Genomic DNA, 70,541 nt, shown 5'->3' on the forward strand with positions numbered 1-70,541 from the left:
CGGGTCCCCACTGAGTGTGAAGCCTGCTTAAGACTCTCTCTCTCCCCCTACCCCTCTCCCCCGCTCATGCTCTCTCTCTCTCTCTCTCTCTCTCTCTCTCTCTCTCTCAAATAAAAAGAAAATTAAAAATGGGGGGCTCCTGGGTGGCTCAGTCAGTTGAACATCCAACTTTGGTTCAGGTCATGATCTCACGGTTCATGGGTTTGAGCCCCACATGGGGCTCTGTGCTCTCAGTGCAGAGCCCGCTTCGAATCCTCTGTCCCCCTCTCTCTCTGCACCTCCCCTGCTCACGCCCTCTCTCTCTCTCTCCCAAAAATAAACATTAAACAAAAATTAAATGGCATAATGTAATTGGTGATACGTCTTTTCTAGAACAGCGCCTGCCATTCATTCAATAATATTGACTGGGCTTTGATTTAGCATCGGAGAGGAGCTCAGCTCACAACTGTGAATACCATAGGTGACCCCTCTCCTCCTGGGGCTTGTACATTCTAGTAGAAAGGAGACAGTCAAAAAGAACAGTTTGAATGGAGACCAAAGCCACTCATAAGGCTGATACCTTAGGGTGAAAAATCGAGTGAAGTGGGCCTCTTCTTTACTGAATAGCCTTTTGTACCTTTGGAATTGTATACTTTTATTAATAATTTTAAACAACATGGATTCATTATTTTTAGAAGTAATGCCATAGAGATACACTGCATCCATTAAGTGGGTAAAGTAAAAAGTCTGGCAACACCAAATGACCTGGAGGATGTGGAACAACCGAACCTCTCATGCACTGACGGTGAGGACGTAAAATGCTACAACCACTTTAGAGGACTAGTTGGCAGTTCTTACAAGAGTAAATCTACAACTACCCTATGATCCAGCAATTTCACTTTTTTTTAAAATTATTTTAATGTTTGTTTTTTTGAGAGACAGAGCGCAAGCAGGGGAGGGGCAGAGAGAGAAGGAGACACAGAAGCCGAAGCAGGCTCCAGGCTCTGACCTGTCAGCACAGAGCTCGATGTGGGACTCGAACTCACGAACTGTGAGATCATGACCTGAGCTGAAGTCAGATGCTTAACTGACTGAGCCACCCAGGCGCCCCTATTTTATTTTATTTTTTAATGTTTATTTATTTTTGAGAGAGAGAGACAGAGTGCAAGAGGGGAAGGGGCAGAGAGAGAGGGAGACACAGAATGTGAAGCAGGCTCCAGGCTCTGAGCTGTCAGCACAGAGCCGGACGCAGGGCTCGAACCCACTGACCACAAGATGGTGACCTGAGCCAAAGTAGGACGCTCAACCTACAGAGCCCCCCAGGGGTCCCCAGCAATTCCTTCCACTCTTTTATCCAAGATAAATAAAACCTCAGGTCCACAAAAAGATTTGTGTAAGAATATTGATAGGGGCACCTGGGTGGCTCAGTCAGTTGAGCCCCTGACTCTTGGTTTCAGCTCAGGTCATGATCTCACAGTTTCGTGAGTTCGAGCCTCGGGTCGGGTTCTGTCCTGGCAGCGCAGAGCCTGCTTGGGATTCTCTCTCTCTTCCTCTCCCCTGCTCACACTGTCTCTGTCTCTCTCAAAATAAATAAGTAAACTTAAAAAAATAATAATATTGGGGTGCCTGGATGGCTCAGTTGGTTGAGCGTCTGACTTTGGCTCAGGTCATGATCTTGCCATCTTTGGGTTCCAGCCCTGCGTCAGGCTCTGTGCTGACAGTTCAGAGCCTACATCCTGCTTTGGATTCTGTGTCTCTCTCTCTGCCCCTCCCCCACTCTCTCTCTCTCTCTCTCTCTCTCTCTCTCAAAATAATAAATACACATTTAAAAAATTAAAAAAAAATAATATTGATAGTTGATATAACCCTAAGCTGAAGACAATACAAATGTCCATCAACAGAAAAAATGGTTAAACGAGTTATATTATAGTTATATAATGAACTACTACTCATCAGTTTCAATTTTTAAAAATTACTAATACAACAATATGGATGACTCTCAAAAAAAGAAGAAAAAGTGATATGGGTGAATCTCGAGAAGATTATGCTGAGTGAAAGAAGCTAGACTCAAAAAAACATATTGTATGCTTTAATTTATATTGTTCTGGGTAGAACAGGCAAAACTTACCTGTTGTCAGAGAAGAGAGTCCAGTGGTTGCCTGGGGTGGGGTGTGTGGGATTCATTGGGTCGGAACTCTTAGAACTTTCTCTGGAGCTGGAGATGTTCTGTCTTGATAGAGATGTGGGTTACAGGGGTGTTTTCATTTCTGGGAACTCGTGGAACTGCACGTGTAAGTTCTGTCTGTGCATTTCATCGAATGTAAACGATAACTCCTTAAAAAAAAAGTATTTGAATAGGGAAGTTACCGTATACTAGGGAAATGTACGACAGGGTAACTCCTGGAGGGCATGGGGGTGTGGGCGAACTGGGGGTAGCGTAGAGATCAGGGAAGGTCTGCACCAGAAAGTGAGATTTCAAAGCCCCTAGGGGGACGTCAAACTGTCCCGATGAAGCAGGATAAGGGAGGGGCGACCTCAACACATAAATGTTAGCGTTTGATCTGTGGAGACTTTCCAAAAACAAGTATCCAACGTTCATTTTGTACCTGCCACTTTATATTGGTGTTTTCGCACTTAATCTCATAGTGACCCTTCCACTGCAGCATTTTGGCTCCCACTTTACAAGTGAGGAAACTGAGATTCAGGGAGGGGGTCGTCGAAGGGTTTCCTGAAGACCAACAACCAGGACGTGGTGTCAGGGCTGCTTCCTCGGTGTCAGTTTCCCTGAAACATAACCTGAAACAGTAACCGCAGACGCTCCAAATCGGGAGGACTGGAGCAAAGGAATGTCCTAGGGAACAAAAGAAGGGCTGGGCTGGCGCGCTCGCACCTCCCACCTCCCCAGGCGCCGGCTCCCAGGTCTCCAGAGAAAGCGGGGTGGGGGCGGGAGCGCGGAAGGCTGGCTCCACTCCGCTGAGTCAGCGGCTCCCGAGACCCAGGCGGGCGGCTCTGGAACAAAGGGAGTCCGCGTGGGGCTGGTGGGGGGTTGGGGGGCCAGGGCGGGGGAGAAGGAGCCGGGCCGGAGCCGGGGGAGAGGGGCGGGGAGCAGCGGGGCCCACGCAGAGTGGGGCGGGGCGTGCCCCTGAGAGTAGGGGCGGAGAGGCGGGGCCCATGCAGAGTAGGGCGGGGCCTGCGCCTAAGAGGAGGGGCGGAGAGGCGGGGCCCATGCAGAGTGGGGCGGAGCCTTATTCTGAGAGTGGGGCGGAGGGGCGGGGCCCATGCAGAGTAGGGCGGGGCCTGACTCTGAGAGTGGGGCGGAGGGGCGGGGCCCATGCAGAAAGAGGCGGGCCTGCGCCTGAGAGTGGGGGCGGAGGGGCGGGGCCCGGGAGGAGTGGGGCGGGGCCCGAGCTCGCAGGGGCGGGGAGCCGCGGGGTCCCGCAGGGGCCCCTACCCCAGGAACGCGGCCGCTGGAGAGAGCCGAGCTGTGGGGAACGCGCCAAGGGGCGCCGGATGGGCTCCCCGAACCTGCGCGCCGCCCGCGCCGCAGCCCCGCCCGTCCCCAGTGTGCTCAGGCCCGAGGCTCCACCGCTAGGGGCTGGGTCCTGGACGGAGTCCTTCTCCTGCATGGTCCCGTTTCCTCTTCTGTGAATTGAGGATGACAGGTCTTGTTTTGCCGGGTGTTGGGAGAGTGGGTTGTGAGAACGGAAGTGAGGAGGAGGGCTTGCTGTCATCTCCTTAACAGACGTCTATTTTGTACTTGCTAGGAAGAACTGTCTTAATAACTGTACTAACACTTCACTCACACATTTCCATTTATTGCACGAAACAATCCATAAACTAGGTAATATTATCACCCCCATTTTACAGCTGAGAAAAATGAAGCTCACACGCGCTTATGTGGCATGCCCACATGAAGACAAGTAAGTGGCAAGCAGCAGGACTTAAACCTTGGGTCTCACTTCACGTTTTTGGAGTCTTTCTCACCCTAAGGTTCATGCTCTTAACTAGCATTCATTCGTTCATTCATTCATTCATTCAAAGATATTTATTGATCACCTCTGTGCTAGATCATGTGTTGGGTGTAAGAATACAGGGAACAAGTGACAGTCCCTACAGAAATGAAGATTACAGTATAGTTGGAAGACAGTGAGCAAGTAATGACAACAATAATTACTCGGTTAAAATTGCAGTATGTAATTGCATTTTGGTGGGAAAGTAAGGGAACTACAAGAACAGTGTTTCCTCAACAATGAGTGCCTATCATGTGCCAGGTTCTATCCTAAACCCTTTATGATTTGACTTGGGTTTCCCGCCCACTTAAGATCTTGACCAGACTCCTTTCAACATTGTATTAACCAGATTTCTAGCAGTTGCAAATGACAGAAACCTACCACAAGCTAAAGCAAAGAAGGAGGTGAGGGGGAGGAGAATTCCTGGCACACTCTAGAAGTACAGGAGTTTTGGGTATGGCTGGATCCTAAGGGCTCAAGAGAAGTTTCCAGGGCCCCCTCTCTCTCAGCATCCCTCAATTCTTCTTTCCATGTAGCCAGGCAAGATGGCTACCAACAGCTCTAGGCTTTCATTGACTATAGCTCTCAGTCCTCAACGAGAAAGCATACTTTCCACTGGGGCTTCAGCATAGAAAAGCAGTCTTGGGACTGTTTCCCCCAAACTCCCTGAGGTCGTCCTCAACCCGCGCACAAGCTGAATCCCAAAGCCAAGTCTGTCCGAAGTCCTCCCTATCTGCTAAGATTATAGCATATTTGCTGAGCTTTTCATGTGCTAGGTATAGGCATATTTGCTCAGCATATTTGCTGAGCTTTTCATGTGCTAGGTAAAACCATCTGGTGAGCAGAGCAGACCCCAGTCTTGCCCTCACGGGAACTTACTGTCTGGGTGGAAAAGAGCATGGTATGTTCAAGGACTTGAAGGAAGGTCAGCAGGGTGCGTGCAGACAAGAACTAGCATGAGATGAGGCTGAAGAGGTAGTCACAGTCTGGTGGATTTTCCCCCAAGTTCAGTCTGAGAAAAGGGGGTGTGCACAGAGGCTAATCAGGACCGTGCTACGATGTTTTGGGGGTCAATTAAATGAGGTGATGTGTGAAAGGGATTCTGTGTCTCCCTCTCTCTCGGCCCCTCCCTGTTCACACTCTGTCTCTCAAAAATAAATAAATATAAATTTTTTTTAAAAAAAGAAGAAAAGGAGGAATAGAAAGAGCCCTTCTGGCTAAGTGATGGTCCAGGCCAAGGGCAGGAGGCGGGAACAGACTTAACTGATTTGGGGGAGGGGGAAGAGACTTCAAGGCTGATGGAAAGTGGAGGGGGTTTGCACCATAATGGTCACTGGTTGGATGCCTCCCTAGCATCCATCTCCAACCTGTTTATTTAGAGCCACTGTTCCCCTCCAACTTAGAGAGTCTGGCGACCTTGGGTCAATACCCTCAGCATCAGGGATGAAGCAAGCACCTGACTTGGCTTGGCCCATCCTTGTATCACATTCTCTTGGCTGTGATGATCGGTACGTGTGTGGTCACATGACATACACCAGTCCAATCAGAATGGGTTTCAGAAGTTAGGCCAGCCTCCCAGCGTCTGGCTGGCTCAGTCCATGTTGCTTGCTTGTGACTCTTGAACTTAGGCTTGTGACGTGGAGCCCCATGTTGGGTGGAGAGATTACTTAAAAAAATAAAAAGTTTAGGGGCGCCTGGGTGGCGCAGTCGGTTAAGCGTCCGACTTCAGCCAGGTCACGATCTCGCGGTCTGTGAGTTCGAGCCCCGCGTCAGGCTCTGGGCTGATGGCTCGGAGCCTGGAGCCTGTTTCCGATTCTGTGTCTCCCTCTCTCTCTGCCCCTCCCCCGTTCATGCTCTGTCTCTCTCTGTCCCAAAAATAAATAAAAAACGTTGAAAAAAAAATAGAAAGTTTCAAAAAAAAAGGAAAGAAGTTAGAGTTAGGACAGCCCCGCGAGGATGAGGGCTGTAGCATCCATTCACAAGAGGGTCTGAGAGCTGAGCCAATCCAGAGGCCTTGTCACTGCAGGCTGAAGATAGAAACCAGTCCCGGTGACGTCCCGCCAGAGCCTACAGCCAGGCCTATTCCTGGGTTGTTCAGCTCCGGGGCTAACTTTGTGATTTCGCTGCTGAGCATTAGGCTTTCTGCCACTTGGTTCCCGAGGTTGGGAAGCTGGTGAAACCACTCTAGGAAGGGCCTGGATGTGGGCCCGTCCTGGCTTTTCGATGAGGCAATGCCTTAGCTCCTTGCTGTGGAACCAGGAGACAGGCACAGGCATGTGGAGTGGGGAGACGAGTTCACCCGGTGTAGAGTGACCTGGCAGGAAAGGAGCCGGCAGCCAAGGTGTGAGGGCCTTGCAACCGTAGAGAGCTTTTGTGATGACAGTTTTACCGGGACTGGCCCAGGTCCCTGAATAACTACAGGGAGCAGAACCACCCACCCACAGGGACTATTCGTATGGGGGCTGCTTTGTGAGAAAGACCCTTCCCTGTTCTTGAAGCCCCTGCATTGTTGGGTCTCTCTCTGTAAAAGCAGCCTGGCCTTATACCAATTAATTCACTCTCCCTGAGGACTGGAGAATTCCTTCTCCACCTCTGACACTCAGCTCAAAGGTCCCCTCCACCGTGAAGTCCTCTCTGAACTCACCCAGAACTATCAGCTGTCCTTGCAATGTGTGTCGAAAAGAGAACCATGGGCCCAAAACGATGCCACTTGGGCCTGTTCAAGTCACCATACCAGGACTTCATACCTAATCTAATTGTATTTGCAGTTGCAACCTCATTCAGAAATACGAGTCTTAACCGCTCAATCCAGAGTTTTTCTGCTAAGCACCAGCGAGGTAATCTGTCACCCGGCCCCTCTCCATTCCCCAAAGGCAGATGAGGTGGTCTGCCTGAATAGACCCCTTGTCCTTCCGCCCAAGGGAAACTGACCGTGCCTGGAACAATCCTTTCTTTTCTTTTGATCATAACTTTCTTGGCCCTCCCTCCTTCCTATAAAAATCTTCCATTTTGTACACCTCGGAGCTGCTCTCTCCTTGCGAGATGAGATGCTGCCCGATTCACAAATCATTTAATAAAGCCGATTAGATCTTCACATTTGCTTGACTCTTTAAAGTTTACTTACTTACTTAAGTAATCTCTACACCCAATGTGGGGCTCGAACTCATGGCCCCAAGATCTAGAGTCACGTGCTCTTTCAACTGAACCAGCCAGGCACCCCTGAATTTTGTTTCTTGTTTGCGTGCGTGCGTGCGTGTGTGTGTTTTAGCTTATTTATTTTGAGAAAGAGAGGGTGGGGGGAGGGTCAGAAAGAGAGGGGGAGAGAGGATCCCAAGCAGGCTCCACACTGTCTGTACAGAGCCCAATGTGGAGCTCCGATCTCTCGAGAACTGTGAGATCATGACCTGAGCCGAAATCAAGAGTCAGACGCTCAACCGACTGAGCCACCCAGGCGCCCCTGAATTTTGCTTTTGAACACGCCTTTCAAGGTTGTACTCCCAAGTCCCTCCTCTAGGCCTCAGCTACAGGCCACGTTGGACTCCAGTGCGCTCTTGTGAGGTACAGGGCACCTCCCCCATTGGAGCGTGACCCCTCAAGGGAGGTGAAGTCAGGTTGTAATGGATCATTTGACTCCTCCATTCATACTCTGTGGAGGCCCATGGTGCTTGCACGTTGTCTGCAAAGCCCTGGAACATACCGTGGGGGGTGGAATTTGGATTCTTGCCGTCAGCCGGCAGTTTGAGGTCCTGTTCATCCTGAGTTAGTTCGGGTCACGGAAACATTTCCATCCTATTCTCCTGGCTCCGGAAGACGTCTTGTTAAACCAGATTGAGAATTCATCCTCTTTCTCTGATAGCCACCAATCCCCGTCACGCGGGTAGCAGACTTTCCTGAAGATTTGGTGTAGGTTGGGGGCGGGGGGTGGTTTAATATATAAAGCTGATCCCTATTTTATTCTCTTTCTCAGCAACTCGTGAGTTTGCTTCATGGGACTTATCACGATTTGCAATTACTTTACATGTCTTTTAGCTTTTTCTTGGTTTGTTTCCTCCGGTAGTGAGTAAGTAGGAACTGATCTTACCATCATGCTGGCAGAGCTCGCTGGGTGCTAGGGAGGCAGCTGTTGAATGAATGAATGAATCAATATGGAATCAGACATCCGTCTTGAATGTTCATCCTCCACTGGGAAACCCCCTCAAAGTTTCTCTCAGGCCTTCTGCTTGTCCCCTTTCTCAACTTTTTTTTTCTCAAATTTTTAATGTTTAATTTTGAGACAGGAAGAGACAGAGAGAGAGAGACGGGGAGGGGCAGAGAGAGAGAGGGAGACACAGAATCCGAAGCAGGCTCGAGGATCCGAGCCGTCAGCACAGAGCCCGACATGGGGTTCGAACTCGCGAACCATGAGATCATGACCTGAGCCGAAGTCGGATGCTTAACCGACTGAGCGCCCCCCCCCTTTTTTTTTTTAACACCAGTTTGTCCTGGAAGGCCTCCAAAATTCTCAGCCAGTCACGCAGAACATTTGCCATTCTCTCCAGCCCCTGGTTCCGTCTCTGCATCTAACGCCCTCAAGGAATTCAGAAGAAACCAGAGGCCTGTAAAAGGAGGGACTCTCCACTGCCTAGGACACAGCTGTGGGTTTAGATGTCCCCTTTCTTGTGCCTTTACAATGTTATCACTATTGCCCCATGCAGGGCTCGGCACATTAGGAGTTGAGGCTGTATGTGTTATATTAAATTTCAAGGGAATGGAGAACAGTACCTCGAGAGGGGAGACTTCAGGTGGTGGGGCCAGTGACAGTGGTCACAAACTGTGTGCCAGGCTTCCTGTCTAAAGGTAGGGCCAGTGAGTGGTTCCTCCTCTTGACTCTGAGCTGGCCTGTGGCTGCTTTGACCAGTGGATTGTGGTAGAAGTGATACTGTGCCAGCCGCACAGCTTTTTTTTTTTTTTCTTTTTTCAGTTTATTTAGAGAGACAGACACAACTCAAGTGGGGGAGGGGCAGAGAGAGGGAGACAGAGAATCCTAAGCAGGCTCCATGCTGTCAGTGCAGAGCCCAATGTGGGGCTCGAACTCACAAACCATGAGATCATGGCCTGAGTGGAAATCGGGAGTTGGAATCTCAACTGACTGAGCCACCCAGGTGCCCCTTTTCTTTTTCTTCTTTTTTTTTTTTTAAGTAGTCTCTAAGCCCAACATGGGGCTCGAACTCATGACCCGGAGATCCAGGGTCACATACTCCACCAACTGATCCAGCCAGGTGCCCCCCAAACCTAGGCGGTACCCTCCTTGGTCTCATGGGGCTCTCAGTCACCATGGAAAACTCCAGCGATCCTGCTGGAGACACTGTGTGGGAACACTCAAACTCACAGGGAGGGTCCGGCTGGGTTCACTGTCACTGCTGATGTCCCCAAGGCACCAGGCATGCGAGTGAAGCTTCATGGGTGTCTTGGAACCTTAGATCAAACTAGCCACCCACTAAACTTTGCCAGATGACCCCAGTTGATGCTATGTAGAGCAGAATAACCCAGCTGAGCCCTGCCTGCATTCCTGACCCACAAAACTGTGAGATCTGTTGAAATGTTTGAAGCCACAAAGTTCGGAGCTGATTTGTGATGCAGCAATAGATAATTGGAACCGAGGGAACAAGACCGTTGGGCAGCCAGACCAAGGATGCTGGCTGGGCAGCCACCGGGACTCAGGAGGGCAGGTGAGTGATCGTCTGGTGGGAAGAGGAAAGCAATGAGAGCTTCATTTGCACCCGGGCAAGGCTGCAGCTGGACGGGCAGGCAGTCACTGGCCACCCTATTTCTCCCTGACTGGCCCAAGCTGAGAGAGTTCTTAGTGGTCCATGGCATTGACCTCATATTGGAGGTGTTGACTTACCTCATGCTGATGCCATGGAACAGAAAGGGCTCATATATATTGGGCTCCTCCTGTGTGCCAGGCACAGCAATGCGTGGTGTTTTACCAGCTCAGCACAATCCAGAAAGAGAGCGAGAGACAGAGAGGGAGAGAAAGAAAGAGAGGGAGACGCACACACACGCAATGGATCTACATTTCAAACATGGAAAACTGAGGCTTGTTGGGGGAGACAGAGCTGGGACTGGAGCCTGGGCTCCAGCCCTAGAACTGTGGCCTGGCCATGTCAGAGGGGTTAGAAGGCCTTGAAGATGTCACGGCAGTGGGGGACAGCTCCCAGGGGGACAGAGTGGTGGCCCCCAGCACATGTGCACTAACCCGGGAGGAGGGGCTGTGGCGCCCCCTGCCAGGATAGAGGAGGATGGGCAATGTGGGGAGCCCAGGTCCCTTAAAACCCAAGGCATTGGGCCAAGTGTTCCCACCACACCCATGGAGAACACAAAATGCTGCACGAGGCAGGCAGCGGAGACCGGCCTGTCAAGGGAGAGGGCACTTTGCCTCACCATGCCTCAGTTTCCTCATTTGTAAAAGGGGAATAACCATAGCACCTACCCTGCTATTCCTTCCTTCCCTCCTTCCCTCCTCTCTTCCCTCCCTCCCTCCTCTCTCTCCCTCCCTTTCTTCTTTCTTTCTTTCTTTCTTTCTTTCTTTCTTTCTTTCTTTCCTTTTTTCTGTTTCTTTCTTTCTTTCCTTCTTTCTTTTTTTTCCTATCCTTCCTTCAACTCTTTCTTTTTCTTCCTCCCTTCCTCCCTCCCTCCTATCCTTCCTTCCTTCCTTCCTTCCTTCCTTCCTTCCTTCCTTCCTTCTTTCCTTCCTTCTTTCCTTCCCTTACTTACTCAAGGAACACCTACTGACTTCTGACAGGCCCAGGCCCAGGCCCACACTAAGGTGTGACCCCGGCAGTAGTGTGCCAGTCCTTATAGGCAACGGGATGGAGGTGATCATCCCTGGGGCCTGGAACCGTTTTTTCCCTTCTAGGGGCTCTGTTTTCACCTCTAGGTAATGGGAGTGCTTATCACAGTGGAGGCTTGGAGAGACTTCACAGGGCTTCTGGGCAAGGCTGCAGGGAGGTGAGCAGATCATGGGCTGGAAAGAAGTTGACTGGTTCTCAGGGCCAAGTTCTGGGACAGTGAGACGGGCCCTTTGCCCATCGCCCTCCCAGGGGGCAGCTGGGGTTGCAGAGGCAGGTGGAGGAAGGCTGGGGCTGGCAGGAAAGGCTGAGCAGCGCTGAGAGCTGCCCCCAGGCCAGGGAGGCCTCTGTAAGCCCCACAGGTGGCGGAGCTGAGACTCTGGTCCCTCCAGACTGCTGTGGGTGCCATCCCGCAAGGAGGCCTCGGGCCACCCCAAATATAATGAGCTCTTCCCCTGTGGACACAGCTCTTACAGTTTCCAGAGCCCTTACTCTTACTCTCTATGGCCTGAAGACACACATTATTAGGGCCATTTTACAGATAGAAATACTGAGGCTCCGAGCAGCAGGCTAACCTGCCTAATGCGACCCATTAAACAGACAGGAACTTGGGGCACCTGGGTGGCTCAGTCAGTTAAGCATCCAACTCTTGGTTTCGGCTCAGGTCTTGATCTCATGGTTCGTGGGATCGAGCCCCGCGTTGGGCTCTGCACCGACCGCTTGGAGCCTGCTTGGGATTCTCTCTTTCCCTCTCTCTCCCTGCCCCTCCTCCACTCGAGCGCCTGTGTGTGTGCGCTCTCTCTCAAAATAAATAAATAAACAATAAAAAGAAGAAGAAGAATCACCGTCCGGTCACGCCCACTCCTTCCAGCTCCCCACCGACTTACTCCCAACCCCAGCTCCCCATCTACCCTCTTCTTGGGGCCCCCAAACCTCCCCACCCCCATCCATGGGGATCCCAGGGGCTGCCATCTTTCAGGAAGGGTGAGGTGTCAGGGAAGGGCAAGATTCGGAGGTTCACGGAGTGGGATGCCCCTCTGTCACACCCAGGCTCTAGGCAGGCAGAGAGGACACATTCCAGGGCCCCAGACTCCGCCTGCCTCCCCCAGCCCCCTGGGTAGCCCCTCAAACACGAATGCCTGCAGGCTAACGTTAGGGAACTCACCCCTCCTATCTTACATTCACCACCACCTGGGATCCTCACAGAACCCTGCCCAGGGAGGCATTTTTCAAGTGAGAGATGATAAGACTTGGCTGAGTGTGCCCAGGTAGCAAATGGCAGAGCTAGACCGCAAACTTCAGAATCCACGATCCTTCCTGGGCCAAGAAAGGAGAGGGAGAGGGAGGGCGCTGACCGGGCAGCAGGATGTCCAGGTATTCGGGGGGGGGAACTTAGGACTCAGGGGTGCCTGGGTGAGGAGGGCCGGCTGACGGGCAGGGAGGGGTGCATTGCCAGCCAGCAGGTGTTGCTGGGACAGACGTGCTCCCAGACACCCCGCCCCCCCGCCCCGTGTTCTGATGGGAGGGGTAGAGTGGGCTATTCAAGGGCAAGGCTAAGAGATGCACGGTATCACTTACGACAAGTGCCCACGAGGCACTTTCCACTTTACCACCTGGGAAATCTTACTGCACTTCTCTATGCCTCAGTTCCCTCATCTATCAAATGGGAATACAGCAGCTGCTTCACAGGGTTGCTATGGGGATTAAGAGAATTATGGAAGTTGGACACATTCTAGGGACGCAGTGAGTGTTTAACGTTGATCCCGTCCCTCCTCGTCAGTAGCAGCCCTCCCTGCTGGGTCCCGGGGGCTTTATTTCCCACTTTGCTCACGAAGCCTCGAGTCACTCCAAGGGTAGGATGCCGAGGGGGGCGACAGAAGTGCATACAGGGTGTTCACCTAGAGGGTGGGAGAGTTTGGAAGTCCGTGCCCCTGGCAGGTGCTCGGAATTTCTGACCCATCGAAACTGTGTGAGACGATGTCTATGGATTTAAGCTGCTGCATTTGGGATAGCTCGCTAGGCAGCAATAGAAATCTAACGGGGTCCCCCCAGGTCCTAGAGCAGTGGTTCCCAAACCTAGCTGGGCACCGAAATTCTCCGCAAGGCAATGTGTGTCCATGGCTAGAGAAAGAGCCTGGGGTCAGAGTGGCTGGATTGAAACACCTATCTCACCACTTAGTAGGTGTATAACTTTGGGTATGTGTCTTAACCTCTCCCAGCTTGAGTAGCTCCATCCATAAATGATAGTAATAGAACTTACCTTCTCGGGATTGTTACGACGACTGAACAAGAAAATGCATGTCAATTCTGTCTAGAGGGTAAGAGAGCTAGAGCCTTGCCTGTCTTCTTCTGTTTTGTTTTGAAGTTTAGCTTTTTATTATTTATTTTGATGGGGAGGTGCAGAGAGACAGAGAGAGAGAGAGAGAGAGAGAGAGAGAGAGAAAGAGAATCCCAAGCAGGCTCCGGGCTGTCAGCCCTGAGCCTGATGCGGGCTGCAAACCATGAGATCATGGCCTAAGCCGAAATCAAGAGTCGGATGCTTAACTGAGCCTCACTGAACCACCCAGGTGCTTGCTTGTCTTGTTCATTGCTGTAGCCTCAGTGTCTAGAATGGTGGCTGGAACATAGTAGGTGCTCAATAAACATTTGACAGAGAATGAAATCAGTCAACTGAGACGACTCACTGATGCTTGTTTGCTGGTTTCCTGACTTCAGCCTTCCCTGGTGGTTCCATCAAATGTTCTCCAACTCCAAACGGGGAAATGCCCCAGGACTCAGGCTGCAACCCTCCTCCCTGTCTGCACTCATTCCTTGGTGGCTTTATCCATTTGCATGACTTGAAACGTCATCTTAACGCTAACGATGCCAAGCTTTCTGTATCAGCCCAGGGCTCTCCTCCTGTACCCAACGACCCCCTTGATATCTCCATGTGCACGTCTCATAGGCATCTCAGACTTTCCTGTGCAAAACCAGAATGCTGAAGTCCACCCCACACCTTCGCTGTGTGGTCATCCCATCTCAAGGGTAATCCCATCCCCTATGCGCTCAGGCCACAATCCCTGAGGTCCTGTTTGACCTTCTCTTTCACGCACATTCCCCATGCAGTCTACAAATAAATGCCCGCTGGCCCTGCCCTCGAGATGTATTGAAATGCGGTCATTTCACTGCTGCCACCCTAACTAAACCACCAGCGTCTGTCACCTGGATTACCTTGATGGCGTGTACCTGGTCTCCCTGGTCCAGCCCCTGACTTCCTACCGTCTATTCATCACACAGTACCCACAGTATCCATTCATTGCACATCTCCCAGCTCTGTGCTCTATGACCCCAGTGGCTCCCCATCTCACTCAGATTAAATGCTGAGACCCTTACGATGTCCTTCGAGGTCAAGAGCGTCTGACGTGCCACCTCCCACCCCTCCTCTCTCTGTGACTTCATCTCCTACCACTCTCCCTTTCCCTTGCTTTGAACCGCACTGGCTTCCTTGCTTCCCTCCAACATTCAGGCACGCACCCACCTCAGGACCTTTGCACGTGTTGCTCCCTTTGCTTCCTACTTAACCTTCTTCATGTCTTTTACTTCTCTTCCCTGCCACTTTGCTCTGTGACACTTCTCTGATATCCCATATATTTTACTGGTTTATTTATGTATGCCTCTTCCCAATAGATACCCTCCCCAGAGCAGGGATTGCTTTTCACTTTGTTCACTGTTGTACCCCCAATTCCCGGCACACTGTAGGTACTTAATAAATATTTGAAGAATGAATTCAGATGCTTGGGTCCCCTTGAATTAGTATGCAAGGTCCCCTTGAACCTGGTGTGCAAGTGGCGTCCAGGAATCGTGTATTTTATTTTTTTTTTTATTTTTTTTTTATTTAAAAAAAAATTTTTTTTTCAACGTTTATTTATTTTTGGGACAGAGAGAGACAGAGCATGAACGGGGGAGGGGCAGAGAGAGAGGGAGCCACAGAATCGGAAACAGGCTCCAGCCTCTGAGCCATCAGCCCAGAGCCCGACGCGGGGCTCGAACTCACGGACCGCGAGATCGTGACCTGGCTGAAGTCGGACGCTTAACCGACTGCGCCACCCAGGCGCCCCAGGAATCGTGTATTTTAAAAAAGCATCCCGAGTAGGGTTAGGTTGGATAAGCCCTGTTCCAGAATGTCAGCAGTTTGAAGAAGCCCAGGAATGTCGTGCAAAGTCCAGCCCTTTGATTTCCCCCACGAAGTCACCGAGGCCAAAGGCGGAGGAGCTGCCCTGTGGCCCAGGTGGATGCGGGGAAGGGGAAGGAACTAGAACTTAGGTACGGGACGCCCGGCACCGGGCTCTCTCTGCAGCTCCAGCCTGCCTGAGCCTGCCCGGTCTGATTCCAGGGAAGGCTCGAGGGGAACCGCTGAGTCACTGGAACAGAGGCTCGGGGCAGGGTGTGGCCCCCAGCTCAGGTGGCAGTGGGGCAACTTGAAACTGCCCTCACCTCCTCCAGGTGACCGTGACGGAGGCTGAGGGAGGGATAAGGCAGGGCATGGACCTACCTTTGCTCCCACTAACCTAGTGGCGAAGTTATGTCAACGTTTACGCTCAGGAGTAGAGCGCAGCCTTTAAAATGACTAAGCCATTAACACACACGCACACGCATATGCACGCTGATTGTCGGTAACAAGTGAAATTGAGCTCAGGGGAGTCTTAAAGTCCAGCTCTGACATGAGGAAGCTGGAAGGCATAATTTGATGGGACGTCCAGGACATCGGCGTGAGGGGGAGTTTCAAAAATGTCTGGATGTCTCTTCACCCAGGTCTAGGATTTCCCAAACCTTGAGCACAGGGGGCACTTGAAAAAAAATGCAGATTCCTGTCACTGCCTAGGAGCTGTTGGGTCTGTGTATTTTGGATCAGGATCAGGAATTTGGAGGTTAAGGGGTTCTTATGCTCTGGAAACTTGAGAAACCCTGTCCTGGGCCCGCAGCCTGTGGACTAGGGAGTCCTGTAAGGCAGTGAGGCCTTGGTGTCCGGCCCTGGAAATCAAGCTTCCAACTCTTGATTTCAACTTAGGTCGTGATCTCACAGTTTGTGAGTTTGAGCCCCACATCGGGCTCTGTGCTGACAGTGTGGAACCTGCTTGGGATTCTGTCTCTTCCTCTCTCTCTGCCCCTCCCATGTTCATGCTCTCTCTCTCTCAAAATAAATACATAAACTTAAAAAACAAAAACAAAAACACTCCAAGATCCAATTCCAATGCATTAAAGAAAACACTAGTGTGTCTATAAATCCCAGTAGACTATTGCACTTGTCAAATGTACCTTGGGGAATTCGTGTCCTCTTAAAGAATGCCTTGGGTACCTTTGGGATTCAGCAGTTACTGGAAGATGGCCCCTCCTACCTGGATTATTCTAATGTGCGGAGGTTGCTGGGCGGGGAATGGCAGAAGCTGGGATCTTCACCGGGTTTGGTAGAAAGACCGGCTTGACTGGTTCCAGAGTGACGAACTTGAACCCAGGCACAGCCTGACTCCTGCAGTTCATGGTGATCATTGCCCCACTGTACTAGCCCTCCCAAGTTTACACATAGAGCTCATGGCCACATACGAATCCCCGAGAACACACATCCACACAGGGCCGTGAGAAACCCGAGGTCGGTTCCTGACCAAAAAACCCTGCTTCCCACTTCCCTGCTCCACTCCAGCCTTCCAGCCCTGCCAGTTCTCGCTAAAGGGCAGCTCTAATGTTTCTTAAATTCCCCGTGAGTGAAATCATATGGTGCTTGTCTTTCTTTGACTCGTGTCGCTAGGCAGAATACACTCTAGCTCCACCCACGTCATTGCAAACGGCAAGATTTCATTCTTTTTTTTTTTTTTTATGGCTGAGGAGTATTCCATTTATATATAAACACACCCCATCTTCTTTATCCATTCATCAGCCAACGGACATTTGGGCTCTTTCCGTAATTTGACTATCGTTGTTACCGCTACTGAAAACTTTGAATTAGTACTTTTGTGTCCTTTGGATAAATACCTAGTAGTGCCATTGCTGGATCGTAAGGTGGTCCTGTTTTTGAGGGACTTCTGTCCTGTTTTGCACCGTGGCTGCACCAGTTTGCATTCCCACCAATACTGAAAGAGGGTTCCCCTTTCTCCGCATCCTCACCGCCACCCTGCTTTCCTGTGTTGGTAATTTTAGCCATTCTGACCGGTGGGAGGCGGTATCTCACGGTGGTTTCGATTTGTAGTTCCCTGATGAGTGACGTCGAGCATCTTTTTATGTGTCTGTGGGCCATCTGGATGTCTTCTTTTGGAAAAATGTCTATTCACGTCTCCTGCCCATTTTTAAACTGGATTATTTGTTTTTTTGGGTGTTGAGGTTTAAAAGTTCTTTATATATTTTGGTATATATATATATATATATACACACACACACACACCCTTTATCAGATATGTCATTTGCAAATATCTTCTCCTAGAAGGACAGCTCTAAAAAAGTGGCTTCTGCTCAAAATCCTTCAGGACTTCCCATCAGCTAACATGCCCTGATTTGACATCAGTGTGGCTATAACCTGGATTCAACTCCTACCCCGGAAGGCAGAATGATGGCCCCCAAGGGTGCCTACATTCTCCTCCCTGGAACCTGTGAATGTGTTACTGGCAAAAGGGACTTTGAGGTGGGGGAGATAATCTGGTTGGGCCCAGCCTAATGACATGAGCCCTTCAAAGTGGAAAGCCTTTCCTGGCTGAGGGAGACGTGAGGATGGAAGGAGGGTGAGAGAGACAGGACCTTGCTGGCTGTGAAGGTGGAGGAAGGGGCCACAAGCCAAGAAATGCAGGCAGCCTCTAGTAGCTAGAAATGGTAAGGACTTGGATTCTCCCCCAGCGCCTCCAGAAAGAAATGCAACCCTCCAGCCATCTTGAGTTGACCCGGGAGACTCATGTCCAACCTCTACAGAACCGTAAGATAACAAATTGTATTGTTTTACGACACGAACATCGCCATCATCTCGGAGAGCACAACTGAAGCTTCCTCCAAGCACGTGGTCCTTCGCTCTTCTTCCCCATGACACCATGTGCTTTGCCCCCTCCACATCTGGCTCTCATGCTGCTGACCCTGTTCGGGACACTCAGGTCGCCTCTCGCCTGAGCCTGTTAGTAACAACTGCCTTTCACCCCACCCGGTCCTCAGCCCTGACCCCCTGCCAGCGGCATTCGCCCTTCTGCCCCGCCCATCCTCGTCCTGCCCCACTAAACCATAAAGTCCTTGAAGGTGGTGTCCGTGATTTGTTTTCCCCTGAGCTCCACGACCAAGAGTGGCCCACAGAGGTCTGTATAGTGAACCTGGGGCATCTCGGGTAGTACGTCTGGTTCTCAGCTTCTAGCCGCATCAAGATGACCTGGGAATCTTAAATCCTAATCCTACCAGACTGCCACGGAAGAATGGGAGGCAGCCCCACGTGTATCATTGGGCAGAAGGTCTCCAAGATTCAAAGTTAAGCAGAAGCAGCAGGAGGAAGCTGAAGATTGAGGAGAGCATGTTGCCATTTGTGTGAAAAGGGGAAAATATATTTACATAAGCCAACAACGAATGGTCTACCTTTGGAAAGATATGAAAAATAAGCAAAAGGACATCAGTGCCTGGAACTTTCTGAATTCTGTAGCATCTATGCATATGATCTATTCACAAAAGTAAATAAAATTGTAAAAGTTCAAAAATATGGATTCTGGCTGTATTGCCAGGAAGGATCCAGGAAACTGTGTCTAAAGCACTGTCAGCTCATTCTAAGTCAGAAACTGAATTGTCAGGAAGAGGGCAGGGTCGAGATGCAAAGGATATTTGGAAGCATAAACTTAAAATGTACTTCATGAAAAAAAAAAAAAAACTAGAAAGCTCTCCCAGGGGTCGCGAAGCCAGGGTTGGGAACCCACCGACTGAGTCCCACCTCTGCATTTTATGGAGGAGGAAAGAGAGGGAGAGTGACTTCTCAAAACTACGCAGCCAATCGGAAGCACAGGCCGGTGCCCCAGGAGTGATAATGACAATGACATTGACTCCCGGCCCCTGCTCACCTTCAAGCAGGGACCCTGCTCACTCACAGGGCAGGAGGACAGAAAGATAGAGAAGAAATCACCATCTTTAATCAACCCACCTGCACAGAAACCAGGGGAGCACTCCCTGCCTTGCAAGGTCCCAGTGAGAAAAGAACTTGGGTCCCCTTGCAAAATCCATCTCATAAAAACAAAAGGCTTCAAAGCACCAGTGGCTAAACCCGTGGAGTAGAAAGGAGGCGGGGCGTGTGGGGGTGGGAGGAGAGGGCTGGAGGCAGGGAAGCAGTCAGGTCTGAAGGGAGCTGCTCCCTTCTTGAGCAGTACGCACAGTTACCTAGGCAGACCACCCGGGACTCAGTGCCTGGGGGAACCAGAGGAACTCCTGGGGCCGGCTCCTTGACACAGCACTACAGATGGGATGGTGGGGTGGGGTCCTAGCCCAGGATATTCTGGCCGCAGACGGTAGGGAATGCTAGATCAGAGGGTGGAGAGCAAGGATGGGAGTGTTCACCACGGACGGGCTCAGGTGTACGAGCCATCTGTGTTTCCCTCCAAGTCCCCCACGCCTCCTGCCCTCCTTCCTAACCCAGGGCCACTCCTGTATCACAGACTGGGAGCTGAGGCCTGATCCTCCTGCCCTTGGACTCCCAGCCCGTACACAGGAACCAAGGTCCTCAGGGGTGTCTGTGGAAGGAGGTGGGGAGAATGAGCTCTCATCTCTGTTTGCTCTCAAGGGTGCTGGCCCTCCCGGCCCCACACCACGACCCACTCCCCCAGTCTGCCTCTTCAGAACTCCTTCTGGGCTTCTTAGAGGTTTCTCCTGGACACTGGAGTGGTCACAAACGCTGGTGATCTTTGAAAAGTGGTGACTGGGCCGCGCCGACCAGCCCTCTTCTATTCCGGAACCACAGGTCTTCCATCTGGAAGGTGGATGGAACCATCAGGGGTCGGTGGGGTTGCTGACGAGGTAGGGATCATGGCTGCAGCAGACCCGGCCTCAGGGACCTGGAAGGGGGTGGCCTGACTGAGGTGTGGCCTCCCCTCTTACTGGAATGAGCTTGAAATGTTTGCCAAGGGTGGGCAGGGGCCGAGCCTAGGAGGGGCTTCCCTGTGGGTCAGGCTGAATTCAGGGCTCTGGGCTCTGTTCATCTGGTTCCCAACAGGAGAACAGGTATATTGCTACAAGAGAGGTGGTGTAGATCATGTGGATTCTAGAGTGTCCCAGATGGATGGGGGCTCAGAAATGGAATTCAGAGACCAGACCCCAGGGGTTCTGGAGCCTGAAACTGCAGAAAGTACACTGTGTTCAAGGCCTGCCTCCACCCAAAGCCTAGCTGTGTGGCCTCAAGCAAACGCTTCATATCTGGGCCTCAGTTTCCATATCTGAAAAATGGGAATTATAATCCCAGCCTCGCCCTGGGGACTTAAGAGTCAAATGAAAAGGCTAGAAAGAGCTCCATCTGCTAAGAGATTATTTTAATTATTTGAGGGAAACTGAGGCCCAGAGAGGGCAAGGGCCTTGCCAGATGTCACACAGAGAGTCAGTGACGGAGCTGCAACTGGAACCCAGGACTCCTGCTTCTAGGTCACAGTAACTCTCCCCAAGGCTGGTGAACCAGTGTGGTAAAATGAGGTGAATGCCATTTCTCTCTGGACACGGGACCGGAAGTTGGGTTTCAAAAAGAAGAGGCTGGAGCAGGGAGGGAGGCCCAGCGCACACCAAGGCTGAGATAAAAAAAAAAAATAACAAACAAAAAAAACAACCCCCGCGATCCCCTCCCCCGCCCGGCCCGCCCCACCCTTGGAGTCGGGCTGCGAAGGGCCAGGTCCATGTCCGGCGGACCCAGCCAGTGCAGGCTGCAGTCGGTCCGCTAGCCGCCAGGGGGCGCGCCTGCCATTTGGGCCCGACCTGGTGGCCTCAGCTTCAGTCTAGCCAGCAAGCACGCGGCGCCCGGGTGGGAGCGCAGCTACCCCGACCTGCAGAAAACAAAGGCGGGTTAGGGAAGTGGACCCCGAAAATATGGGGGCAGGCAGATCCGGCTGCCCTCCCCGCTCCTCCCTGCCCTTCGTCCCCCAGCAGCAACGCCCCGGTCCCTCCACCCCACCCCACTGGGCGCCAGGACCCACGTGTACAGAGGCTGCAGTTGTAAATGCGACGTCTTCTGGGGCGCCTGGTATCCGTAGGAGTCAAAGCCACCGATGAAGTCGACTGTGGAAGGGGAGGTGGCTCATAGTTAGGGATGGGCCCCTAGGGTGCGAGTTATGGGAGGGTGGGTCCTGAAAAGGAGGAATCTGAGAGCCAGATCCCATACAGGGTTTTAGGGCCAGGCTTTGCTGCCAGATCCCAATAGGTGGACCTATGGGGAACAGGACATGGAGAAGCTCAGCCAGAGTGGCCAAAGCCCTAAGTGGACAGGGAGCCTGGAGGGGCGAGGCCGTCCTTTAAGGGAGCAGGGCTTGAGCCACGTAAGGGGGCAAGACCACGGAGGTGGGTGCGTGGTGGTGGTGGTGGTGGGTTAATGGGGGCAGAGACTGGGCATGGGCAGTGTTTGGTAGGGGTGAGCCTCATGGAGCTCCTCCGGGGGGCAGAACCTAAGAGAGGTGGATAGAGAGAGGCGCTGGAACCATGGGCTGGGCACCTGGATGTCTAGGTCACAGCTCAAAATGTGCTACGTAGACCCCCACTACCCCTGCCGCCTTTTCTCCCCCACCAAGAGGGTCCAGTTGGCCAACCCAGGGCTCCCTCCCTGGAGGGAGCTTGGCGGCGCTGTCCAGGGTGCTGAAGGAACAGGATGGTGCGCGGCCAGGCTTCCCCATTCCCTAGGGGCTCCCCACTCACAGCTGTCCTCCTCCTCCAGGAACACTTTGCTCACGTAGCAGGCGAACACAAAGCCGAACAGCTGGGGATGGAAGGAAAGAAGACAGAAGCTCTTCCTCCACCCTCTGCCTGGCTGGGCCTTGTCCGACTGGAGGGGCACGGTATGCGAAGATGAAGGCCAACCCATAACAACTTCCAGTTAAATGACTGGGCCTTACTGTCAAACATAGTTGGTTCCATTCTCCATTCTGCGAGTGGACTTTGGACAAGTAATTATTTTACCTCTTTGAGCCTCAGTTTCCCCAGCTGGACCTGGGCAATACTTTACTGACTTGTTAAGAAGAAAGAGGAGTATGTGACTTTGGGCATGTGGAGTGTGGAGGGCAAGACTAGGAACCAGAACTGTCTTGGATCCACTCTCACAACTCTTACGCACTTGATGTGGTCATTCCATTCTGTGAATAAGCAAACAAGCTTAGAGAGGGCAAGTGACTTGTCCAAGGTCACACAGCAGATACACTGGAGATCGGGTTGACTTACAGTCTGATGACTCATCCTAGTCATTAAACCTGCTCACGCCAGGCTGGGGCAGGGGTGAAGGGAGAAGATACAAGATAAGGAGACAGAGCCAGACAGAAGCACAAGAAGGCTGGGAGATCTAGGTTCTTCCCTTCTGAACTAGAGCTAAACAAAGGGGTTAGGGTAGACTCCACCTCCGGGAGTGTGTGGCTCAGGGGGACGGGAGGACTCACAGCCAGGAAGATCTGCAGAGCACTGCTGAGTGCTTCGATGTAGGGATAGTCAAGCAGGCAGCCGGTGACAGAGATGACATGGTGGTCTTCCAGGGCCAGGCGGGAGTTCAGGACAGGTGTCACTAGGCAGCCTGGCCCATTCTCCATCCACCAGGAGCGGTGCAGGGACGTGTTGAAGGTCATGATGAAGTCCCGGTCCTGGGGGCAGAGGGGCCTAGGATACTGAGCTGGGGCCACGAGGTGGCGGGAATCTTCCCCAGGCAGCAGGGAACTTTATATAAAGCCTACTTCACACCTGGACTGTTGAAGCAGCCTCCTCTCCTGTTGACTTCAAGGGTCTGGAAGGGGGTCTGTTTCCACAAGTCTCTATTTGGCCAGTAGGTGGCGCTTGATGACTACGCAGGTCTCACACTTCCCTCAGAGACCGAAAGGGCTGGTGCTGACCCACAGAAAGCCCCAAAAATTTCAGGGATGGAAGGGACATTAACAGTGACAGAGTCCAGTTTTCCAGCCCTGAGCGGAATTATCAACACAGACCCCTTCATGGCCCATGCAGCCTCTCCACTGCTCTCTCTGTGTGACCCTGGGCAAACGTTTCCTCTCTTTAGTTCTTGGTCTGCCCATCTGAAATGGAGAAGGGCCTGGCTCAGATCCGAGGTTCTCACCCACGGCGTCTATGTGTTTACCCATCCAGTCACTCGTGCAGCCTGTTAACAGATCTTCACCGAGTGCTGACCAGGTGCCAAGCACTGAGATGTGTCGTCTCATTCCATCCCTTCCGCAACCACATGAAGTAATTATCTGCACTCATGAGACAGGGAAACTGAAGCTCAGAAGGTAAACCACTTGCCCAGGGTCACATCACTTGGAAATGTTGGAGCTGGGATTTAAATCCAGCAGAACTACAAAGCCAATGTTCCCATTCATGTATTTTGCCTTCTTTTTGTCTAAAGTTAGAAGTTGTGCCCTCTGGGCTTGCTCTTCTACAAGCCAAGAAGTTCCACTTTCTTCAGTGGTTCCGCACGGGCCCTGGGCCACTCGATTGTCCCCGAAGTCTACCCTCTTTCTCTTCCGAAAATATTGATCAGAACGGGACTCAAATCGGGGCGCCTAGCTGGCTCCGTCGGTGGAACATCTGACTTGATCTTGGGGTCGGGGGTTCAAGCCCCAGGTTGGGTGTGGAGATTACTTAAAAATGAAATCTTGGGGGAAAAAAAAAAAAGAACTGGGCCCAAATCTTTGTGGCCTTAGCCGTACAAAGTGCATGGCGTTTTCATCTCCCTTGCACCGAACACCTGTGGGGCCTGAGAGCAGTTTTCGGGGCCACGACGTGAGGCTGGTTTCTACCGAGCTTGGAATCACCTGGGACCCCAGGCCATCTTCATGCAGATGGCCCTTCAGCGTTGTCTGCTCCATCATTCGCTTCTGGCAGGTGCAGGGGCGGCCAAACAAAAACGTGGGGGTAGGGTTTGCGGAGCAGATTATTCGGATGTGTAGAGGGAAGTCTCTTCAAGAGACGATGTCCCAGACCCACACCTAACTTGGAGCCTTTGGGTAGGGGACAGGCAAGGTCCGGCTCTGCCCTCTAGCACTGCCAGGCCCGAGGCTTACCTGGGACAGCTGTCCGACCTCCAGGTAGAAGCAGATGATAAATGCATTCCAGCCAACCCAGAGCACCAGCCAGGCTGCATACTGGGGAGAGGAGAGGTGGGATCAGGGTGGGGCCTGGGGAAGTGGGGACAGGGCATGTCAACGCAGACAGAGCTCAGGGACTGAGGGGACCTTTGCAGGGGGAAATGATGCCATCCCACTTAGACGGCACTTTATAGTTCACAAGTCATTTTTATATCCGTCCGGTTCTTACAACAACAGCCCTGCATGGAAGGCGCGATCCTTTCTTTAAAGATAACTCATGTAAGCCCTAGAGAGGAGGTTTAAGGTTTCCAAGATCACACAGCGAGGAAGAGATAGGGCTGCCACTCAAACTCCAGTCCTCGGGCAGCTAATCCGATGCATTCTGCAGAGAACAGCAGCCACGGCCTGGCTCTGGAACGCTGGAGAGGATCTAGATATTTCCACCCAAGTCCCATGCCTGCAATTTCCGTGCCGCCACATGGCAGACAGTGATGCTTAGAGTGGTACCTGGGGCTTTCCTGAGAGCCAGAGAGAAGGAGCCTCCCATCCCAGGTGACACAGAGCTTTGGGAGGGCCCTCTTCACCTGGCTTCCGGGAGCTCAGCCCGTGGGAGGCGGGAGAAGCCCAAGAATGAGCCGGAGGGGGCTCTGGCGGGAGCATGGCGTTGCATGACACTGTTATCACAAGTGGCTAGCATTTTATGTAACAAACCTACTGAAAAGCCTTTTCCCTCAAAAGAGGCGTGTGAATGGGCCACTGAGGAAGAGCAGGGGAGAAGGGTGAGCCTAGCTGAAAGCAGGGGTTTAACAGAGACCATCAAGGACCAGGGCTTGGAAAGAGGAAGCAGGAGGAGGGAGCCAGGGACACAACACAATCCACGCCTGGGATCGGAGCACAGGGGACACTGACCTCAAGCCACACTAGCCGCTCGAGACCATATTCCTCATGAACAGCAAAGGGCAGGTCTTCCTAAAGCAACCTGAGGAACTAAACCAGATGAAGTCTGTCCCTCCACTGGCTTCCGGAGGCAGCGTGAAGATGTGTCAAGAGCATTCACTCCGGACCTGACTGCTCTCTAATCCTGCCTCTGATTAGCTGTGTGGCCTTAGGAAGCCTCATAACCTTTCTGAGCCTCATTTCCTCATCTGGAAAACGGCGATGGTAAGCCACACCTTGCAGGGCTGTTGTAAAGATAAGCAAAACGTGCGAAACTCTCAGCACTGTGCTTGGCGGATGGTAGGCACTCACTAAAATGATATATCTTGTTAATATCTGGATTTTTCCCTAGGAAATTCTTTAGGGAGAATACCGCTCTTGTCTCTCTGCTGAGCAAAGAAGCATTGGTATTTGGGCATCCGCACCAGCAGCCGGGCTGGAGCTAAGACAGAGCAGGGGTCTGGGTGTCCAGGGTAGGGGGCAGTTCTGGCTGGAGGAGCCAGCGGGGGGGGGGGGGGGGGAGGGGGAGGAGGAGGGGAGGCGCAAGTGAGCCATACCAGAATGAGGTACCGGGAGCGGTACTGCACGGTGCCGAAGATGCCCAGGATGACGGCCATGATGTGCAGGAAGTTGGCTAAGATAGGAGCCCACTGATAGCCCAGGAAGTCAAAGATCTGCCTCTCCAGTGCAGCCACCTGTGGGAAAGAGCAGGCTGAGGCCACAGGGACAAGGGAAGTGCCGGGGACTAAAGGGAAGGGAAGGGATTCCTCCTTGACCTTGTGGAGCGGGTGACGCCACCTACCGTGGTGATGGGGCACCACGGCCTGACTGTACACGAGTCTCAGCATCATCCTAACTCTGCAAGACCACATGGATACGGGGGAGCGAGGGCAAGGCTGTGGGGGCCGCTGAGACTGAGCCCTGATCATCACTTCGGGGAGGGCTAACGGGAGGAAGGGAACCACAGTACAGAACACCTTCAGAGCCAAGAGGCTCTGCCCACTAGTACCTGCCCCTGCCCATGTGGGGCTCTGAGCAGGTGGAGTTAGGATCCAGACTGCTCCCCGCCCTCCCAGCTCTGGCCAAGGGCTCAGCCATAGCCCTGAAGGGCTAGAAGTCCTGAAGTCCCTTCTTCCAAGGACTCCTGTCTGGAGGTTGCCCTGGCCCGTGGGATCCATGGGTGCAGAGAAAGGGATTTTTTTTTTTTTTTTTTTTTTTTTTTTTTTTACTCTCCTTCCCCCAGGGAGCTGTAATGGGTTGCAAAATTGACCTCAAGTTTTCCTCTCCATGTTTCCATGCTCTTCGACAATGCCGTCCCACACTAACTCTGCATGGTTATGTGACTCGCTTTGCCCAATGGGACTTTAGCAAGCCCAATGCAAGTGAAGACCCCCAAAATGCTTGTGCATTGGAGCTTGCCCACCTGCTACACGTGTAACACAGAGAACACCACATGAAAGAGCCCGGGTGCCCACCCGGAGCCTGAGAGGAGAACCAAGGCGCTCTAGCTGACAGCCAATCAACCTTCAGACGTGTGAGGCCATTTAGATCATTCCGCTAACCAACCCAGCAACTGACCTAAGACACGTACCTAGACCAGAAAAATCTCCCAGGTGATCCGCAGAATCACAAGCTCCATAAAATGGTTGTTTTAAACTGCTGTCATGGAATGATTTGTTACCCAGCAGAAGCTAACTGATATATAGGACCCCATCAGCACTCCCTTCCCAGTAGCCCTGGTTCAACCTTGCAGCTGCTATACTTAAGAACAAAGGTGCCGGCGTGCCTGGGTGGCTCAAGAGGTTAAGTGTCGGACTCTTGATTTCAGCTCAGGTCATGATCTCACAGTTCATGAGTTCAAGCCCAGCATCAGGCTCTGCACTGATTGGGATTATCTCTCTCCCTCTCTCTCTGTTCCTCCCCCAGTTGTGCTTGATTACTCTCTCTCAAATAAATAAACCAAACAAACAAACAAAAAAGAGAAGAACAAAGGTGCCAGGGAAATCCATTGTTATTGATTGCCCAATACCTCTTTTTCTGGTCTTTGTTTTGGGAACCACCTTCCAGACCCTTAGTTCATGTGGTTTGGGTGGGGCTGAGCCCACCTCTAATTTCAGCGGAAGGCTCAGGACCCAGTCCTGACCAAATAATCGGCACATGGGGATCTGTGCAGGGATGGACACTCGTCCCCGTGCCTGCCCCTGGCGGTCACTGTGGATGGTTGCTGGAGTAACGGGGACAGAGATACCCTCTATCTGCCAGGGTATCTGAACGGGCATAGTCTCACCCAGAGCTGTTGGTGGCTGTCTCACAGGGACAGCCGCTTGAGGAAGCAGCCCAAAGCTAAGGGGCAGAGAGGGAAGCAGAGTGGACAAGCGAGGTGAGTGTCCTGGTAACGTCATTTCCGGTCCTCAGGATCTAGCCATCGCTGAAAACTATTCTCCCTCCTTGCACTTGCGATTTCTGTCCCTTGCAACCGAAAGTCCTGACCTAAAAGAGAAGGGGAGTGGAGGGGATCTGGCTGGGAAGGGACAGGGAGGGTTCTGATTGAGAAGATCCTAGAAGCCTTTCTCCTGGCAGGGAGGCAGGAGGAGGTGGGGGCTGACGCTACCGCACAGATGGCAGGGCTTGGGCAGAAACCCAGGAAGCCGCGGGCCCAACCCTGGCACCCACCCACCTGGCGCCAGCCTGCCTCTTGTTGTGACTCCTCTCCCGGGGCCCTGCCAGATTGGAAGAGCTTTCCAAGTGCACCTCTCATGGATACTCCTTGGCAGAAAGGCACGGCTGAGACCATTATCTCATTCTGAAGAAAGAGACCACGAGGCTCAGAGAAGGGAAGCGACTTGCTCAAGGTCACACAGCAGGTAGGTGGCAAAGCCAGGCAGTCATTCTGCTTTTCTCTGCCACCTGTCCCATCAAAGCCCCTCACTTTGCCCTGTTGCCACTGGCCTGGGAGGTTAAGAGGTTGACAGTATGACAGACTCCTGGGTGACTTTGGGCGGGCCACCTTCCCCACTGGGTCTCAAGCTCCTTCCTCCATACTAAGAGGCCACTGGGCTACATGACCTCTAGGGCCCTTCGGGTTGACCCAACGGTCTGCTGACCTTGGGAGAGAAACTCCCCAGGTTGCCCCCCTGATCCCAAAAGATCCTCCCTCATTTCCGTTCTTCTCCTTTCCACCCTGACTCTGCCGGGTCTGGGAGAGCCCTGGTGGTTTGGGGTTCCCCTGAGGCCTCAACTCTGCTGGCATCTGGTCTGGCAAGGAAGATGCCATCAGAGGAACAGAGGAGGTGGCTGAGATAGACTTGCCCAGGCTCATCGTGTAGCTGGGGAGACATCTTGCCTGGTTATGCCTACCCAAAACAGGACATCACCCTGCCCTGACCCTGGCACTGGCTCAAAGCCCTCTTGGTTCTTGGGGACCTCAATGACAAAGTAAGCAGTGGGACAGTTACCGCAAAAAGCTTTGGAGTCTCTAAAACTTGGGTTGAAACTGCAGCTCTGTGCGACATGGGGCAAGTTACTTTCCCTCTCGGAGGCTATTTCTTCAACTATAAATGGGGAAGACAATCAATCCTTCCCTTGAGAAGTTGTGAGGATATGGAGACATCACATAAACTAACAGACAACTCGACTTAATCAATGGTGGCTAATTAGGAGAAGACTCAACAGTGGAAGCTTCTTAGTTGGGCACCGAAGGTTTCCTGGGAGCTGGCACAAGCCTTTATCCCCAGCCAGCTCCTGCCCCCAAGTGGCTGAAACAATGGTTTAAGTCCCGCCTTCATTTCCCTTTTCCTTCCTTCCTTCCTTCCTTCCTTCCTTCCTTCCTTCCTTCCTTCCTTCCTTCCTTCCTTCCTTCCTTCCAATTTTTTAACATTTATTTTGAGAGAGAGAGAGTAAGAAAGAAAGAGAGGCAGAGAAAGGGAGCTGGCTGACAGCAGCTGAAGCAGGCTCCAGGCTCTGAGCTGTCAGCGCAGAGCCCTCTTCGGATCCTCTGTGCCCCCCTCTCTCTGCCCCGCCCCTGTTCATGCGTTCTTTCTCGAAAATGAAGAAACACTGGGAAAAAATGAATCCGTGTACATATATATTTTTAATTTTTTTAAACGTAAGAAAATATATTTACCTTGAGAGAGAGGGAGAGCACGCACGGGGGAGGGGCAGAGAGAAGGAGAGAGAGAGAATTCCCAAGCAGGGTCCACGTTGTCAGCGCAGGGCCCAGCGTGAGGCTTGAACTCACGAACCACGAGGTCACGAGCTGATATCGAGTTGGACGCTTGAGCCATCCAGGCGCCTCGATACCTTATTTTTACTGCGTATTTATTTTTGAGAGAGGGTGCGTGAGCAGGGGAGGGGCAGAGAAAGAGGCGGAGCGAGGATCCGAAGCAGGCTCTGTGCTGACAGCAGCGAGCCCGACGTAGGGCTCGAACTCACAAACTGTGAGATCGTGACCTGAGCCAAAGTCTGACACTCAACTGACTTCACCACACAGGCATCCCTGAACCTTTCTTTTTTTTAATTTTTTAAAATTAATGTTTATTTACTTTGACAGAGAGAGAGAGAGAGAGAGAGCGCGCGCGCGCGCGCGCGCGCATGAATGGGGGAGGGGCAGAGAGAGAGGGAGACACAGAATCCGAAACAGGCTCCAGGCTCTGAGCTGTCAGCACAGAGCCCGACGCAGGGCTCGAACTCACGGACCGCGAGATCATGACCTGAGCCGAAGTCGGACGCTTAAGCGACCGAGCCACCCAGGGGCCCCAATAATCTCAATTCTAAACTTACTATTTTTTATTAGAAAACCAAGTCAAATATTCCAGAACTTCTGCTTGTCCAGCTGTGGTATGTGGCTAATTAACAAATAAAGAACAAACAAATAGAATTATCTTCCCCCTTTGGGTGCAGCAGTTTAGAACAATAATCTGAGGGCTGCAGTGACTGTAAATGCAACTGACCTCGGTGTGTCTTTTTACTCTCAGGGGAGGGATAGTGTGGAGACGACAGCACCTCCTTTGCAAAAGTTTCTTTTTTTTTTTTCCTTTTGTTTTGTTTTGTTTTTCAAAAGTTTCAAGTGCACGTGCACTGAGGGAAAACGTGACTTTTTTTTTTTTTTTTTAACCTGGTCAACCCATAAGCTAGGTCTTGAGTCTCTCCTAGGTGGGCCAGAACCAGGACGGAAGCTCCTGTCGGCAACTGATGCAGCCTCCTCCCTGATCTCCAGCAAAGGGAGGTTGGCCACCACCCCCGTCGAGGGCTTTTCCTTTTTCCTTTTTTTTAATGTTCATTTATTTTTGAGGGAGAGAGAGAGAGAGAGAGAGCAAGCAGGGGAAGGGCAGAGACAGAGGAAGACACAGAATCCGAAGCAGGCTCCAGGCTCTGAGCTGTCAGCACAGAGCCCGACGCGGAGCTCTGACTCAGAAACCGCGAGATCATGTCCTGAGCCGAGGTTGGAAGCTTCATTGACCGAGCCACCCAGGCGCCCCTCGAGTGCTTTTTCTAAAATACAAATCTGGTCCAGTCACTCTGTCATCAGGGCAGCCCACAGAGCTTGGGGTAATCCCTGGGGTCTCTGGGCCTGCCAACTCCCCAGCCACACAGGACCCCAAACAGGACGAGAGCCCTGACCATCCCAGAGTGACAGATGCGAACGGGTCACCAGATCCTGTCTGCATCGGTCAAGACCCGCATGCCTGCCCCTCAATCCTCCTCTACCCTCATCCCTCAAGGCCCTGTGCTGCTCCCCCTGACCCAGCCCTCCCCCACCCCTTTCAGAAGTCCTCCCCAAACCAGCCTGTGCCCCTAGAAGGCTCAGCTCCTTCCCTGAGGGGTCCCCCCTCCCCTATGTTTGCACCCAAGGATGCCGTTTCTCTGTGCTCTTCTCAGTGACATTCTCTTCTCACATCCCATGTTCCTTGGGCCCAAGGGTGGGGTAGGATCCTCTGGGGTCCCTAAGTTGCTTACAGAACTGGACAACCCTGTGCCCCCGGGGCTCGGGCCCTAGGGCTATACCACTCCCCCCACTGCTGACCTCGTCACCCGCTGGCCTCCAGGTCCTGCCTTTTCCTGAAATGAGTCTCATCCCTGCATCACCCCAGTTGCCTTGGACATCGGGGACCACCTCCTCCAGCACCGTGACTTCTCATCTCTCAAACACCTCTCCTGTGACCTTTCCCTCCATTTCTCCTCCTACACGGCCACCACGTGGACTGTGGCATCACCATAACTGCCCCGCCTCCAAAGTCACCAATTCGGCAGCCCCTGCTGGACCACTCCAGCTTGCTTCCCAGCACTTGTGGACGGTGACGGTGACGACCTGGGTCCAGTGCATCAGGTCCCCTGCCCCTCACCCTCCACCCCTTCCATTCTCCATTTCCTCACTCACACCCCAGCTCGGCTTGCTGGGACGGCACGATGCTTCCTTACTTCCGAGTGAGCTTCGGCTGTAAGCCAAACCCCCATGCCCTCTGCCTTTCCATTGCACCTGTCAGGAAAGGCCCACACCTGCAAAAACCCAATTAACAGTGTTCTCACTGCCTGCAAAGCAGCCAAGCGCTGATAGAGCATGTCACTCCCCAGACAGACAAGGTGCGTGACAGATCGACAGACCCTGTAATCATCAACTTGAGAGCCACCCCCCCCCCGCCCACCGCCCCACAACCCGCGTAGGCCTCTCTAGGGAACTCACTTTCTCCACTATCTCAGATCTTCTCACTGTCCTCAACCCTCCTGGGCCCCCCACCCCCACCCCAGCCTCACTCTCAGAGGACCTGGCCTCTGTCTCCCCTCCTCCGCCCAGTGCCTCCACCTACACCCTGGACCCCATCTCCTGTCTTCTTGGGAGCTCACACCATCCTCTTCTTGCCTGTAAACTCAACCTCAACCTCTCCCTCTTGCCAGGATCCTTCCCATGGGGTCCTAAACACATTCAAGCCACTTCTATTAAAAAAATGAATGAATGAACGAACGAAAGAAAAGCCCCGCGTGGTCCTCCAGCTACACCTCCTCTATCTCAATGCTCTCACGCCCAGACTAAGGGTCTCAACGTCCTCCCTACAACTCGTTCCCCTGCCTGCTTGCACGTTGCAGTGTGGTTCAGTGGTTAGGAGCTGGGTTAGAATCCTGGTACCACTGGCCAAGTCACTTAACCTCGCTGCACCTCGGTTTCCTCTCCAGCGGAATGAGTATAATTCACAACACCTCCCTCATATGGTTGTGAAGAGATTCGGAGTTGTTTGTTTAATTTGCGAACACGATGCCCAACGTGGGGCCTGAAACTCACAACTCTGAGATCAAGAGGTGCATGCTCTAGGGGCGCCTGGGTGGCTCAGTCGGTTAAGCGGCTGACTTCGGCTCAGGTCACGATCTCGCGGTCTGTGAGTTCGAGCCCCGCGTCGGGCTCTGTGCTGACAGCTCAGAGCCTGGAACCTGTTTCGGATTCTGTGCCTCCCTCTCTCTCTGCCCCTCCCCTGTTCATGCTCTGTCTCTCTCTGTCTCAAAAATAAATAAAACGTTAAAAAAAATTAAAAAAAAAAAAAAGAGGTGCCTGTTCTAGCAACTGAACCAGACGGGCATCCCATTTTTCCTTTCTTTACTATTATTTAAAATTATATTCTGCTGCAGAACTCCCTTGCCTCCCCCCTTGCTTTCTTTTCCCATGGCACTTATCACACACTAACATAATACCCACTCCCTTTTACTGCCGGACTCCTGCATTAGAAGGTAAAACCCCACGGGAGCAGGGATTTCTGCCTGAGGTGCTCCCGGCTGCACTTCCGGCAGGGAGAGCTGTGCCTGGCACGGGGGCAAGTGCCAAGGTTAAGCTGGTTTCTCCACCCTTCCTGGCCACTCCTGATTCTGGTGTGGCTCATCCTCCGTGTAGCCAGGGCCCTAAATGTCAGAACACCCCAAGGCCATTCCCTGGGCTCTCTTTATGCTTCCCTTTGTCCAAGCAAACGCGCGCCCACCCCAAGCTCCAGGGGCTACCTGCTCGTGTTTCGGCCTCCAGCCCCTTTATAAGTGGCTACTCATTGGATGAATTAACATGCCCAAACGTGGACTTAATGAACCTACTATGCCCCAAACTGGTCCATTTCCAGTGTTTGGGTCCCATGATGTGCTGCAAAAGCCAGAAAACTCACTTCAGGTCCTGGTCTCCCTCCTGCCCTCTACAAGACTACCAGCTGCCCTCCCCACCCTGCCCGGCCACCCCGGCCTGCCTTAAGCCTAACCGGCCCCTCTCCTTTCCCAAGTGAAGCCACCACGGGGCTCCCCTGCTGCCCCTCCCCCTGCCCTTAGCTCCCCACCCCCATCCGATTATTTATTTATCGGGTAGCTGCCAGCTGAGGGGGATGCGGTTGCCATGGGAACCATCAGCCCCGGGTCAGGGCTGCCTCTGTTCTCAGTAGGATGCTCTTGTCTGTCTAGACGCCAACCCCAGGAGCCCAACACCAGGTGGGGGGTGGGGGTGGGGGTCAAGGGATAAATGATGCGGACAGACCCACCCCAGCCCCCAGGAAGCAGGCTGGGGGAAGAGAGGGCGGAGAGGGGGCTGGGCTCCAGCCCCAGAACCCATCACAAGCCTCTCCCGCCCAAGCCCTTGCCCGCCAATTCTGCAAGTCAACTACTTTGCTGGCCAAAATTCCAGCCGTGTCGCCGGGGGACACAGAAGTCAGGCCATCTGAGGGAGGGGTCCCTGAAGTTTTGAAGAATGGTTTGGTCCAGCCCGGGTACCGTTACTGACCTTAGTTCACAGAAGGCTGAGGTGGGAAGAGCTCCCCATTTGGGGACCAGCAAACCTGATTCTGTCCCCAGTCAGTGATTTCACTGTGCGACCTTGGGCAACTTACTCCCCCTCTCTGAGCCGGAGCCTGGGAAAATGTCCCAAAGCGCATGGAAAGCTCTCGGCCCAGCGCCTGGCACACGGTTGGTGCTCTGTATACGGCAACAGCCTTTGCTGCAGCCCCAAACTCCAACCCCCCTTTTCCCAATGGATTTCTGAGGCAGCTGACAAAATTAAAACCCGACTTAGGCCCTCATCCATGAAATGAGGGAGTGGGACTGAAGCCAGACAGGAGGACCCCTGGAGATCCACCAGCCCAACCCCCTCATTAGGGAGGTGAGCCAACTGGCTGCCGTGAGTTGTCTGAGAGGAAGGACTTCCCACTCCCCCTGAGCTCTGCCTCCTTCGCTGGCTGCAGTGCTCCCAGAGATCAGGTAGGTCTTTGGCAGGGTCAGGGAAAAACAGGCCTGGCAGGGACTCAGTTCCTCAAAAAAATATTTCTTGAGCACCTTTAACGCACCAGGCTGGGTGCTGGGTATCCAGTGATGAACAAGCTGGTGTGGCACCCTCCTCAGGAGCTCAAGTCTGGAGACAAATCCCATAGTCCTCTGGGAGCTGATGATGGGAGCTTCTCTGCCAGGTTCCCCGCCCGCTGTGTGTAGCGACCTGTGGGGACTCCTTCATACCCCCAACACACACACACACACACACACACACACACCACACACACACACAAACACGCGCGCGCTCCCTGTCGCTGTCTCTTCTGGGGCTCCTGCGGCCCTTCTGCCTCTCTGCCCTGGTCTGATTCCTGATGGAAACTGGCCAAGGTCGTCACCCGGTAAGTGAAAACAAAAAACAAAAACACAACAACCGCAGAGTAATGGGATTTCCATTTACATTACAAAAAAAAAAAAGAGAGAGAGAGAGAGAGAGACACAGCCAAAAAAATAAAATAAATAAAAAGACGCGAAACGTGTTTGACTAAATGCAGAATCAAGAGCTGGGAGACACACGACAAATGGTTATGAGAACTTCCCTCTAGGGAGTCGGACTGGGGAGATGGGGAGCCTTACACTTTTACTTAGAAATACTTCTGTATCTTGGATTTTTTACAACAAAGGTATGCTTTTCAACAATGTTAAGAAGAAACGTCTTCAGCGTCGATTCGTGTGCAAAAGCAGTGAAGTGGCTCAGACGATCTGAGGTCTCCTTCTCTGATGTGAAGGTGCTGGGGGGCCCCGGGCAAGTGTCCTCCTCTGGGCCTCAGTGTTCTCATCTGTACAGTGGGGGCCTCGGTCGCTCCAAACCACTGTCTGGGCCTGGTGATGCTGCAGCTGCCTATGGGCAGGGGGCCTGGCCTTGGGGTCCTGCGACCTCTGCTGAGGGCCTAACAGCCCCTCTTCCCCAGAAGCTGGTTCTGTCAGCCCCCGGTAAGATCGCTGCTCGGGTTCAGCCAGCCGATGCACTAGGGCTCCCCATAACCCTTGTGGAGCCGCCGGGATGCGAAAGGTGGAGGCTCAGAGTGGTCCCGGGTCTCCCAAAGTCACTCAGACAGGAAGTGGTAGAGTTCAGGTTCGAGTCCTTGTCTTGTGCGCTCACTGTTCTTCCCACCCACCATATGTCTCGCCAGAGACGGCGGGGGCAAAGGAAGGGGCAGATCCGAGGCGGGTGCGGGCAGAGCCTGGCTTGGATCAAAAGCGGGCAGCGATATGTAACAGCTAACATTATTAATCTCCTATTAATGCCAGACACTATGCTGAATATTTCACACCTGTTCTTCATTCATTCTACAAACAGCTCTCCAGGGCCTTTTGTGGGCTAAGAGCTGAGAAGTAAGGGGACCCCAGATCTTGTCCCCATGGGATGACAGTCCTGCCTGTTCCCCTCCTCAGCACTGACACCAGAACACCTGCCTGAGCCCAGAGAGCCCGGAAAGCATGAAGAGGGGTAAGATGGTGGGGGGGGGGTGTTCTTTCCCATTAGAAAATAGAAGAAAACAACTCTCAATGGGCTTCAGAATTGTACAATCATTTATGAGCGCCTAGTGTATATTACCCCTCATACCCCATGTCTCTAAATCCTAACCCCATTGCTGGATGAGGAAACCCTGGCCCAGAGAGGTAAAGGAGCTTGCCCAAGGACACACAGAAGAGCTGAGCCTGCAGCCAGTCTGTTGGGGTCCCAACCCTCACTCTTCCCTACCACGTGGCTGAGACCGGGCTGCCAAGCCTGCTTGCATGCCCTGACAGATGGGGATCTCACCCCTTATAGCCTTGCTGGAGTAATCCCGCCCTCAGTCCTGCTCCCTCCCCCTAAGGCCAGCTCCCCCAGCCCCCCCAGGCTCCAAGACTGCCATCTGTCTGTCCTTATGCCCTCCTGCTGTGGCCCAGCCCTGGACCTCAGCTGGGCCTGGGGGAGCGAGGGAGCAGCTGGCCACTGGCTTGTGCGTAATTAGCCCTCAGAGACCAGCCTGGAGCTTAAGGGAGGCCCAGGACTGTCTCAGAGGGCTGGCTGAGGCCAGCCTCGGTCCCTGGCAGGAGGCAGCCGCTGGGGCTTGGCCTCTGTCTCCATGGCAACCCCACCCCCTCATCCCAGCGACAGCTGACCCTTCCCAGCTGGGGGACTCCTCAGACCCCTTCTGGGCAAATTCATCCCCGCTACATCTCTGAGCTGGCAGCTCCATTAGAACAGGCCCGGTAGTGGTCTAATTAGCATACATCTACATTAATTTGCATAAACCCAGCCTAGAAGCCCAGGGTTATACCAAGGTCAGTCTGAAATCAAAGGGTCCCTCCAAGTCACCGGGCCTATCCTCTTCATCCACAATCTGATCCAGCCTACAGGCACCCCGGGGGGAGGCCACTGGGCGTTCAGAGAAGGGCCTTCAGGACAGTGACTCTGACCACGTCCCCTCTTCCGTGGACCGGGGACCAGGATGCCTACTTCGCAGCAGTGAGGGTCTTCCAGGCCCCACCCCACCCCCTCAAGCGCTATCTCCGCTCCCGGAGCTCCTTACTTTGTGTCAGTTGGGGCAGGCCCCTCTACAGTTCCAGAAAAGCCACAGGACCCCAGGAGAGCTGCCCCTTGGATCTGGGGCCCTATGCACCTGCCTGCCACCAGGCCATCCCGCCCTACTTCTGGGGGTCTGGCAGCAAAAGGACTAGAAGCTGGCAGCTACCATGCTTCAGCCTTTCCTCAACGCCACTCCTCTGGGCTTTGCCCTCGTGCCCATTCACAGCCGGGAGCAGGGGGCATCTGAACTTGGCTCCGGCCCCAGCGCCTCCATCTCGGTGCCCTCTTGGAAAACCATGAGAGGCAGTTTGACGCAGTGGGGCAGAGGGCGTGCTTGGGTTTGTCTTCCGTACGAGCCTCAGTCTCCCCCATCTGTAAAATGGGGAGAACAGCCCCCACACTGCTGGAACTACCGTGAAAATTCAGTAAGACAACGTACGTCAAGTGTCTGACGTAGTAAGCGTTCCATAAATGTTGACTATTTTTTTTAAATGTTTACCTTGAAAGAGAGACAGAGGGTGAGTGGGGGGAGGGGCAGAGACAGGGAGACACAGAATCCCAAGCGGGCTCCGCACCTGCCCCACGCCTCAACTACCGAGACCCGCAGCAGGCTCTGGAGTGGGCAGTGAAAGCCTGGGAGGAGGGCGTCCTCTTTAGAAAACACTTCAGACAGGGGCGCCTGGGTGGCGCAGTCGGTTGGGCGTCCGACTTCAGCCAGGTCACGATCTCGCGGTCCGTGAGTTCGAGCCCCGCGTCGGGCTCTGGGCTGATGGCTCAGAGCCTGGAGCCTGTTTCCGATTCTGTGTCTCCCTCTCTCTCTGCCCCTCCCCCGTTCATGCTCTGTCTCTCTCTGTCCCAAAAATAAATAAACGTTGAAAAAAAAAATTAAAAAAAAAAAAAAAAAGAAACACTTCAGACAGGATAGAGGGGACGACAACCCGGGCGGAGCAAATCCAGCAAAAAACACACTCACCCAAGAGATGCTGGCTGCAGATCAATGGACTTCTGGATAAATAAAAAGGTGATTAATCAGAATCCTCCATTAAGTACAAACGAACGACACTGTATAATTAAGCCAAAATAACTCGCGGCGGAAAAGCACCTTTAAGGGAGCAGGCACTTAGGCAGGGAGAATTAGGAGGCACTGAGGATAGCAGAAGCTATAAGGCGGAGGTGAGGCGGAAGAGACCAGAAGGTTGACCAAAACAATCAGGAGTCACAGCATTAGAGGAGGGCCAGAGCCCCGTAGTTATCAGCTCAAGCCCAGAGTCAGGCAGACTTGGGATGGGGTCCCAGCTCTCACTTACAGGCTTGTAGGACCCGGGAAAGTCATTGCCTGGAGTCTCAGTTTCCTCACCCGGTAAAAATGGAACACAGCTACCACTGATACCGACCTCCTGGGGTGTGGGCCGACTCGATGAGAATGGGAGTAAAGAAGTTTGCATATAGTAAGTGCTCAATAAATTCTCCTTGATTGCACAAGTCACTTTTCCCTCTCCGGATCTTAATTTCTCCGTTGGCAAATAGGGGATAATGAGTCCTGTCTTACAGAGAAATTGGCGGGACCAAGTGAGATCACAACCAGGAAAGCATGTTATATACCATAACGTGCTTTTTAAATGGTAGAGTACGTGTCCCCATCGTCATTGTTAGGATAATGAAGTTCTTGTTTCATACCAAGGTCAGATCCCTGTTGCTCGTTTCCTGAGAAGCTGTCCGGTGTCGTGGTTAAAAGTGTGGCTGGCCTAGGGGCCAGACTGCCTGGGTTTGAACCCTACCTTTACCCTGATTATTAGGTGTGTGACTTTCAGCGACTCACTTAACCTAACCTCTCTGTGCTTTAACTTCTCCGTCTATAAAATGGGGATAATGATAACAGTGCCTATTTCATGGGATTGTCGTGAGGCCTCAGTGAGGGAACATGTGTAAAACGTTCAGAACATTGCCTGGCCCGTACTCACGGGTAAAGCCACGTCAGTTGCAACGAGTCACCCAGAGTGAAGACTTTGGACCTGGGTCCCCTACAGGCTCAGAGGCCTCGAGTGCTGCAGAAGAGACCACAGTTGTCCTGGTGTGCACGCCCCAGGTAGTACCCTCTCCCCTACCCACCCCATCCAGTCCAGCAGCTGCCTGACCCAGCCTGGCCCCTTCTCCACCTGGCTCTTCTCATTCACCCCCCCCAAGCATCCACGAACACTGACCTTGCACTGGGCCCGCCCTGTCAACTGTCAGTTCGGCACAACCCAGAGAAGAGAGCAGGGACTTCCCTCCGGGGACGTGCACGGAGCCCACCCTGCACACACTGCCTCATGTCCGCGCGTTTTGCGTCTTCCTCCCAACGCTTGAGAGCTGTCCTTTTCCATGTGTAAAAACAGAGGCCCAGGGAGGGGTGTGGGAGTGGTGGGGGCAGGATTTCGCGTCTAGCTCTGTACAGGGCGATGATATTCCCAAAGTGAGCTAGAGTCAGCGCAGTCACTGTCAAAATTCCAACGACTTGTTTTGCAGAATAGAGAAGCTGGTCCTAAAATGCAGAGGAATGCTCAAGGGACCTAGAATAGTCAAATCATCTCAAAAAAGAAGAACGTGGAGGGTTAGACTTCTTGATCTCAAACCTTAAATAACATTACAGTAATCAAGACGGTGTGGTATTCACTAAGGTTAGGTTGACAGGTTGAGATGGAATAGAATTGAGAGTCCGAAAACAAACCCATGCCTTAACTGATTTTCAACAAGGTGCCAAGACCATTCATGGAGAAAGCTAGTCTCTTCAACAAAGGGTGCTGGGACACCTGGATATCTGCGTGCAGAAGATGAAGTGTGGACCCCTACCTCACACCAGATGCAAAAACTAACTCAAATGGATCACAGACCTAAGAGTTAAGGGCTAAAACATATGACACTCTTAGGAGGAGCCATACTTGTGACCTTGGAATAGGCATGTGATAATATGACACCAAAAGCACAAGTAGCCAAAGAAAAACCAGATACACTGGATGTCATCAAAATCAAAACCATTTGAACCTCAAAGGACACCATCAAGAAAGTGAAAGCCAACCCACACAGAATGGAAGAAAATATTTGCAGATCAGAGATGTGATAGAGGTCTAGAATCCAGAATATATAAAGAATTCTTAAAAGAAAAAAGAGGGGAGCACCTGGGTGGCCCGCCGGTTAAGCATCCAACTTCGGCTCAGGTCATGATCTCGCGGCTCGTGGGTTCGAGCGCCCACATCAGACTCTGTGCTGACAGCTCAGAGCCTGGAACCTGCTTCGGATTCTGGTGTCTCCCTCTCTCTGCCCCCTCCTCCACTTGCTCTCTCTGCTCTCTCTCAAAATAAAGAAAACATTAAAAAGCTTTGTAAAAAGAAGTCTTACCACCAACAAAATGATAAAGTAACCCAATTAAAAAATGAGACAAAAGATTGAATGGAAATTTTTCCAAAGAAGAGACAAAAATGGCCAATAAGCACAGGAAAGATGCTCGCCATCATTACTCGTCAGGGAAATGGAATCAAAAAGGACCATAGATATACTACTTAATACCCATAAGGATATCTACAATTTAAAAAGACAGGGACGCCTGGCTGGCTCAGGGGGAGACTTGCGACTCTTGATCTCAGGGTTGTGAGTTTGAGCCCCACGTTGGGTGTAGAGAACGTAAATATCTAAACTTAAAAAAAAAAAAAAAAAGACAATCACAAGTTTGGGGTGATGACATGAAGAACTAGAACCTTCGTGGCATTACTGTGGGAATGTCAAATGGTGCAGCCACTATGGAAAATGGGCTAGTTCCCTGTCCCCCAATTAAGCAGTTAGTACATGGCTCAGCAACTTATTCCTAGGCAGATACCCTGAAATTGAAACAAAGTTCCATATAAACTTGTACAGAAATGTTCGCAGCACCGGTGGTCACAGCAGCCCCAATGGAACACCCAAAGGTTGATGGACTGATTAACAGATAAACAAAATGTGATAGATCCATACATGGAATATAAAGACATAAAAGGAATGATACACAGATACAGGCTACAACAAGCATCAACTTTATTTTTTTTTTTTTAATTTGTTTTTTTTCAACGTTATTTATTTTTGGGACAGAGAGTAGGAGAGACAGAGCATGAACGTGGGGAGGGGCAGAGAGAGAGGGGACACAGAATCGTAAACAGGCTCCAGGCTCTAGCCATCAGCACCAGAGCCCGACGCGGGCTCGAACTCACAGACCGCAAGATCGTGACCTGGCTGAAGTCGGACGCTTAACCGACTGCGCCACCCAGGCGCCCCAAGCATCAACTTTAAAAAATATCATGCTGAGGGGGGCGCCTGGGTGGCTCAGTCGGTTGAAGAGTCCGACTTCGGCTCGGGTCACGATCCCATCATCCATGGGTTCGAGCCCCGCATCAGGCTCTGCACTGAAGGTCCAGATGGCCTGCTTGGGATCCTCTCTCTCTCTGCCCCGCCCCTCCCCCAGGCACTCACTCTCTCTCAAAATAGGTAAACTTAAGGAAAAAATTATGCTGAGAGAAGCCAGTCACAGAGGACTGCATACTGTATGATTCCACTTACATGAAATGTCCAGAGAGACAGAAAGCAGAGAGTGGATAGCCAAGGGTTGGTGGGAGAGGAAAATGGGGAGTGACCGTAATAGGCTTGAGGTTTCTTTTTGGGGTGCTGACAGCGTTCTGGAATTAGAGTGTGCTGATGGCTACACAAGAGTGTGATGCACTAAGAGCCCTGAATTGTACACTTTAAGGTAGTGATTTTTATTGCTTATTTATATTTATTCATTTTTTAATGTATGTTGTTTCTGAGAGAGAGAATGACAGAGCGCAAACAGGAAAGAGGCAGAGAGAGAGGGAGACACAGAATCTGAAGCAGGCTCCGGACTCCTGAGCTGTCAGGCGCAGAGCCCGATGCGGGGCTCGAACTCACAAACCGCAAGATCATGACCTGAGCCAAAGTTGGACGCTTAACTGACTGAGCCCCCAGGCCGCCCCCTAAGATGGTGAATTTTATGTATATGAATTATACCTAAAAAAAAAAAAGACGACGACGATGAAGAAGATGAAGAAGGCGAGGAAGAAAAAAGCCCAGACACAGCTCTGGGCCTCACAGAGCTTACATTCAGTGGGGTGGGGTAGGGAGAGGGAGCGAAACACACACACACACACAATTACTGTTATGCTAAGTGTCTGAAGGAGGGGTGACAAGAATGAGAACTATAATGGAAGTGGTCAAGAAAGACTTCCTGGATGGAGTGAACTGAAGGAAGAGGGGTTGGCAAGGGAAGGGAGAGAGGGAAGGACAGGCAGCAGGGAAAGCATGTGCAAAGGTCCTGTGGTGGGAGGGAGCTTGGCAAGTAGAAGGGTCCAGAAACGACCCCTGTGGCTAGAGCACGGGGAATGAGCGGGAGCAGGATGCCAGAGGGAAGGGCTGGGAGGGCTCTCATATCCTGTGGCCTGATGCCAACATGGCAGTTGTCAGAGACGAGCAGGAAAGCAGCCTGGAGCCAGAGAGGAGGCACCAAGCCCTTTGGAGGGCTCCTGTGGGTCAAGCATCATATTGGAGGTGTCAGGCACCTACTGCGGAGGGTCAAGTGCTGGAAGGAGCTGACAGGTCATTTCTCCTGACTGAGCCGCTCGTCACGTGACCTGACGGACGGAGGAAAAAAATCCAATTCCCTGACTTATTTAGCAGCACCTCCCCGTACGGATGCTCCTAGGAAGAAAATAATGATGAAAACCAGCCTCACTGCTATGGCAACAGCGGCCACTTCTGACTTCCCCTCCTGACTACAGGCCTGGTGAGGAAGTCTGCCGGGTGGGGGAGTGGGGGGGGGTGTGTGTGTGTCAGGAACCCCTCCCCCCCAGGGCTTTTGGGTCCCCCTTCCACTACCGCAACAGTCTTGGGCTCAGATCCCAGCTTCCCCACTTCTTCCAGCAGAGAATCACCGCAGCCACCAACATCGGGACAGCCCTTCACAGCTCAGACTGATTGATGCCCCCACGTGGGTTACTAGCCCCACTGGACAGATGAAGACACTGAGGCTCTGAGCAGCGAGGGGCGATGTCTACTAGCCTGGTATCCTTCCGTCTGTACTGCCCTTACTCCCATCAGGCACAGGGCCGTTGACCCGTGCAGGTATCCCACTCTGATTCCTCTGTGGCACAAAGGAATAAATGAGTGGAAGGAATGTCACCCCCACCCCATCCTGCCCCCCTCTTCCTCTCCAGGTAATCTATTCCGCTCTGTGGAGTAGGGGTGCTCTGCTCTGGTCTAGCCCAAGTGGGCCGGACAGGGGTCATGTGGGGCCTGGGAGAGTCTGCACAGTGAGAAGGGTGCCCCCAGGTGCCTGGGCGGAAGTGTTTCCCTTCAAAATGCCTGGCCCTGAACTTTAGCACTAGTCTTAATGCTAGTATTTTGTACACGCTTACTCTGGGCCAGGCTTCGTGCCAGGCACTTTGCATGCACCATCTCCCTTAGCTCTCACAAGCAGGGTGAGGAGTGAGGGATGGGCCATCATCCCTGTTCTATGGTGGGGGAGTGAGGGGGGGAAGGGGGGAGGGAGAGGAGCCCGAGATCTCAGGGCTGGAGCAAACCCAGGTGGTCTGACCCCAGAGCCCAGAGCTTTTAACAGATACCTGCAGCCCCGGGAGACTGTCTCCTCCTTCTCCCTTCCCCCACACCCAGGCAGGCTAGGAAGATTAAAGGGGGGGGGGTGCAGAGGAGCAGAGGGGAGGCTGCTGAGCTGCCGCCTGCAATCATTTCCTGGCCCTGGGCCAGAAGGCTGCAGGCAGAACCTGTTGGAGGAAGAGGTGTTTGCTGTCTGCGGGAAGTGGGGTGCGGGAGGGCCCCCTGGGAACGGGGCGGGGCCTGTCTCTAGGCCCGGGGTTCACAGGAGGAAGGAAGGGGAGTACCTACTATGTGCGCGTGCTGAGCCCAGCACTTTACAGGTGGCATTTCATCTTATCCCCAAAGTGACACTAAGAGATAATAGCTAACACTTATATGCCGAGTGTCTCTTGAGTGCTTAGCATATGCTTGGATTCATTTATCTTCACAGAGACATGGCAGGTAGAGACTGAGATCACCCTGCTTGGCACACAGGGAAACGAAGCATAAAGAGGGAAGTAACAGTGTCACAGGCTGATACAGATCTGACCCAGGTCCCCTGGCCCTAGAGTCCATGAGTAAGAGATTCACTATCCGGCCAGGGCAGCGGCATCCCATTTTCCAGAGGAGGAGAGTGAGGCCCTTGTCTTGAGGCCACCAGGTGTCAGAGTGGGGGTCAAGTCCCATCTTCTGGGACTTTCTGACTTTTTTAGTGGCACATCCTCCACTGATGGGCACCTTTGCCACCGCTCCCCAGTAGCTCCCTGCCTGGAAACATGGAGAGCATGGGGAAGGTTCTAGCTGCGACTCTTGGCCCACGGCTCTCCAGACTGAGCAGAGGAGCTTATTTTGTTCAGGGTATTTTTGTCTGGATTCACACACCTAACCACGATCCTTTCCAGAAATGGCGTCAGCCCACTTCCTAGAATAGTTCACAAATGGGGCTCCACTGCCCTCCTGGGCCTCTGTGTACCCGTCTGTACAAAGGGTTGGAGGGTTGTTCTCTGGGAAGCCATCTGGCTTCTGGCCTGGGAGCTTCCCATTAGCAAACAGTCATGACTCTGCGCCTTACAGACACGCCGCCCTCCAAAAGGCTTCTGGTGATTTCTATCGGCCGTGTCCTAAGTATTGACTAAATGCCAGGCGCCGTGCTGAGTGCTCTCCCTGGATTCTCTCACTGAGGTTTGCTCGGGAGCCCTAAGAGGCAGGTACGATCGTCTCCATTTACAGAGGAAGAAAACAGCTCAGACTGAGTAACCTGCCTGTTTCACGTTCCTGGAGAAGAGTGGAAGCAGACGTCTCAGCATCCATTGCCTGGTTCGGCTGATCGCGGATGTCCAACATTTGGCCATAGCAGGCCCTGAAAAACGGAGCCCGCCCCCCCCCACCCCCATCCCATCCCATCAGGCCTGGGGAGCCAACCAGCCCAGCCTGTCCCGCCACAACAGCCACAGTGTGAGCCCCGGGCCGGGCCCCAGACAGTCTCTCACTTTGAGGGGGCGATCCTGTCTCCTCGGTGCCTATCTTGGGGATGACAGCTAGTGGCAGCTTGGGACAGCAGTCTGCTCAGAGGGCTCATGGGGCTGCTGACAGCAGACAGGCAGTGACAGGCTGGAGCAGCTGGCACCGCCCGAGGCAGATCAGGCACCTGGGAGCCTCTGCAGGCACCCCACCCCCAAGTCCAGACCCTTGGGGGTGTTCAGGACCAAAGCAAGAATACCCACAGAGCACCGTGTGTCTAAGTATTTAAGTTACGAACCAAGCTAAACAAACTCCCAGATAAAATATGTCCTATCTTCCCTTCTAGACATCATGGTCCGGAAGGCCGGGCTGTGAATTTAAATCCCTCTGTCTCCTCAGAATACTGTGCTAGAACATAGTAGTGTCCAGCCAGCCCTGGTCAGCATTCCTACTTCTGTCTCCCTTCTGGGCAGGGGCCTACCACACAGGTCTGGACACCCCCCCCCCCCCCGGATACATGTCGGCAACATCCACACCCGTCCCCCGCCCTTCACAGTCGGCCTTTGTCCTCCGGCCTGGGGGTGCACACACACCAGCCACACACACACGCTGTCCTCTGGAAAAACCCTGGCAGGTCCTGAAAGTGAGCCTGGGGCTGACGGGACAGGGGACTGGGACCTGCCAGTGAGCACACTGGAGAATCCTCACGGGAGACGCATTCCCAAAGCAGAGCCTCAGGCCACACAGGTGCCGGGGCTCTGGGAGCAGCTCGGGAGGATGAGGAGGGCTTGGAATTTAGCATCGGGCAATCGAGGCAAACCCCAGCTCGTGCCTTGCTTACAGACTCCTTGCGAGGCCACACTGACCCACTGACCAGCGTCTCTGAAGAAGTCCTCTGCCTCCAGGGGCGCCTGGGTGGCTCAGTCGGTTAAGCGTCCGACTTCAGCTCAGGTCACAATCCTGCGGTTCGCGAGCTCGAGCCCCGCGTCAGGCTCTGTGCTGACGGCTCAGAGCCCGGCGCCTTCCTCGATTCTGTGTCTCCTTCTCTCTCCGTCCCTCCCCCGCTCGTACTCTGTCTCTCTCTCTCTCTTGCGCTCTCAAAAATAAATATCAGAAAAAAATTATTAAAAAAAAAAAAAATAGAAGCCCTCCTGCCTCCCACACTCCTGAATCCGCAGTACCTAGCACAGTACCTGGCACGGGGTAAGCACCAATAACCACCTGATGACGGAGTGAGCGAAGCAGCCTTGTGATTATTCACCCAGGCTCACAGGGGTCAATCAAGCACCACAGGTTCACGAAGGGCCAGAAAGCTCAGACGCCAGGCTCCCGGTCCAGGGCGTGAAAGTCGAGGTGGAAAAACAAATGTTATGTCCAACAGAGTGCAGCAAATGCAAAGGCACTGTGCTGTGAGGCACGTGCAGCTGGGGTGCTTACATCAATGTGGCCTGAGCCCAGCGACCGGAAGTGGTGAGCGTTAGGGCTGGCGGACCTGCCTGGGCATCCTAGTGTCCCACTGGCTAGACCAAGTAATTCTCCCAGTGTGGTCCCCGGACCGGCAGTATCGGCAGGCTTTATCTTAGCCCTACTAAATCAGAAACTCAGGGCAAGGTCCAGAAATCTGTATTTTAAGAAGCCTCCCCCGCCCCCCAGATGATTCTGCTGCACGTTCAAGTTTGAGAAGCCCCACGTCAGACTTCTTCTTGAAGGCAACAAGGAGCCATAGACTGCTGTACACAGAGGGAGCCCGGTCCAGAGCGGCACTTCACTACGGTCACTGGGGGAGTCTGTTGAGGGGCTGGTAAAAGGTCCACGTCGGAAAGCTGGCCCCATGTGGACCCTCACCTCCACCGGGACAGGGCCGCTGCCTCTGTCCGATGCCCAATCTATCGGCACATGTGAGGGAAGGGGCCACTGGGAAGTCAAGACCCTTGCTGGGCACAGGGCTGCTGCCAGGGTGACCACCTGTCACTGGGGGAAGGGGGCAGCGCCCCACGGAGGGTTCAACGAAGGAGAGCTGGGTGATCATGGCAACCTCCCCTCAGGTGGGACAGGGTAATGGAAGGAGGCCTGGCTGTCCCACGTACCCCGCTCCCATTCCCAGGAGGGAGCACCACTGACCCCACAGTCCTCCTCTGCCCGCATCTAGCTCATCATCCCCTCCTCTGTCCATCTGGGCCCCAGGTGGCAGTGTCTCCCCCCTCCACATCCTGAAGACACAGTTTCCTTGCCATAGCCTAAGGGCTGGGGGGCTCTCTCCTTGGTTACAGCCCTAGCTCCCGTATCCATGGTGATCCTCTCTCACGAGGCCCAAGACCCTCATCTGCCAGGCCTTCACCTTCCTTTGCCGAGAGTGGTCCTGGGGTTGGTGGCCCAGATCAGTAGCAGGGCCCTTACTCTCTTTAGCGGACACGGGGTGAGGAAAGGGGACAAAGGGCATTCAACGTGCTGCCTTCAACCAGGAGATGTATGCAAAGGACGCATTCAACGGCTTCCCAAGGCCCAACAGGGAAGCTCAGAACAACTCAGGCCCAACCTGAAGCTCGGGAGAGGGCAAATCACCCCGTCACACCTGATAGAGCATAAAGCACGAGGAGTCTAGAGTCCCACAGGCCAGCACGGTGTTATCTTAGGCAGGCTCTGTGACCTCCCAAGCCTCAGTTTTCCACACCTGTACGTCAGAGATATTCGTCTCCACCCTCTAGGGTTCCTGCAAGATGAAGTGAGGAGAAGCATCTGAATCAAGAGGCACGGTGCTCAGGGGCGCTGGGTGGCTCAGGCGGTTGAGCATCTGACTTCGGCTCAGGTCGCGATCTCACAGTTCATGAGTTCAAGCCCCGCGTCAGGCTCTCTGCTGTCAGCCCGGAGCCCGCTTTGGATCCTCTGTCCCCCTATCTGCCCCTCCCCTGCTGGTGCTCTCTATCTCAAAAATAAACCTTAAAAAAGAAGCAGCAGCAGAAGAGGAGGAGGAGAGGCAGCAGCACAACACCCAGCACCTCCTTGTCTTCCTGTCCCTCTGGGAGCCAGGGACCGTCTAGCTGGATCATTCCCCCACTGACATCCTAAAGTCTGGGTTTTCTGAGAGGAGGCTGTCAGACATTACCTTTGTTCCTACACCAGACAGCCTGTCCCTGCCTCCTGGGTGACCTCTCTCTGCTGGTGGGACACCTGGTGGGGAAGACAGTGGCCCTGGGACCAGAAAACACTCCATAAACACGGACTTCTGGTACTGGTATTATTACTGCTAGACTTCCGACGGGCGAACGAGTACTGCCTGGTAAATTGCTTCCTGCAGGTAATTTACATTTCCTATTGTCAGTGTAGTCTTCAGTCACTACCATCTGATACAGGAGTTTTCCAGAGAGCAGGAGCCAGGCTGGGCTTCTGTCTTCCTGCAACCCCCGGCCCAGGCCCTGGCAGGGAGCACCCAAGGAGCCCAGCACAGAAGGGACGAGGCAATCATCTGCTCTAACTTAGCACGCAAAGCAGAAGCTCTCCTTCCTAGTCTTTTACCAAGTGTTTGAACGCCTCCAGGGATGGGCTCCTTAGTCCCTGCTGCACAGCACTCCAGGGAGGCTGAGCTCCATGGGGTGAGCAGGGGCTAAATGGGCGGCTGCAGGACTTGGGGCTGCAGGGAACTCCGGGGCCACCCCCACCCCCATGGCCTAGCAGCCCCCCTTCCCCTCCCACTGAGAGTTGATAATAGGAGGGGTTCTAATTATGCTCTAATTGCTTTCTTCCAGGCAGTTTCTCTGGAGCCAAGGAGTTCAGAGTTCATGAATAAATGAAGAGGGAGGAAGCGGGAAGGGATGTTTATTGATCCACAAATCTCTACGTGCCAGTGTCTCTGCCCACAAACGCTTGGGCATGCAGCTTGTGTGCAGTTTTGAACACATACACACAAAACACACAGACGTGCACACCACAGCCCCAAACGTCTCTCTCCAAAGGACGAGCAGGGGGTAGAAGGAAGGTAACAAGAAATCTCCTCAAGTGGCTTTAGGTCCCAGTCCCAGCGCTGCCACTGACTTATGGCCTCGGGCAAACCAGGGTCTTCCCGCCTGTATGGTGGAGGAGCAAAGGTAACGTCTGACAGCCTCCTCTCAGAAAACCCAGCTGTTAGGATGCCAATGGGGGAAAGATCCCGCTGGACGGAACCCTGGGCTGGGCCAGATGGGCACTGCTGCCCTCAGACTCCCCCCGCTTTCCTCTAGATGCCTCCTTCCCTAAGAAGAACCCGGCCAAACAGCCGGGTGCTCCAGGGACATGGTGGGAGGAACACTTATATCTCCATGCTGGCGGGTCACCTGGTGGGGGAAGGGCAGGGCTCCGGACCGGATGTCTGCACTGCCACTCACCAGCTCAGTGGCCCTGGCCACGCACTTCTTGAGGCTCAGTGGTTTCGTCTATTAGATGGCAATGGTAGACTAGGCAACAGCCTTAGCCGAGCGCCTGGCACAGAGTAATAAGCATTTGGTAAGCGGTGGCTATGACTGCTAATATGTTACAAACCTGCACAGTACAGGTTTGGTGCCTTCATTACAGGTGAAGAAACTAAGGCACAGAGAGGTCAAGCAACTTGCCCCAAATCACGCCTTAAGTGACAGAATTTGAACCCAGGCCCATCGGACCCCGAAGCCTCTGTGCTCCAGCCTTGGTTCTCCGCTGTGTCTGATTCATCTCGTCCCCAAGAGGTGGCACACAGTAGGTGACCGCAGTAATGTACTGAATGACAGAGAAATGCGGGAGAAAGACGAGCATAAAAAAATCAGGCTCTGTTTCCAGTGACCAGGGTGAGCAGCTTGATGGAGGGAGAGCTAGGACAAGGTTTCTTTCAAGGTCAAAGCGAAGTGCTGGGTCTGAGGGACCCCAGGACGCCGTGCCTCCTCAGCAGCTGGGGCCAGGTGGGGACAAGGGGCATCCTTTGTATGTGCTTGTGGAAAGGAGATCTTTCTACTCCTTCACGACTTTTCTCTAAGCTAGGAATCCGGCTTTTTGCATCAGCCAGCACCTTGCTGTGTGACTTCGGGCAAGCGACTTCAGTTCTCTGAGCCCTGGAGCCCTGCATCTAGGAAACGGGAGTGACAAGGGTCCACGCCTGGGGCTGCTTCCAGGGGGACAGGAGCACATATGTGAGGCAAGAGTGGAGGCTTGGGGATCCGACTGCCTGGCTTTGAATCCCAGCTCTGCCGCGGCCTGATGGAAGTGCGGCTTCCGTCAGATTCTGCTTCTGTGACACCGGGATGACGCGTCTACCACACCAGGGTGGAGCAGGGGGGTGCGGGGTGCGCTCCCAGGGGTAACGCGGCTACCACGGTAAGCAGTGTGGCAGAAATGTTCGATAAATCTCCCTGCTAGAATACCCACATGCAGAGACCCTGCAGTCCATTTCACATGTGGGGACGCAGCCCCAGAGAGGGGCAGGGACTAGTCCAAGGTCACAGAGCCAGTTCAGGGCAGAGCCGGGCCCCTGTGGGAGCTAGCTGTATGCAGGGCCCCCTGTCCACACCTCAGCTTGAACAGATCACCACGAGACCCTTCCCCGCACCTGGGCCACCCTGCTTAAGGCTTGCTCGGGGCTGGGGGGTGCTGAAGCTCCCTTCTCCTGTCTTCCCGGCTGGCTCCAACCAGCGGGGTGTGTCACAGAGCAGGGAGGGTGACCCACCTTCCTGGCCCACCCCGTCAGCCCCTTCACTCCCGGGGCTGGCTGCAGAGGCCTCAGAAACAATCCAGGGGCCCAGGACTGGAACACCATTTGTCAGCCCTGCATGGTGGTGGCGGGCTCGTTTCCATGGCAACCGTGCGGTGTGAAGGCATCCTGGCATCATTAGGGAGTGAGCTGAGTAGTATAAACAGAGGCTGCAGTAGATTACACGCCTATTATGAGCAGTCTCGGGCTCTGAGCACTGGTAATTATGCCTAATTGTGCATTTAATTGTGTAATTGAAAACCCACATCTCTGACTCAGGCTGGGGCTGCAGAACCTACCCCCCCACCTTCAAAAAAAAAAAAAAAAAAAAAAAGAGGCTTAGGAGCCATCACTACCCTGAAAATCCCAGGGCTGCCTCCCTTTCTAGAGCAACGGGGTAGCCAGAGTGGACGTGGTGGTAAAGAGCTCGGCCGGGCTCTGTGACTTGGGATGGGGTGAGGGGGAGCATACTGAATTAAGGCAGAGCAACTGGCTAGGAGCACAAAAATGCCCACCAGGTTTTCATTATTCGTAACAGATACCATTTTATGTTATTGCCACTGCCCTCTCAGGACCTAGAACCAGCATCTGGTGGTTTCCAAGGGACCTGGATCGTCGTCAGATCCATCACACATCCAAGGGGTCATCCAACTTACAAATTCTTCACCTCTGCCAGGGACAGGGAACTCACCACCTGACTGTCGGTCCGCCACTGCAGAGCCTCGATAGATAACCTGAAGACCACTGATGGAGTTCAACAATCTCCTCTCCAGTTCCCAGTTTCACAGACTGGAGAAAATGAGGCCCCGGGAAGGGCAGGGCCAGCTCAAAGATGCACAGGAAGTAAGTTCCAGAACCCCGGGATTCTGACTTGCAGCAGAGGGCATACTTTGTACCCCAGGGTGACCTCGCACCTAGAATTGTGCCCGGCACTTTGTGGGTGCTTCATAAATATTTGCTGAATACAATTCCGGGTAGGGTTAGCTGGTGGCAATTCTTACTCTCTGACCCAACAGGATTTAGTTTTTTTCTGGATTTGAAGAAGTTGACCTGCAGCGGCCCGGGGTTTGGGATAGGTCAGAACCTCCTGCTCTTGAAACTCTGTGGTCTGAGACTTGAGTTTACAACCAAATATGCCGTGTGGGCATCTGGGACGGGGACAGTATGGACGCTCACCCAGAAGGCAGAGGAAAGGAGAGGTCACGTGAGCCCCCTGACTACCTGACACCTGGGTGTAAAGCCTTGGGCAGGCCACTCGAGGCAGGAGTGTCCCCCTCTGCTCAGAGCCCGATTCTCACATCCTCGCCACTGCCCTCCAGCACGACAGGCTAGTGTAGCAGCAAGTCTGGTCTCTACCTGGGAAAGGATGGAACTCATTGCTAACTCAGAGCTGGAGGTCCTCCTAGATGATGAGTCCAGCTTCTCCCTTTATAGAGGGGCCACACCTTCCTGTCTGCTCCCCTCTGATTGAGTGCTGGGCTCTGTGCCCAGAGCTCTCTCTCTCTCTGCGTTATCTCAGGCCACCCTGTGAGGGGGTGCTATTATTATTCCCATTTTATGGAAGAGAAGACTGAGGAGCAGTAAGGCCAAAGCCACACAGCTTTAGAACTTCTGCTTCACCTGTGTCTTCTACTCATTCAAAAGGGGACACGCCCCCTCTCCTAGATGCCACAGTATTCAGATTCATAGAACGTGCTATGCCATTTCTGGAGCATTTAAGAGTGTGAACCCTTTGTGAGCTCCACTCAGCACAGTTTATCTCAAAGGAGCCTCCTGGCAACTCTCAGAGGCAGATTATTATCCTGATTTAGAGAACTGCAGGTGCAAGCTCAGAGAGGTTAAGTGTCTTGCCCAAGGTCACCCAGCTACAAAGAGGCAGAGATGTAACTCAAAGCCCAGCCTGACCCCAAAGCTCAAGCTCTCCCCTGTTGACCTCTCTGCCTCTCGTTCACCAGCTGCTTTGAGAGGCAGAGGCCAGGAGGCCAGGTAACACAGTCAAGCCTGCAGCCACATTAACAGCTCTTCTAAAACCTTGGTACTGGGGCGCCTGGGTGGCTCAGTCTGTTAAGCGTCCAACTTAGGCTCAGGTCATGATCTCGCAGTCCGTGAGTTTGAGCCCCGCATCGGGCTCTGTGCTGACCGCTCAGAGCCTGGAGCCTGTTTCAGATTCTGTGTCTCCCTCTCTCTCTGACCCTCCCCCGTTCATGCTCTGTCTCTCTCTGTCTCAAAAATAAATAAACGTTAAAAAAAAATTAAAAAAATAAATAAAAATAAAAATAAAACCTTGGTACTCACTGGCAGAAGCATCTCTGATTCACCTGCCCTCTCCCTCTCCAGGTCAAGGCCTGGAGGGCTGAGGGCACTGCTACTGGGCTCCCTCTTACCAAAACTGGCTCCGTCCCCTGGGGCTGGGAACTAGCTTTAAAAAAAATTTTTTTTGATGTTATTTTTCAGAGAGCGTGCGAATGGGGGAAGATCAGAGAGGGGGATAGAGGATGTGAAGCAGTCTCTGCACTGTCAGCACAGAGCCCAATGTGGGGCTCAAACCCACAAACCAGGAGATTATGACCTGAGCCAAAGGCTCAACCGACTGAGCCACCTAGGTGCCCCTGGAACGAGCTTGTAAAAAGCACATCTCGGGGCGCCTGGGCGGCTCAGTCGGTTAAGCGTCCGACTTTGGCTCAGGTCATGATCTCGCCATTTGTGGGTTCGAGCCCTGCACTGGGCTCTGTGCTGACAGCTCAGAGCTTGGAGTCTGCTTCGGATTCTCTCTGCCCCTCCCCTGCTTGTGCTCTGTCTCTCTTTCTCAAAAATAAATAAACATTAAAAAAAATAAATAAAATGGGAATGCAAGCCGGTGCAGCCACTCTGGAAAATAGTATGGAGGTGCCTCAAAAAACTAAAAATAGAACTACCCTACGACCCAGCAATTGCACTACTAGGCATTTTTATCCAAGGGATACAGGTGTGCTGTTTCGAAGGGACACACGCACCCCCGTGTTTATAGCAGCACTATCAACAGTAGCCAAAGTATGGAAAGAGCCCGAAAGTCCACCGATAGATGAATGAATGGATAAAGAAGATGTGGTATATATATACAATGGAGTATTACTCGGCAATCAAAAAGAATGAAATCTTGCCATTTGCAACTGCGTGAATGGAACTGGAGGGTATTATGCTAAGTGAAATTAGTTAGAGAAAGACAAATATCATATGACTTCACTCATATGAGGACTTTAAGAGACAAAACACATGAACATAAGGGAAGGGAAACAAAAATAATCTAAAACAGGGAGGGGGACCAAACAGAAGAGACTCATAAATATGGAGAACAAACTGAGGTTGCTGGAGGGGTTGTGGGAGGGGGGATGGGCTAAATGGGTAAGGGCACTAAGGAATCTACTCCTGAAATCATTGTTGCACTAGATGCTAACTAATTTGGATGTAAATTGTAAAAATAAAATGAAAATGAAAAAAGTGGAATGAATATCCTATTCATATCCAAGATATTTTCCATTACATCATACAGACTGTTGTTTTAAAGAAAAAACCCCTCAATCCTATCATTCTATAAATAAATTTCTAGTTTAATTTAAAAAAATAAAAATAGGGGCGCCTGGGTGGCGCAGTCGGTTAAGCGTCCGACTTCAGCCAGGTCACGATCTCGCGGTCCGTGAGTTCGACCCCGCGTCAGGCTCTGGGCTGACGGCTCAGAGCCTGGAGCCTGTTTCCGATTCTGTGTCTCCCTCTCTCTCTGCCCCTCCCCTGTTCATGCTCTGTCTCTCTCTGTTCCAAAATAAATAAACGTTGAAAAAAAAATTTTTTTTTTTTTTAATAAATAAAATAAATAAGAAGCACATCTCTGGGGCACCTGGATGGCTCAGCAGGTGAAGCATGAGACTCTTGATCTTGGGGTTGTGAGTTCGAGCCCCACATTGAGCATAGAGACTGCTTTACAAAAGGGGTAAAAATAAAAACCCCAAACAAAAACCACATCTCGGGTCTCAACTTGCTCATCACCCTATGCCCTGAAGCCAGAGGACAGAAGAGATGTCAGTCATCACGTTGACCATCCAGATTTTACAAGCATTCTCAAATCGTCTTCCCCGATCACTCATCTGAGGCCCAGACTGTATCTTCTGTTTCCTCGGTGACAAGTCACTTCATGTCCGGCCTCAGTATGCCCATCAGGAAATGGGTATAAAAACCACACCTGAGCCTGAGGGCTCATGGGTCTTCAATACAGGTTAATTTCTTCCCTGGATAACTTTCCCTCAACCTGCCTCTTAGCAACCTTCCACTCAGCACAGGCCTTGGGGTGCGCAGAAATGGGGGACAAGCAGCTCAGAAGGTCTGGGGTTTAAATGCTCATTCTGCCCCTGCTATCTATGTGGCTGTGGATACTCCAGACGGCAACGAGGGACTAGGTATGTGAAGTGCTGAGCCCAGGGCCTGGCTCACAGGAGAGTAGTTGCTGTCATTATTTCCCTCCAAACCGTCCATTTGCCACATAAAGAAACTGAGACCTGAAGAGTTTATGGAAATGACTCTGACCGCTAAAATCTCTGACCCCGGCAGAGAGGGGGGCTGCGGTGGCCTGTCCAAGTCTCGAGGCAAATGGCAGGGAGCCACAGGGAGCAATCCCCACTGGCACGATGCCTATACCGTCTCATGGGGTCCCCCCAAGCTGCCACGGGGTACGAGCTGATGTTCTGACTGCTTCACAGGAGAGAGGCGGAGGCTCAGAGAGGGTAAGGGACTCGCTGGGAGTCACAAAGCGAGGCAGCGATGTCGATCTGACTGACCCCAGAGGTGGTGCTCCTGACCTCCTGACCCCACCCAGGGCTGGACTCAGAGCAGCTGCCAGTGACGGGGCACTTATCTCAAAAACCTGCACCTGCCTACCCCTACAAAGGAGCCAACTAGGCCCTCCCGTGCCCCACCTCTCCCCCAGGCTCTCTTTTCTCTTCCACCTTGCTCTACCTGCCTCGTAAGGGTCTTCAGGGCTGTTTGCTCTCAGCCTGTCCATCTGCAGAAGGGAGCTGACTACCCCCGCGGTGGTGCAAAGGGATGCGAGGAACAAAACGGTCAGTGGCCCAGACAATTCTGTGCTCTGTGCTCTGACTCCAGAGCCCGGCTGGAGAACCCGAGGCACCTAGAGCAGAGCAGACCCTCCCCGGGAAGCCACCAGCTTGCAGACGAAGCTGCTTCAGAGCGCGCTCCCTCCAGTCCTTACCATCACTATTGCTAATAACGACATCAATCAGGTTGACCACGTTTCACACCATTACTCCCAGCTCAGCAGGAAGCTACATATTTTCCCCCTCACGCACCACCTTCCAGAAAGAAGAGCTTTCCAGAAGGGACGAGCAGGCAGCGTTTCTCTAAATACCTACCATGTGCACGGCACCTGGCTAACCCCTTTTCTACAACCCTGCAAGGTGGGGGGGGGGGGTACTCTTTCTCTTTGAGGGAGGAAGAAACTAAAGCCCAGAGGAGTGAATGCAGGTGTCCAAGGTCACCCAGGGCTGGGACGGAGAACAACCGTGGCAGTGATGTATCACTGAGCACTCAATGGCTCACCGTGCCAGGCACGTGCACGATCCCACTGAAATATTACCATGTTCAGATGAGGAAACTGAGGCTTGAGGCAGTGAAGAGACCGGTCTGAGGACACACACTGCATAAACATGAGCGGCCGACAGGCGCAGGCGGAGAGGGTGGCTCTCTGCTTGGGCCCATCCTGGTCCTGCCACTGGCTAGCTTAGAGACCTCGGGCGAACTTCGTCACCTTCCTGAGCCTCAGTTTCCTCATCTGAAATAGGGGATAGCGAGAACGTCCATCCCACTGTGTGGAATAACGATAAGGATAAAGACAGTAGGCAAGAAAAAAAAAGCTAACGTTTATCGATCATTTAACATGCACCAGGCACTTTGCCAAACACTCTACATATGTAAGCTCATTTGGTTAAATGAGGTAATGCATATAAAGTGCTTAGCACAGGACTCCAGAAATGGGAGCGATAATGATGATGAAGAAGAACTGATGAGGATTCCCTTGGGCAAATCTCCTTGGTTCATCTTACAGGAAGAACAGAGTGCCTGTAAGGTCTCAGGAAGGAGGCGGACCTGGAAAGAAGGGCAGGGGTTGGACAGGGGTTGGACAGGGGGAAGGAAAGGAGACACACGTACATTCAGGGACGTGAACGGCATTTAAAAGGTCAAGACGATACACTAAGTAGGAGCACGTGGTGGCTCAGTCGGTTGAGCATCTGACTCTTGATTTTCGCTCAGGGCATGATCTCAGGGTTCATGGGTTCACCGGGGCTCTGTGCTGACAGCTAGGAGCCTGCTTGAGATTCTCTCTCTCTCCCACTCTCTCTCTCTCTCTGCCCTTCCCCTGCTCATGCATGCTTTCTCTCTCTCAAAATATGTAAATAGGGGCGCCTGGGTGGCGCAGTCGGTTAAGCGTCCGACTTCAGCCAGGTCACGATCTCGCGGTCCGTGGGTTCGAGCCCCGCGTCAGGCTCTGGGCTGATGGCTCAGAGCCTGGAGCCTGTTTCCGATTCTGTGTCTCCCTCTCTCTCTGCCCCTCCCCCGTTCATGCTCTGTCTCTCTCTGTCCCAAAAATAAATAAACGTTGAAAAAAATATGTAAATAAACATTTAAAAGAAAAAGAAAAGATGATACGCTGAGTAGAACTCGGGAAAGGAAGGGACCCAAGACGTTCTGCAGAATGGTACCGGACGGAGACGCCCTGAAACCTCCAGGGCCAGCTGGACGTGGTCCCACAGTCCCCGATGGATAGAACTGGCAGGACCCCAGAGACACAGACCAGGGGTGCTTCCCATTTTACAGATGGAAGAAACCAAAGCTTGCAGTGGGAAAAAGACTTGTCTGAGTTTACAGGATGTCAGTGGCAGAACTGTACTTGAACCCAAGCCTTCTGTCAGCTCAGCACCCAGCTACCTGCTGCTTCCCACAAAGGAAGACTGCAGGGCGAGGGGGACCTGGATACATTTGGGCCACAGTTCCAGGAAAGCGCCCCATCGTATATATCATTATGATGACAGGAAGAAGCTATAGTTGATGAATGCTCACTCTGTGCCTGGCACAATGCTAAGTTCGTTATATGCATTTACCCCTCCCAACAACCCTAAGAATTCAGAACGGTTTATATTATCTCTTTTTCACAGGTGACAACATTGTGGCTCAGAGAGGGTAAGCAACTTGCCTAAGACCACACGGCTAGGAAGTGACAAAGCCAGGACTCGAACCCAGGCCTGTCCTATCAAACTCCAGAGCCCTGTCCCTACACTTGTCCCTCTGAATGGTACAGCCCCTACACTTGCCCCTCCTACCCTCCAGTAAACACTCACCCCTACTCCCTCACCCAAAGCCAGTCTATCCCAACTACAGAAGAGTGTTCAGAGCTAGCCTGTTTCATCATAACGATCAAACCCCGTCCAAAAGAGAAAAGTGACAGCTCGTCTTCTAAAGTTTTCAGCTGAGAAACATTTAACAGCCTTTTCCTTCTCGGCCCCTTTCCACCGGGTGAGAAAACAGGCTCCCTTCTCTCTGGGATGATGTCAGGCTGGTGGATTCCAGCATCCAGGAGTACATGACAGAAGCTGCTAGGCAGCAGAGGCTCCTGGGAGTTAGTGACAGCTGAAGGGACCCGCTCTGCAATCCGCCCAGACAGAACAGAGGCAAGAGATCGATTTCCAAGTCCCTTCTTGGAGCACGCCCTCCCCCCAAATTATCTCACGTAATTCCCATAAGTTGTCCGAAGCACCCAGCCAAGATGTATTAGAGTCAGAATCCGACCCAGGTCTCGCCTACTTCCAGAGTCCCTATGCTGGCAAACTCTCTAAGCAGAAGGGTGGGGTTAGCTTAGCTGGGGAGAGTTCTGGAGGCTGGGAGTAGTAAGGACAAAGACCCCCTGATTGCTCTGGGCCAGAACTACTTATTTATAATTAAGAAGGCAACAGGAATGCTGGTCACCTGCCTGGCTTCAAAGCCTGGCGCTTAGCTGTAGAACTTTGGGCAGGTTACTTTACGGGATATGAGGATTAAATTAGTAAATACGTGGAAGAAGGCTTACAAGAGCACCCAACATCCTAGTAAATGCTCCCCAAAGCTAACCGCTGTCGGCAGCAGCAGAGAATGAGCACGGGGCAGACCAACAACAGTGCCTACCTTTGGGGTGTGGGACAGGCATGGAGGCAAATGTACGTTTAAGTTCTGCCGTTTGACTAGGGATGGGTTCATTTTTACAATATGTATGTAACTTTTTTTAAGCATGAAAAAAGTCCTACTTTAAAAATTAAAAATTAACACACAGAAAAAAAAAAACAAACCTCCGAAAAGTTTCATCACTCCTTGGCATTTTATATTCCTCCAAGTAGATAAAGAAGGGTGTTTCTACTGTGAGCCAGGCGTTGCCAGATACCTGATTCATTAATTTATTTTACAAATATTAATGGAGTGCCAGGCACTGTTCCAGCTGCTGGGGATTTAGTAGGGAACAAAACAGATAATCTCTGCCCTTCTGGAGTTTCCACTCTACCTGATTTTAATTAATCCCCACCCCCACCCCGCCCCCCGCAACCCTCAAGGATGGGCAATTTCCAGACAGGCAGACCAAGGCAGCCTGGCGAAGGGAAGTCGCTTGCCCTGCATCCCGCAGCCGGGAGCAGGGCTACTACCTTCAGGGCCTGGCTGTTTCTACCACTGCCCAAGAGAGCAAGTCTGTGGCTGGCAAGTTTGGGGCTGGCGTCCCCAAGAGGAGAGAAGCAAGATGAATGAGGAGGTCTGCACATCCAGACTCAACGCGTCACTCGGCGCTATTGTGTGCACCTGTGCTGGAGGAGGCGCGGTGGGCGCAGGCAACCGTGGAGACGAGGCTGTGGAGTTAGGCACCAGTGAGGCTCAGGTTCCCCCACCTCACACCCAGCCCGGACTCCTGCCCGTGGAGGTCCCCACGCACCTCTGCCTAGAAGCTCAGCACAGCTTCAAAACCCCCCAGTCGCCAGGCCTGAGCTCTAGGGTTAGGCGGGAGACCCTGACCTCTCTTTAACCCGCTTCCCAACGTCACCTGCCGGAGCCTGAAGGGAAGAGTAGACCTGGTCCTCGTGAGCCCCCAAATTCACTCCACTGGCCTCCCTCAGAGGAGAAGCAGAGTTGCCTAAGCTGGGGTTGGGCATGGTTTCCCCAGATGCTCCCCTCCCCACCCAGGGCACCCACCCCTCAGTGGTGCCAGCCAAGGCAACAGGGCTTGTCTGCGGGTCCCCACCCATGACACTCAGGTGCGACTGATGGAGAGCCCCCCCCCCCCCCGCCCCAGCCGCAGTGGCCACAGCCAAAGCAAGGAGGGCAGCCAGCACCCAGTTTGTCAGACTGCCCCAGGACCTGGCAGCTCCTGGTGACTCTCTCCAGAGAGGCGGGTCTCCATTCCCACCCAGGCTTGCTCAGTCAGGAGGGGGGAGGCAGGCAGCTACAGCACAAAGGAGGAGTGAACGGTTCTTGGAGTCTAAGATCCCAATACACACAGATGAACGTGGACCAGGAAAGGGTTAGAGATCTAGAGACACAGCAAGGAGAAAGCCGGAGACAAACACACACACAAACACACACGGAGGAGCAGAGACTTTGTGAGCAACACTCGCGCGGGCACAGACCCGGAGGACAGGAGAGCCGCGCACTCGAATAATCTAGAGGAAAACACCCAGCAGGGACCTCAAGGGATCCAGCTCAGCAGCCCGGGACACACCCCCGGCCCCAGCGAGCCACAGTCCCACAGCAGGCCACTCGCACGGTGCCAGGCGGGCGGGGGACCGGCGCACAGGACGCACTGGGGGACCGGGGAGAGCCGGGCGAGAAGCGCACACAAAGAGCCAGCCGGGCCAGCAGGAGCAGGCTCCGCCCGTCCGCCCCGTGACTCCAGCCCACCCCCCACCCGGGACTCGCGGCAGACACACACGGGCTGTGCAGCCCACCCGCACGCCCGGGACCCGCCCCGCCTGCGCCCCACCCGGCCCCGGCCGCCCGGCGCTCACCAGCTGCAGGCAGCAGAAGGCGACGAGCGTGCAGCGCCCGCTGCACTTGCCCATGGCTCCGGGGGCCGCGCGGGCCGTCCGCCGCGGCGCCCCTCTAGCTCGGCGGCCGCCGCCTCCTCTTCCGCGCCGCACGGGCTCCGCGTCCTCCCCGCTGCGCGCCCCGGGCGGCGGAGCCGGGCGCCTAGGGCCGGGCCCGGGGGCGCCGGGTCCTCAGGGCTGGGGCCGGCCGCTCGCGCCCCGAGTCCATGGTCCGTTGGCCCGCGCCGGCTCCGCCGCGCCGCGCCTCCTTTGTCTGGCCCGCCGGCCGCCAGGCGCGCCTCCTGCCCCGGGGCGGCTGGCGGGGAGCGCGGAGCGGGGAGCGCGGGCACCGAGCGCGGCGCACAGCAGCACTGCCCAGCTGGGGCAGCCGCCCGGGCGCTCGGCGGCCGCGGCTTCCCGGCCCCACCACGTGGCTCCGCCGCCGCCACCGGGAGGGAGTAAGGGAGGGGCGGGGCGGGGCGGCCTCGGGAGCAGAGGGGAGGGGAGAAGGGGTAGGGAAGTGGAGGGTGGAGGGAGAGACGGGGAGGGAGTGGAAGAGTGCAGGCTTGGGGGTGGACAGCCCTGGGTCAAAGCCGGACTTCACGGGCTGTGTGACCTTGGGCGAGTCACGTCGCCCCTCTGGGCCTCAGGTTTCTTAGCAAAGTGGGAATAACGTGTGCTTCGGAGTTGCCAAGGTGAAAAGCTGTTGTGTGAATAAAGCACTTAGCCCTGTGCCTGGCCCGCTGAGGGTGCTGGAGCACTCCTCTCTCCGCCCTGTCTGTAGGACCCCCCCCCCCCCACACACACACCCTGGGGTTCCAGCCTTGGACCTCTCCTGCCACTCTGGTTCCCAGGTCTGCTCCTCACCCCGGCCTCCCTCCTGAGTGTCTGGTCACATTTTCGTTCTTCCCTCTCTCCTTCTACTGGCATTTACTGAGCCGGGACTGCATACACACCCCTGGGGGCGCCCGGCTGTTCCAGAACCCATTGAGCTTCCCAGGGAACAGACAAGCTCCCAGAGGCATGTGGGTGAGCTGCCTGATGGCAGAGACAGAGGTTGGCGCAGGGGGGCTGTGGCCTGCCCCTAACCCCTAACTGAGGCTGCAGTGAGGAGGGAGTCAGCAGAAGACTGCCTTCTTCAAGACACTCTGAAAAGCACTCCAACTTCCAAACACACGCCAAATCCATGTAATCCCCGGCTCCCGGCCTCACTCCTAACTTCTGAGTCATCTTGGTGGTTAGGATCACTCAGGTGGAAATCCCTGAGGCATCCTCTGGGCTTCTCTATATCCCATCTGACCATTCTGTGAACCGTACCTTCCAGCTAAGGTCTATGAAATACCTACTATGGGCCAGGATCTCCGCTGGGGAGAAGGGGATGCACCAGTCTCTGTGCTCAGTGAGAAAACAGTCCAATGAGGGGTTGTCATTACAAGAAACATACAAATAAATACATAATGATGGATTCTGATGAGTGCCTTAAAGGACAATAAAGAGGAAAAGAGAAGAAGGGGGCACAATCCAGGTGTGGAGACCAGGAAGGGCCTCCTTGGGGAAATGACGTTAATATTGAGAAGACAATAGGAGGGAAGGAGAGGCAGAGGAGTGGTGAACAGTGTTCTGACAGAAGGAACAGAAGGTTGCCAATTCTTCCCATAGTCTCCATTCTGGCCAGCCCTCCTGACCCGGGGGCGGGGGTGGGGGGCAGTGTGATACGGATTCAGACCCATGGTTCTGGACCCGAATAGCCAGAGGCCAGCCCCCTCTCCTCCCTGGACTACTAAAATGGGCTCTTCTCTGGTCCCCCTCCCCCAGCAATTCCTCAGCATGCTGCCTGGTATTTTAAAACACACAGGCTGCAGGCGGGCCCCTGGGTGGCTCAGTCCATTCAGAGTTAAGCGTCCGACTTTGGCTCAGGTCATGATCTCACAGTTTGTGAGTTCAAGCCCTGCATTGGGCTCTGTGCTGATGGCTCAGAGCCTGGAGCCTGCTTCCGATTCTGTGTCTCCCTCTCTCTGCCTCGCCCCCACTTGTGCACACGCTCTCTCTCAAAAATAAATAAACAGAACACACACACACACAGGATATTCATAGAGTTGAAAGTACATGTGCTGAGGTTTTCACTTGGAAGAATAAAATAAGGTAACAGTGGGAACTTTTTTTCAGTCATGCTTGGCGAGTAACAGCTGTGTCCAACCAGGTTCTATGACTAGACAGGCTTCCAGGAGTCTGTGAAGTCCCTGAAATAATATGCAAAGCTTCGTGCGAGCAGATGTGCCTTTTTCTGGGGAGAGGCCCCGACAGCTTTCATCAGATTCTTCAAAGAGTCTGTTTCCCACAAAAGAATAAGAACTAACCCCACGAAGCCTCGGCCCAGATATAATGGTTCTCTAGCAGGCCCTCTCTGGGGCCTCTTCCAGATAGAGCCTCTGTCAGTTCCCCCCGAGACTCTAACAATGCAAATCGGTAATAATAACAATAATAGCGATAGCTTATTGAGCGCTTCCTCTGAGCCAGGCACTTGGCATATATCATCCCATTCAGTCCTTCTGCTGGGGCTGTGACCAGCCCTTGCCAGGCTCTCGGCTGTATCGCATCATGTTCCCAGGCCTGGCTGACTCGCTTTTAAGTCTGACCCATGGGCTAAGAGATGGCTTGTCTGACCTCAGAATTGGCCTCTGGCCCCCGGTCATTCCATTTAGCCCAAGTCCTGCCCTGATGAATCCACGCACACACAGGCTTCGCCCATTTTGTGCTGTCTGGAGTACATCTCCCGTCCAAATTCCCAGCCCGGAGAACTTCCCATTTCGAATCTTAGCTCCACAGTCACTTCCCCTCAGAGGCCTTCCTTAACTCTCTGTCACCTAGAGCAGTGCCTCACCTTTGGGCTGGCAGTGGTCTGTGCGATACCTCCGTTAGCACTTTTACTGGGATTTGCTGTACTTTTCTGATGTCGCTGGTCTCCCCCAATAAACTGTGCACTCTATGGGGAGCCAGCAACAGTGTCATAAATTACCTCTGCAACCCACGGGGCTGGGATCACGTCGGGAGTCAGCAAACACGTGGTAAATGAATGATCTTCCTGGCCTCAGGCTTCAGCATACTTTGTGCCCTCTTTACCACCTGGAAGTTCTAAGGGGGAAGGCAATCCAATTGTAGGAACAGCCAGAAACAGCTTTGAAAGACGTCGGGCGGGGGGGGGGGGTGTTAGGAGCTGGGGATGACGTCCGGAGGGGCTCGTCATAGCTGGCGGCGTGAAGGATGACTAACCCTTCAAGTAGGGAAAGACTGTGGGGCAAACAAAGCAGGATTTAGAAATAAAGGGCAGAGATGATTCAGAGCATACCCACGCTTCCTGAATGAGGAGGCAGAGTCATGGTCAGCCCTGGAGAGAGGCCCAGGGGGAGCTGTGGAAGGCCTGGGATTTATGAGGTGCTAAGGAGTTCCTCCTTGGCCCTAAACCAAGTGGTCACAGGGTCTGAACCTTCCACCGTGGCCCCTGTGAGGGTTGACACGGAAAGCTTCTGAGAAAGTTCGCTCCCAAGATGGCCGAAATGTGAAGCCAATTAATTTCTCCTTCTTCCACGTTAGAGGCCGGGACGTGCTCACCAACGATAGTTTCTGGGGTATTTTCTGACACCAACCAATTCTCCAACACCAGCCGATCGTTCAACAATTCACTTCAGGTCTGACACTAACTACCCAGAATGAGTGCAGACCCGCAGCTGAATTCAGGGTCAGTCTCCACGTGACCGCCTGTGTGTCGGATGCCTGCAGCAAGTCTGTGGTCACCCCTACTTCTGCCTGACCAGCTCTAAGTCGGGGGAGCCCGTGATCTCCTCCTTAGGTTCGATGATGTGCTTGTGAACGGCTCAGAGAACGCAGGAAGGTGCTTCACTTACCTTTACTGGTTTCTTAGAAAGGATACATAGTGAACAGCCGCTCTATGCCAAAAATGGGGAAAAAGACCAGATGTATTTTATATCATATCACAACAGCTAACATCTCTTAAGCATTTCTATACCAGGCACTGTTCTGGGCAATTTCTATGCAATGACTCATTAAACCTCCCAGCAAATCTTTAAGGTAGGTGCTATGATCATCATCCCCTCCTTTTTCCAGATGAGGAAACTGAGGCTCAGAGAGGTTAGATCACTTGCCCAGAATCATGTAACATAGAAATGGCAGAATCAAGATTTGAACCCAGGCAGAACCACTTTACCAACAAATTCCTATTCCATTCCTTACGTTTTCCAAACTTTTCTTTCTCTTTTAAAAACGCTTATTTATTTTGACACAGAGAGAGAGAGAGAGAGAGAGAGAGAGCGCACAAGTGGGGGAAGGGAGGGACGGAGAGAGAGAGACAGTTGGTTGTGTCCGACTTCAGCTCAGGTCACGATCTCACGGCTCGTGAGTTCGAGCCCCGCATCGGGCTCTGTGCTGACCGCTCGGAGCCTGGATCCCGCTTCGGATTCTGGGTCTCTCTCTCTCTGCCCCTCCCCCGCTCGTGCTCTCTCTGCCTCTCAAAATAAACGTTAAAAAATTTTTTTAAAAAATGAATAGGCTATCCCGAGAATCCTCGGGATAATGGCTTGGGGGTTAGCACACTGTTGGCCAGTCGTCTGGCATCGAATGGCATCGTCTACCATTTCTTTCTTTCTTCTTCCTTCCTTCCTTTCTTCTAAGTAATCTCTATATACAAAGTGAGGCTCGAACTTACAACCCCAAGATCAAGAGTTGCATGCTCTACCCACTGAGCCAGTCAGGAGCCCCCATTGCTTATTTTCTTGAACCCGGCTGCTTCACCCATTGCCTTCCCTCTCTGGCCCCTGATGGCACCTGAGTTTGGGACTCGTGGGCCTGTGGCCGAGGCAGAACATATAAACAGGCAGTTACTAGCAATGAATAGAGAGGCCTAGCGCCTACAAGAATGGTGGAAAGAATGGTTAACTCTGCTTGGGATTAGGTAGTGATGGCAAACTTCAGAGAAAAGGTGATGCTGACTGAAATATAGGTTGCCAGGCCAAAAAAGAAATGCAGACACAGAAGCGTCTAACAGCCACGGGTGTTTCAGGAACTGTGAGCCCTTCCTTTCTTTAACTTCGGCACATACTTCTTCCTATTGCCTCCTTACTGCCACCTCTCCTCTCCAACCAACTTCCTTTAAAATCCCAGTTTTAGAGCAAATCTTATTTTTTTTTTTTTACATTTATTTATTTTTGAGAGACAGAGAGAGAGAGAGAGCACAAGCAGGGGATGGGCAGAAGGAGGAGACACAGAATCCGAAGCAGGCTCCAGGCTCCGAGCTGTCAGCACAGAGCCCGACACGGGGCTCGAACTCACAAACCGCGAGATCATGACCCGAGCCGAAGTCTGACGCTCAACCGACTGAGCCACCCAGGTGCCCCTAGAGCAAATCTTAAAAGGAAAAAAAAAAAAGCTCTGATAAGAAGGAATGGTGGAGAGAAAAAGAATAGGATGGAACAGGGCAGGGTTTAGGGTCTAGGTCAGGAAAACCCTAAACAGCTCAGAGAACGTTTCGTCTCCTTGTCTGGGGCTCTGGGGTCCAGAATCCCTAGCACAGCATCTGCTGACAGCCGAGACAAATCTCCCTTTCCACTAGCCCTTGGTGGCCACATGGGCTTCCCGTTAGTTTGCCCTCAGGCCAGCTGAGCTGGGGACATTGTGAGATGGCCCCTCCAATCAGCCCCACACTTCGCTGGGCCTTCATTATACACGGGGTTTGTCTAGGGGCCACCTGGGGATAGGAAGACAGGCAGGGTTAGCTCAGGCCTCAGGCCCCCAGGCCCTGACAGGATTCCCAGTCCCCTGCTGGCTCCCCACCCCTTATCATTTTCCATAAGCCATCACCCAGGTGGCCTTTCACAGAAAACAATTCACTGAATCCTAAAATTACCATCTTAGAGTCTGAGGCAAACGGCATCTATAATCATGGGACAGCGGAGCTGGGAAAGGGGTCCTCTAATCGCATGGCTCCTGATGCTAGTGTGCAGACCATCTGTGTCTGTATCAGGGCCCCCACACCAGCCCAGCCCACACAGCATCTCTGGAGGCAGGACCTGCTTACCGGGATTTTGAAATATACTCCCCAGGGATTCTATGAACAGCCTGGGCCCTCTGAATCAATACAACACAAACACTTCTGTCAAATGGTCACCCAGCTTCCGCTTGCACACTTCCAGAGGGGAAGAACTCTCTATCCTTCTATCCGTGGGCAGCTCTGATTCAGCTGCTTTCTCTGTTGAGTGCAAATCTGCCTCTTAAATTCCACTTTGCCTTGGCTCTGCACTTTTGAAGCTTCCCAGAATGAGTGTTTTCTCTTGTCCAGCATAGCCATTTGCCTTACGAAGGCAGTGATCCGTCTCCCCTAGTTCCCACAACCGTTCCTCGCGATGATCTTCTGAGAGGGTACCCAGAACCGAAAGCATCCTCAGGCGTGGTCGTCCTCCTGTGCGGAGTCGCGACCTCGGCTGGCTCCCTTTCCACAGAACGAGCCCCAAATCTGCCACCCTAGCTTTCGAAACCCTTTGCAATCCGGCTCCGGTGCTTCCCAAGGTTCCTCCTCATCTGCCTGCAACTCCCCCAGCATCCTGTTACCACTACCCCGTGCGGTGTGTCATTTTTGAACACACCCGATTTGGTGATCTGTGCTGCTGTCCCTGTTTGGTTTTTTTTTTTTTTTTTTTCCCCATCACCTCAACTATATTTCCCAGCTTCCAGCTCCCGCGCGCTTCTCCCCGGGTTCCAAGCCTCCTTTAAGATTCTTTAAGACTCATTTCCTCGGTAAAACTTGCTCTAACTCCAGAGCCCTTTGGTACTGCCTCTGACAGTATGGATTAGATTATACTCGAATTGCCCATTTGTTATCTGTTTCTAGAACAAGTACAGGAGAGGACACAAAGCCCAGATAAATGTGGTATATTGTCCTGGAGTGTCAATTTTACTAGGTGCTCAGTCATTGAAAACGTTTATTAATGTAAAACAAACAGAGCTACATCGTGAAGCAGCACACAAAACCACATATATTTAAATAGTCAATTTCACCAGGAAAAAGGTAGGGGGACTGTTCCGAGGTAAGAGACACTAGAGACACAGAATAGCCAGATACATGAAACCTGATCGATTCCAGATTGGAAAAAATAGCTATGAAAGACATTTTTGATACTGAAGACATTTTAATATGATCATTAGATAGTACTATGGAATTGCTGTTAATTTTCTTAGGTGGGGTAATGGTACTGTGATTATGAAGGAGAATATTCTTGGCAGATGCTTGTCGAAGTATTTAGGAATATTTGAGAGTGAAGAATTATGAGGTCTGTATCTTACTCTCAGTAGTCATCCGAAGTCATATATATGTGTGTGTGACAGACAGAGATTATTGAATCTAGGTGGAGCATGAAGAGATATTCATTATATTCATCTTTCAAGTTTTGTTTGCAATTTTTCAAAACAAAAAGTTAGCGGGGAGGGTCTTATATTTTACAGATACGAAGTAAAATTTCAAGGTTATTAACTTCAATAGTCTCGCTGCCCCAGTTCATCTCCTCTGCCATTTTTTTTAAATTAAAAAAAAAAAATTTTTTTTAATGTAAACAGAGAGAGACAGAACATGAACGGTGGAGGGTCAGAGAGAGAGGGAGACACTGAAGCGGGCTCCAGGTTCCGAGCTGTCAGCACAGAGCCCGATGCGGGGCTCAAACTCACGAGCTGTGAGATCATGACCTGAGCCAAAGTCGGATGCTTAACCGACTGAGCCACCCAGGCGCCCCCATTCTCCCGTGCCATTAAGGACACTTGCCAATTTTTTTTTTTTAATGTTTATTTATTTTTTAGAGAGAGAGAGAGAGAGAGAGACAGCACAAGTAAGGGAGGGGCAGAGACAGAGAGAGACACAGAATCTGAAGCAGGCTCCAGGCTCTGAGCTAACAGCTGCAGGGCTTGAACCCACAAACCATGAGATCATGCCCTAAGCTGAAGTCGGACACTTACCGGATGCCATGTATCATGTATCAGGCGCCCCATGCCATTAAGGACACTTAAGGGGAAAAGTTTGAGAGGCCCTGATTTTTGTTTTTGTCCTCACCCTCTGCCCTGGGAACTCCCAAATAATATATGACTCAGTCATTTCTGTATTCTCAGAGGCCAGCACAGGGCTCGTCACAGAGGGATGTTAAATAAATGCTTCCCGAGTGAGCAGAACCCCTAACTTAATAATAGGCACATAAGCTGTATCTCCCCTCAGTTTCCCCTTCTGTAAAATGAGGTTGGACTAGATGACTGACTTGAGTAGCTGGGAGGTTCTTTCTAGCTCTAGCACCTTCCGAAGCTATACCTGGAGTTCCAAAGAAAGCCACAGGTCTTTTTTTCAAAATAAAGCCCCGGAGTCATCAGGCAGAGATGATCACAGTAGATCAATCTCTACTCTTTGGCCAAGGTCCAAAGTTTTAGCTCAACCATAGGCTTGTGAGAAGTGGGCGTAAGCTCACGCAGACCATGAGCCAGAGCAGTTTCCTGAAGAGCCAAGGGGTGGCAGGGGAAGCCAATTTGGCTTTGTGCTGCCCTCCTGGCTATAGCTGCAGCCATGTCCTTAACTTTGATTTCATATTGCAATCCCCGAATGAAGCTTTAAAAGAATACTCCTGTTCACCCTGGAGATTCTGATTTAACTGGCCTGGGGTAGTATGATCTAAGCCTCTGGATTTTTAAAGGCTCCCTAGCTGATTCTAATGTGAATTCAAGGTTAAAAGCCACTAAGGCTACATTGTGGTGATGGGGTTAAGATCTCCAGCTAGGTTTACATCCTGGCTTTGCCACTTACTGGTTAAGCTTGGGTGTTACTTCTCTATGAACCTGTTGCTTAGTACTTGACAATCAAGTGAGATAATGCATGTACGAAACTGAGCCAGAAAGAACAGCTACGTAGTTAGGGGTAACTATGAATGAGTGAACAGAAGGCTCTGTGGCTCTCCTAGGAAAGATTAGAACTCTCTGAGCCTGTGGAGCAGTGGTTCTCCAAGCTTGCATCAGAATCACTTGCAGGGCTTGTGAAAACAGATTGCTGAAGACTTCCTTCTCCCTAGGTTTCCGATTCAGTAGGTCTCAGGTGGGGCTCTAGAATGTGCATCTCTAGCATGTTCTCAGGTGATGCTGCTGCTGCTGTCCCCGAGAGCACACTTGGAACATCACTGCTCTGGAGTAGGGTTTCTCAAGAGCATCACTGATATTTTGGAGCAACTAATTCTTTGAACATTTCTGGCCTCTACCCACTGGATGTGCACGGCATCCCTCCAGTTGCGACAATCAAAAGTCTCCAGACAGGAGCGCCTCGATGGCTCAGTGGGTTGAGCCTGTCTCTTGACTTTGGCTCAGGTCATGATCTCAGGGTCATGGGATCGAGCCCTGTGTTGGGACCTGGGCTGAGCATGAAACCTGTCTCTCTCACTCTCCCTATGCCCCTTTCCCCAGCTAGCTCTATCTAAAATTAAAAAACAAAAACAGACACACACACACACACACACACACACACACACACGTCTCCAGACATTGCCAAATGTCCCTTGGGAGGCAAAATTGCTGAGTTGAGAACTACTGATTTGGAGGATATAAGTTAAAGAACAATCTAAGGGTCTAGGTGGGTATCAGAACCAAGTGATGAAAAGTTGAAGCCTAAAAGAAAGAAGAGTTGGGGATGGCTCAGGGCTTGATGCAGAGGGGGTGGGTGCCTATCAGGGCTTTTTTGAGGGATCATTATGGGTCTAGAGTACAGAGACAATTGACCAGGGGGCAGAGGGCAGGCTCAGAGCTGTCTTGGCTTTATTTGATCCCACAGGAATAGGGGCTTTAGGTCTGGCCCCTCCTTTTGTTCTGAGACACAGTTATCCAGCCCTGAAGTCTCCTAGAAGGGGCGTCT

The 70,541-nt window shown here is 52.7% G+C and overlaps 1 protein-coding gene across 1 annotated transcript; it reads right to left on the bottom strand.

The window, feature by feature from the left end:
* Positions 1–20,621: 20,621 nt before the first annotated feature.
* Positions 20,622–60,651, bottom strand: NKAIN1 (sodium/potassium transporting ATPase interacting 1). The gene is made up of 7 exons (XM_030327836.1): positions 60,590–60,651; positions 25,542–25,679; positions 24,025–24,105; positions 22,414–22,611; positions 21,683–21,743; positions 20,971–21,052; positions 20,622–20,820 (listed from the first exon to the last, which is right to left on the bottom strand). Exons 1-7 carry the CDS (start codon positions 60,641–60,643, stop codon positions 20,811–20,813), a joined length of 624 nt encoding a protein of 207 aa, XP_030183696.1. The 5' UTR covers positions 60,644–60,651; the 3' UTR covers positions 20,622–20,810.
* Between the last annotated feature and the right edge of the window lie 9,890 nt (positions 60,652–70,541).

This window comes from Lynx canadensis, chromosome C1 (assembly GCF_007474595.2).
Source record: "Lynx canadensis isolate LIC74 chromosome C1, mLynCan4.pri.v2, whole genome shotgun sequence".
In the NCBI taxonomy this organism is placed as follows: Eukaryota; Metazoa; Chordata; class Mammalia; order Carnivora; family Felidae; genus Lynx; species Lynx canadensis.

What these genes read in the sequence shown, in the direction of transcription:
- NKAIN1 (XM_030327836.1), bottom strand. Translation starts at nt 60,643, where the DNA reads ATGGGCAAGTGCAGCGGGCGCTGCACGCTCGTCGCCTTCTGCTGCCTG. An exon ending in GCTCCCGGTACCTCATTCTG is followed by an intron (nt 24,106 to 25,541) that starts GTATGGCTCACT and finishes TCCTCTCCCCAG; the next exon opens with TATGCAGCCTGGCTGGTGCT. An exon ending in CTCTGCAGATCTTCCTGGCT is followed by an intron (nt 21,744 to 22,413) that starts GTGAGTCCTCCC and finishes TTCCATCCCCAG; the next exon opens with CTGTTCGGCTTTGTGTTCGC.